At 42.1% G+C, this 72,089-nt stretch overlaps 1 long non-coding RNA gene across 1 annotated transcript; it reads right to left on the reverse strand.

Annotated features, from left to right (window-relative positions):
• Positions 1-9,401: 9,401 nt before the first annotated feature.
• LOC129711439 (uncharacterized) lies at positions 9,402-31,712 on the reverse strand. Its single transcript, XR_008725845.1, has 3 exons — positions 31,320-31,712; positions 23,469-23,644; positions 9,402-12,177 (listed from the first exon to the last, which is right to left on the reverse strand). It is a non-coding gene; the product is annotated as an uncharacterized LOC129711439 (long non-coding RNA).
• Positions 31,713-72,089: the final 40,377 nt, after the last annotated feature.

The raw sequence follows: 72,089 nt of genomic DNA on the forward strand, positions 1-72,089 counted from the left end.
CTTCAAGACCGTACTATTTAGCTGCTAAAATATACAAATGGCAAATATCCACAAGACAGCTACTCAGTTGGAAGATGGAATCTGTTCTGTACAATTTCAAGTATACTGGATTCACTCATTAAGTTCTCTCATTAAGTCAGGATAATGCAATTCAGGGACAATGAAAATATTGCTTGCAGCAGCATCCCAGGCACATAGACTAAGATTACCATGCATAAACATAAATCATGCTTAAAATATACATAAATTACCCGTAACTTCTGTAGGGCAGTGAAATGGAAATACTGTGAGAAAGTGAGACACAATTAGCGAACAAGTCCACGGTAATGCAAAATGTGGTCCATAAAGCTCTGTAGTCAATGTAGGATTATGGTTTTGCAGGTCCGTTCAAGAACCTTGTGATTGTAGGAAAATAGCTATATCTGAACCTGCTGTGTGGGACTTCAGATTTTTGCACCTCCAACCTGATGGTAGCAGGGACAACAGGGCATGGCCGGATGGTGGAGACCCTTGATGATAGATGTCTCCTTCTTGAGGAAGCTCCTCATGTAGAAACGTTCAACTGTGAGGAGGGCTGTGTATATTGGATCAGGCTGAGCTCATGACTCAATACATTTTGATTAAATACCCATGATAAGTTGAGAGATGTATTTCTGTTTAACATCACCGGGAAAATGACTAAAGGACCTTCAAGCTCGAGGACACTCGCCTGAAAAACTTCGAGCTGGATCGACCGTCAGTGATGAAACCGCGAACCGGATCGACCGTCTGCACACACACACACACACACACACACACACACACACACACACACACACACACACACACACACACACACACACACACACACACACACACACACACACACACACACACACACACACACACACACACACACACACACACATCGCAAAGGCGGGGGGCCAGGGAAAGCGGGGGAGTGCTGTCTGAAATTCACATCTGCGATGAACAGGAAGGTAAAAGATGGCTGCCACAGTAACAGTAAGTCCTTTAGAGAGCATGGAGGTGGGGGGGGGGGGGGGGGGGGGGGGGGGGGGGGAGAGGGGAGAGGAAGGCGAGAGAAGGCGAGAGCAGGGAAAAGAATGGGATAGAAGGGGGGAGAGGGGGGGGGGGGAAGAAGTAGTGGAGACAATTTTACGAAGCCAGACAACTTTTAATAAAGTTTAGCGGGCATTTAGCATTACTGGTCAATTTACTTACCTTTTATTTCTCAACGAGCTTTACCTTGGGGAGGTCAAATCCAAGCGCTGTTCTGATAAAGCTGTCTTTTATAGGAATGCTTTTTTTTTAGGGGGGGGGGGGTTAATTCTAACTAAGTTCCTGGCTGATTTCTCACTGAGCTAGAGGTAATGCTGTCTCTTTCTAAAGATACTGCCTGATCTATTGAGTATATTTCCATTAATTGTGGGGGGGGTTTTGTGCAATTCAGATTATCCATGTCTCAGACAAATATGTTCCATGTTCTACATTGAAAATAGGTCATCAAAAATCAGTTTCTATATTTTAAGTCATTTTTATCATTGCATAACAAAAAATGTAAGAACTTCCTTACATTTGCCATTGCCATTGTTTTTCGTGATTGCAATGTTTTCGCAAGAGAATAAATGCATATGTGAGAGATGGAAGGGTGAATGTAACTACTCAGAGAACACTTAAATATTTGAAAATCAATATTTAAAATTAATATTTAGAAAACAGGATGATAACTTTAAACACTAAATAAACTCTCTTCCCTGTGGCCATGAAGCTGCTACAGAATCTTGATTGTGACAGGATAGAAATGCATTTTAAAGGGTTTGTACATATTTGAACACAAGAACAATGTTTAATAATATTAGACACAACCTCTCCCGATGCTAAAGTCATGTGTTTTGTACCCGTTTAACCACTCAGAAAACTCAGAATGCAACCGGTTTTATTTCCTACTCTCTTATCTTATGCCAATTAATGCACATAACATTTTTAATCATGTTCTTACAGTTACTGGAAATCCATCACCTCACATGCACTTTTTCTACACTGTGTTTTGGGTTTAATGTAAGTATGTCATTTTACTTTCAATTTTTGTTTATTTCACAAAGTCATTGGCAAGATGAATTCCCGTGAGCACTCATAGCCTGATGATCATAACAAACAATGCATTATTATAGTTCAGAAACTCTCTGAGAAGTGCAAGCATTATATTTTAATTTCACAGTACAATGGTGGACCTTTAATAAATTCTTGTGTAAACATCACCTCACTTAACCGATTCTGTCATAAGCGATTATGGATCACTGGGCAATTGTTTCATAAACATCTGATCATAGTTAGTGTGTTATAGGCATGGAATTTTCAGCACAATCAATCATTCTTATTTTTTATAAGATGATCAAACTGGGTTGATATTTGAAGGGACTTTCATACATTGTGCAGAGCAATGTGAATTTAGGCTGCTAATAAAGAGTTTTATTGGGTGAAAAAGAAAACTGGGATTTTGCTTAAACATTTTTTAGTGTAACATAATGGCTCAGTTATTGAAGTGTTATTGAAGTGTTAAAAAAAAAGATTAAAATAAAAAAAGCATCAGAACTTTTATGCCCCTGTCCCACTTAGGAAACCTGAATGGAAACCTCTGGAGACTTTGCGCCCCGCCTAAGGTTTCCGTGCGACTCCCGGAAGTTTTTGTCAGTCTCCCTACCTGCTTCCACTACCTGCAACCTCCAGCGACCACCTGCAACAGAAACCTTGGGTGGGGCGCAAAGTCTCCAGAGGTTTCCGTTCAGGTTTCCTAAGTGGGACAGGGGCATTAGAAATCTTAGCAAAAAAAAGCATCAGAACTCTTAGAAATCTTCGGGAGGTTAAATTTGGTAGGATTTCAACTTTAGTTTAGTATTCAGTGTAAAACGCGCATTAAAGAAAAGTTCTGAAATTAATTAGAGGAAGAATGTATTATGTTAATTAGCCTACTGGTCCAAAACTGTCCAAACTCACACTTAGATATTTAGTCAAGTTACAGAATGGTGACCAACACCTATATAACAAATGGCGGCAGAGTGGCACAACGGTAGAGTTGCTGCTTCAAAACGCTAGTGACCAGGGTTTGATCCTGACTCCAGGTGCCGTCTGTATGGAGTTTGTACGTTCTCCCTGTGACAGCATGGGTTTTCTCTGGCTGCTTCGGTTTCCTCCCACAATCCAAAGACATACAGGTTTGTAGGTAATTGGCTTTTGTAAATTCTAAATTGTCCCTAGTATGTAGGATAGAACAAGTGTATGGGGTACTCGCTGGTTGGTGCGGACTCAGTGGGTCGAAGCGTCTGTTTCCACGCATGTTTCTCTAAAGTCTAAAGTCTAGACAATGTTCAACTAAAAGTATACACTTTCAGGACGGATTCTTCTAAACTGAGTTAGGAAGCACATTAAATTCCACATTGGACAATCCAATACAACAGATTGAAAGAAAGTAAAAATTTATAAATTTTCTTCGCCTAAATGAACAATTATAGCGTGTCTATGCTTGGCAATGCAAAACTAGAAGCAATTAAAAGAGTTTGTATGGGTAAAAAGTACTGATAAATAGAATGATAAATGGAAATACAATTTTGATACAATTTTATGAAACTGAAAGGAAAGAATATTTACAGAGATATCTCCTGAGGGAGAGGATGGATATAAGGAGAGAGTTATAATTACAATGTATAGGTGGTTTACTGCCAAATTAGTTTAAACCTGCTTGAGTGGTCCTTGCCCATCACCCCAGAATGATATTGGTCCTTCTGCAGTTCAGGTGTACCCAGATCCTCTTGCCCGAGAAGAAACCCCCAAGGTCCGAATAACTGAAGTGCTGCTTCCTGCACCATATCTTCAGCTACACATTAAAGGGCCTGTCCCACGAGCATGCGACTGCATGCGGCAAGCGCGACGTAACGTGGTTGCTTGAGCCATATGGCCTCGCGGGGCCAGTCCCACTTCGATCACCAGAGCCGTATGGAGTTGTGCAGAGCTGGTCCCAACATCGCGCGGGGCTCCGAAAAACTGACACAGTCCAAAGATTCCGCGCAGCAAAGGCCTCCAGCCCGCAGCCGCATTGAGGCCGTATGCACCGCCTTGACGGGCGTGCGCAGCGTCTCGACGCCGTACGCAGCATCTTGACTCTGTATGCAGCGTCTTGACGGCGTACGCCTTCGCTCGAACTTCACGTCAACTCGTACGGGATCACTTGAACTCCGCGCGGCCCCCGCTTCCGGATTGGTCACGCTCGCCGCATGCAGTCGCATGCTGGTGGGACAGGTCCTGTACGGGGATCACTCGACCTCCGCGCGGCCCCCGCTTCAGGTTTGATCGTGCTTGCCGCATGCAGTTGCATGCTCGTGGGACAGGCCCTTTACTTGCTCTATCCTCCTATGCCTATGCTCACTTGGCACAGAGACTAACAACTTGTGTTATCTGCATTTTAACCTTAAACCTATACCCTATATTCACTTAGCATGACCTAATCTCTCTTCCTGTCTATATTCAATATGGACCACAACCGCTGGCTGTTCACCTTCCACTTGCAACATGGCGTTGGCACCACGGAAGTAACACTCCATTCTGGGGTCTTGTTTGCGGCCACAAAAATGACTGTTACTTGTTTTTTTTAAATTATGAATAATGTGGTACTATTATATAAGGTGAAAATTTGAAGCATTGGCATGGTTGACACCATTCTTGCCTCTCTCTGAAAGAGTAAATTAAATTCTAACCCTTCGACTTGAGCACCAAACAAACCAGACTGTAGGTCAAGGGTCGGCAACCTACGGCACCCGGGCCGAATGCAGCCCATAAGCTGGAATCATCCGGCCCGCAAGCGGATTTTTTTCCCCGTAATCATCCGGCCCGCCGAGCGCTCCGAGCAACGGCCAGGTGCCCCGAGCAGCAGCTGAGCTCCCCGTGCAGCAGCCGAGTTCCTCAAGTAGCAGCGCCCTGAGCAGTGGTCGGGCATCCCGAAGAGGGGTTGGGCATCCTGAGCAATAAACAATGTGAAGGGTTTGAGGACCTGATTTGCAAGTATAATTTTTCTTCAGGTACATAAAGATTGTGAGCCTTACATTCGAGCCTTATCATTGATGTCTATGAAATGGTTCCTGAGATTTGAAAAGTGATCAATAGTATTCAGAATGAGCCAAACATATGTGATAGGTAATTTACTGGAGAGAATTCTAAAGAATGAGATATACTGTATATGCCTTTGGATAGAGAGAGGCTGGTTAGTGATAATCAACATGGTTTTGTACATGGGAGATCATGTCACACGGATTTTATTGAGTGTTTTAAAGAGGTAGCCAAGAATAGTGGTGTGGCTCAGGGATCAGCGCTAGACAATTGCTGTTTGTGGTTTATAGCAACGATTTAGATGCACATGAGTGAGGCATTATTGGTAGGTTTGCAGATAACACTAAAGTTGAAGGTATTATAGACAGTGAAGATGGTTATAAAAAATTACAGCAGATTTTAATCAGCTGGGCAAGTGGGCTGTGGAATGGCTAATGTAGTTCAATGCAGATAAATGTGTGGTATTGCATTTTGGGAAGTCAAACTGGAGCAGGACTTTCACAGTGAATGTTAAGGCCTTGCAGAGTGTTGTAGAGCAGAGGATCAAGGACTACAGGTGTAAAATTTCCCCAAATTGGCGTAACAGTTATCTAGGCTGGTAAAGACAGCTTTATGTATATTGGCCTTCATCAGTCAGTGTATCAGAGCTGCCAACTGTCACGCATTGAGCGTGAGAATCACGCATTTCGCACAATTCTCACACTCTCACTGCCTCACGCTGATCACCAAATTTCTCATGCTCTGTCGTGAGAAATCCTATGATCAACGAGAATTTAAAAACTAATATCAACTGCATGGGCCGCGGGTGTTGCAGAGCCGGGGCAGAGGGAGTGATGGAAGCAGAAGCAGCAGTGGGGGCAGATGTGGACGGGGAGCCCGGGCTGGCGGGTGTTTGCCGCGCTGGCGAGTCGCTTCAATGTAAAAGTGGGGAGGATTGGAACAAAAATGTGCCCTCGGTACATATTAACTGTAATATAATAATGTATGCATGTTGGTAGGTGCAATCAAAACAAAGATCTTTTTATCATTGTTGTGTTATGTTATGTTGTGTTATGAATACCACAGAAAATATTATGTACTCTCAAGATCAAATTAAATACAATATTATTGCTTAAATATATAGTTATTGAATTTCGGAAAAGTCCCAGGTGAGAGGAAGACAGTAAAATACTGAAAATATTGGGGGTGAAAATGACCATAAAAATTACGGAAATAGTAACAGAATAGTAAGTAAGTAAGTAAGTAAGTAAGTAAGTAAGTAAGTAAGTAAGTAAGTAAGTAAGTAAGTAAGTAAGTAAGTAAGTAAGTAAGTAAGTAAAGTAACTAAGTGAGTAAGTAAGTAAGTAAGTAAGTTTTATTTATATAGCACATTTTAAGTCAACTCGCATTGACACCAAAGTGCTTTACATAAAATGAATAATAAGTTTCCATACAAACAATAGAAAATGTTTTTTTTTAAATACATACAGTTGAGCGAGTATAATTTTATGGATGAGAAATTGTGTTCAACCAATTGACAAAGTAACTAGCATGTTAGAAAACAAGGAAGCCAATGGATGTAGCAAATTTTGTTATATAAAATTTGGTCCATGAAATGCCTCATAAAAGATTACCGCATTAGATAAGCACCTGTGGACTTGAACATAATCGGTTAAGTCCAGGGGGACAATGGGAGTGTTCAGCACTGGGAACCTAAGCAGGTAAGCAGCTATGATCAGGGTAGAATAGGGGGGCAGGTGTAAGGCTGGATTCAGGTTCAGGAATGAGAGAAGGTATGCAACTGGAGTCAAGGTCAGGATTAGTACCAGGTGTGCAGTGAGACCCAGGTTGGTCAACATGGGCCAAGTGTTTGATTATAATCTGATTTCCAAACATGAATACATTAAGCATTCATGTGCTGCACCTGGTGATCAAAGTCTGGCTCTACTGTGGAATGTAATTAGGAATGTAATTTAGCCTAACCTTTAGCCTAATCCAATTTAAAGCATAAATATTGTATTCAAGCGTAAGTTAAAAGACTCGCTACAGTATGCACCAGATTGCACAATTTCAAGCTGAAAAATGCAAAAGCTCCATACCAATGGGAGGGGGATACCCTCCTCCCATATCCAATTTGGATTTGGAATATTGTATTTAGACTTTGTCATTCTGCTAGAGGTAGGATGTCATTAAACTGGAAAGAATGCGGAGAAGATTTACAAAGATGTTGCCAGAACTTGAGGGCCTGAGCTATAGTGAGAGAATGGACAAGCTACAACTCTATTCCTTGGAGCGAAGGAGTCTAAGGGGTGATTTTATAGAGATGTATAAAATCATGAGGTAAATAGATAGAGTAAATGCACAGTCTATTTATCCACCATAGGAGAGTCAAGAACCAGAGGATGTAGGTTTAGGTAATAGGGGAACCATTTAGCAGCATCCTGCGGGGCAACTCTTTCACACAGTGGGTGATGGTTATATGGAATGAGCTGCCAGAGGAAGTAGTTGTGGCAGGTACAGTAACACCATTTAAAAGATACTTGGACAGGTCCACGGTAAGAAAGATTTAGAGGGGTATGAACCAAATGCTGGAAAATTAGACTAACTTAGATTGGACATCTTGGTTAGCATGGAAGAGTTGGACCAAAGGGCATGTTTCCATGCTGTCATAATGCCATGCTTCTAATGAACATTTAATGCTGGCAGGTGGCATAGGAAGTTTGGTGGGGGAATATCGCCTTACAAGCATCGTGAATATGAGACCCATTTTCTTTTGTTTTAAGAAACAAGTCAATGTTGACTCTAAGCTCAGCTTTCAACATTGCACATACACAAAGCCATGTTTGTAATTCAGTGTGATGACTGAGGTTGAAGTAGCCTTCGCTCTGGAGTGAGGGCTAAGAAGGTTGAATAGTTTATCCTTCATCCTGTAGATTAGCTCCACTTCAATGAGAAGCAATATTGCACCAAGAAAGATGGGGACTGATAAGAGAGGGTGGGTTTCTTAAATGTGTATATTTTAATGCTAGGAGCATTGTAAGAAAGGTGGATGAACTTAGAGCCTGGATTGACACCTGGAAGTATGATGTTGTGGCGATCAGTGAAACTTGGTTGCAGGAGGGCTGTGATTGGTAACTAAATATTCCAGGATTTTGATGTATCAGGTGTGATAGAATTGGAGGGGCAAGAGGTGGAGGTGTTGCATTGCTTATCAGGGAAGATATTACAGCAGTGCTTTGGCAGGATAGATTAGAGGGCTCATCTAGGGAGGCTATTTGGATGGAACTGAGAAATGGGAAAGGGGTAACAACACTTATAGGGGTGTATTATAAACCGCCAAATGGGGAGCGAGAATTAGAAGAGCAAATATGTAAGGAGATTGCAGATATTAGTAGTAAGCACAAGGTAGTGATTGTGGGAGATTTCAATTTTCCACACATAGACTGGGAAACACATTCTGTAAATGGGCTGGATGGGTTGGAGTTTGTAAAATGTGTGCAGGATAGTTTTTGCAGCAATACATGGAAGTACCTACTAGAGAAGAGGCGGTGCTGGACATCCTGTTAGGAAATGAGACGGGTATGAGGTATGAGACGGCAGAGGTATGCGTTGGGGAACAGTTCGGGACCAGTGATCACAATAACATTTGTTTCAATATAATTATGGAGAGGGTCAGAACTGGACCTAGATTTGAGATTTTTGATTGGAGAAAGGCTAACTTTGAGGAGATGCGAAATGATTTAAAAGGAGTAAATTGGGACAGTTTGTTTTATGGGAAAGATGTGGAAGAGAAATGGAAGACATTTAAAGGTGAAATTTTAAGAGTACAGAATCTTTATGTCCCTGTTCGGTTGAAAGGAAATAGTAAAAATTGGAAAGAGCCATGGCTTTCAAGGGAAATTGGACACTTGGTTCGGAAAAAGAGAGAGATCTACAATAATTATAGGCAGCATGGAGTAAATGTGGTGCTTGAGGAGTATAAGGAATGTAAAAAGAATCTTAAGAAAGAAATTAGAAAAGCTAAAATAAGATATCAGGTTGCTTTGGCAGGTAAGGTGAAAGTAAATCCAAAGGGTTTCTACAGCTATATTAATAGCAAAAGGATAAAATTGATCCATTAGAGAGTCAGAGTGGACCGCTATCTGCAGAGCCAAAAGAGATGGGGGAGATATTGAACAATTTATTTTCTTCGGTATTCATCAAGGTGAAGGATATTGAATTATGTGAGGTAAGGGAAACTAGTAGAGTAGCTGTGGAAACTATGAGATTCAAAGGAGAGGAAATACTGACACTTTTGAAAAATATAAAAATGGATAAGAGTAAACCTAGCAATTATAGACCTGTTAGTTTGACATAAGTGGTGGGCAAATTAATGCAAAGGATACTTAGAGATAATATATATAAGCATCTGGATAAACAGGGTCTGATTAGGAACAGTCAACATGGATTTGTGCCTGGAAGGTCATGTTTGACTAAACTTCTTGAATTTTTTGAATAGGTTACTCAGGAAATTGATGAGGGTAAAGCAGTGGATGTTGTATAAATGGACTTCAGTAAGGCCTTTGACAAGGTTCCTCACAGAAGGTTGGTTAAGAAGGTTCAATTGTTGGGTATTAATGGTGGAGTAGCAAGATGGATTCAACAGTGGCTGAATGGGAGATGCCAGAGAGTAATGGTGGATGGTTGTTTGGCAGGTTGGGATCTGTGTTGGGTCCACTGTTGTTTGCCATGTACATCAATGATCTGGATGATGGTGTGGTAAATTGGATTAATAAGTATGCAGATGATACTAAGATAGGTGGGGTTGTGGATAATTAAGTAGATTTTCAAAGTCTACAGAGAGATTTATGCCAGTTGGAAGAGTGGGCTGAAAGATGGCAGATGGAGCTGATAAGTGTGAGGTGCTACATCTTGGCAGGACAAATCAAAATAGGAAGTACATGGTAAATGGTAGGGAATTGAAGAATGCAGGTGAACAGAGGGATCTTGGAATAACTGTGCACAGTTCCCTGAAAGTGGAATCTCATGTAGATAGGGTGGTAAAGAAAGCTTTTGGTGTGCTGGCCTTTATAAATCAGAGCATTGAGTATAGAAGTTGGGATGTAATGTTAAAATTGTACAAGGCATTGGTGAGGCCAATTCTGGAGTATGGTGTACAATTTTGGTCGCCTCATTATAGGAAGGATGTCAACAAAATAGAGAGCGTACAGAGGAGATTTACTAGAATGTTGCCTGGGTTTCAGCAACTAAGTTACAGAGAAAGGTTGAACAAGTTAAGGCTTTATTCTTTGGAGCGCAGAAGGTTAAGGGGGGACTTGATAGAGGTATTTAAAATGATGAGAGGGATAGACAGAGTTGATGTGGAAAAGCTTTTCCCACTGAGAGTAGGGAAGATTCAAACACGGGGACATGACTTGAGAATTAAGGGATAGAAGTTTAGCGGTAACGTGAGGGGGAACTTCTTTACTCAGAGAGTGGTGGCTGTGTGGAATGAGCTTCCAGTGAAGGTGGTGGAGGCAGGTTCGTTTTTATCATTTAAAAATAAATTGGATAGTTATATGGACGGGAAAGGAATGGAGGGTTATGGTCTGAGCGCAGGTATATGGGACTAGGGGAGAATATGTGTTCGGCACGGACTAGAAGGGTCGAGATGGCCTGTTTCCGTGTTGTAATTGTTATATGGTTATATGGTTATAACACAGTCTTCTCTTGGGCACCTTTCTATTGTGGACCATTTGGCTTAGAAATGTACCTTGCAAGTTATTTTGTAGAAATTGTTAAAATGAGAGATTTAGGTCAAATTGTGGAACATTTGACAACAATCACTCACCATTGACACATTCAAAGTATTTGTGAGTTCAAAGAAGACAAGTTTTTGGTGAAGGTGCTGTTCTCTGCATTTTACTTGATCAAGTTACTCAGAGAAGATCTTGTCCATTGTACTTTTTGATGGATGGAATCCACTCTGTAATTCAAAGAGCACCTCTTCAGATGCTCAGATTGAATGGTTGAGGATGACCCTTGTAATGGGTGGAGGAGAGGAGATGGTCCACATCATATTTGTCTCCAGTCTTGAAGATGGTCATGATCATGACATCATTGAGGCCCTTTGCTATGCTCCCATGTTAATAGAGTTTTCACTTATTTATTGGCTCAAAGAATGTGGATGATGTCGGTAACACTGACATCTATTGCCCATCATTAATTGCCCCCAGAATTGAACACACTGTTAAAAATGAACCACTTTGATGGATCTAGATTTAAGATAGTGCAGTCCAATATTTATCCTTGATCTGGTTCTTCTCATATTGGTTTTTCATGTGAGTTTGCTGCTTACAAAATTATTCCCATTTTCAATCTTGGCAATAGTGTTTACATTTTAAGGCACTGAACATTAAGAAGGCCACTACAAAATGTAGGTCTTCTATCTCTAAATGTGTTTATGACAGTTCTTGTGGTTAAAGCCATCTTGAAGAAAATGGCCACACAAGGCAGCACTTAATCCACATTAAATCCCCAATTTACACTTCACACGTTTAACGTTGAAGCAAAGCTGAAACTGGTTCACACCTCCAGGAAGCCTCACCGCTGTTAAGTATGTGTTCCAGTGCCAAATGTACACAGAGTGAAACAGCGGAGACATGAGGAGCTCAAACAAAGGTGCTTTATACAACAGACGTAAGAAACTGCAGAAGCTGAAAGCTTTGTGTGTTGCTTTATTCAACAGCTCATCACAGAGAGTCTCTCACAATCCTCGACAAAACATTGTTGCAACTCAGACAGCAGTTAGGCACCTGACACTACCCTTAAAGCGATGACAGTCTTAAAATAACAATCATTGTTCAAACCAGCATTGTAAATTCTGCAGCCACTCATATGTGCTGCTGGTTCTGGGCCTGATTCTGGATTCAGTCATACTTAAAGCAAAATTACTTTGAATAAAAAGTGTGCATATGTTAAAATTAAAAAGAAAAGAAAAATAACAAAATGGTAGGTGCAGTACAACTAAGCAAGGTGATGAAGGCACAAGAGACTGCGGATGCTGATAATTTTGTGCAAAAAAAAAAAATTGGTGCTTCAACTCATCAGGTCAGTCAGAATCTGTGGAGAGAAATAAACAAATTATGTCTTAGGTCAGGGCTGTTCTTCAAGACTGATGATACTCTACTTTGGGGGATAAATCACACTTGCTTGAGTTCACATTGGATATAACACATCTCTGGCTTGACGCAAAACCACATTTTTGAAGATCTCCTTCTTCCATCGTTGGTCTCTAAATTTTAAATGCAATTTGTTCATAACTGCTAGGAGCAGAATTAGACCATTCGGCCCATATTCTTCTCCGCTATTCAATCATGGCTGATCTATCTTTCCCTCTAAACCCCATTCTTCTGCCTTCTCCCCATAACCCCTGACACCCTTACCAATCAAGAATCTGTGATTATGCTCTGTACACATTGAAAATGACCAATCCAGGAAAACTTTCCACATGTCTTTCTTCTCATTACAGTGCTTCCTGCATAATGTTTACAAATTCACATAGGATAGTATGGTTCTTTACTTACATTCATTGTACTCCAAAAGTTCCAGCTCAAGACTAATATATACAATATAACCTGTATGGATAAATAGCAAACTGCACAACTCTGATCTATCTGACAATTGCTTCTGCAGTACAGTCACACTTGTATAGCTAAAGGTAAAAATGATTTTACTAAAATCATTGCAAAGAAAAAAAAAAATGTGACATTAGCTCCAAGTACATTTTAACAGTGTTTATACTTCAGAAGAAATCCATTGTCTGTACAATGCTCTGGGACAGCCTGAGGCTGTGAACAGCTCTATGTAAATTTATCCTTTCTTTCTTTGTAAGAACATTTGCCATTCAGATATATTTTGTCACATATTTTATAAAACAATTTTAGAAATCAGCCAAAATGAATGAGTGTTTATTGTACTCATGCAAATGTGACCTTTAACCTTTTGAGTGCCTCAGTTATATTTTTACATCACAATGAAGGTGGCTGGCAAGACTTTGCATTGTAAGTTAATTTGGATGCTTTAGTTAAGTATATTCTGTGAAGTGTATCTTTAAAAAAATATATCCCTTGTTTGGCATGGGCAGAAAGCCCTTTTTTTGCATATGCATTGTGGCAGAAAACTTGTTTATTTTGAAAACTGGATGAATGACATTTTCTCACAAATAAAAGAGCCAGTGATTGACAATATAATGAACGCAAGGGTTTTCTATATATTTTAATGAGCAGATGAGTTAAAATGTCAGCATGAAAAATAACGTGATTCTCAAGGAAGCAGATTGTATACTTGCATTTGCTGTTAAGTAAAGGAGTTTCCATATCCTACAATGGAATCTCCCTTGCCCTCTATCTACTTGCATATGTGTCTCTCTATACTTTTGCTAAGTTGCTGAAAAAGTAATGAGCCTTGACTTAATTTTCCTTCAGAATTTCAGTCCCTTTATCCTCACCGTTTCCCATAGGATAAAGTATGCTCTTAGGTCATTTAAAAGCTGTGCTGATAGATGGAAAGGGGAGGTGATCCATGCAGTTTGGCTTTTGAGTTTCCTCTTCTTAGAGAACTGTTGGATAGATTCCAAGATCTTTCAACACTGTCAATTTCCCTTGATCAGGTCCATAGGATAAGCCAACATGACGATGTGCAGGTCTCCAGCCACGGCTTCCTATCTGTTTATTTTGTCACTTCACAAATACTAAACGTTGACCTTCCCATGCCACCTTTTTTTGTATGGTCTTTACCTCAGGATGACATGTTCTGACTGCATATTTCAAGAAAGAGAGAAAAAAACATGGCCCAGGTAGACAGACAGCTCCATTAGTTCATTAGCCTAATATGAGCTGAAAGGTCTTTGTTGTGAGCTGGGGATAGGAAGGGACTTGGGGACTGAAAGAAGACATTTTGCTGGCAAGCTTGTTGAGATTTGATTGCCTTTGTTGTGATAATCTGAAATTAATTTGCACTTGAACCTATCTTTCTTCTGGGCTCAATTTGAACTGTGCTATAAATATTCACCTTGCATGAAGTCGAGCAGAGATGTTGATATGGCAGGACTGAATATTTCAATTCCCAGGATACGTTAAGCCTTTTTCTCACTTTTCTCATGGAGTAATGAAACAAAAAGCCCCAGCGCTTTGGCTTAAGGGAAGGGTATTTGCCTGAGGGGAAGCTGTAAGAAATGGTGTATCACTACTCATTTACTCATGTACAACCTCAGTAGGTCATCTCTTTAACTGATGTTTAACTTGTGCTGATAATAGCATTAAGTATTATGAAATTTATGAAAATAAGTTGTAATAAGCTTGCTATTTTTTCATAATGCCTGATGCTTAATAGCAGAATTATATTTCAATAAGGATTGAAAGATGATTTAAACTTCCAATGTTCAAAAATGCATTATATTTTTTCAGTGAATGAATTGTGATTTTTTAAAATTCTGTTCTTTAGGATTAAACCCAGATTAATGTACTGATTTAGAAAATCATGCATATGCTGACCAATGCTAGCCATGGCCATGAACAGGTTTTGTGTCAAACAATTGTGGATTAAAGTCACACTGGGGGCTGTTGGAGCACGTGATCTAGGATGACTTGAAGCCAGTGCCCAAGGTCCTTGTTCGAATGAAGCTCATTGTGCATACAATGTTCATGGTAATGATAAATACAATATATTCAACAAGTGCAAAACAACAGAATAGTCAAAGATTGTAGTGCAATCTGAAGTATTCCCAAAAAGGTAGGAAAATGCAATAATGCAATATCCTAACAAGGTGGAGCTAAGGGGAAGAGTTGGTGCAGCTCCTCCAGGAAGGGGGTCTGAAAAAAGTGATTGGTTCAAGAGTCTGATAGCAGTGGGGAAGAAGCTATTCTTAAGTCTGGAAGCCTGGGTTTTCATGCTCCTATATTTTCTCCCAGAAGGTAGAAGAGAGAAAATGGAATGGTTAGGGCGGCAGGCATCTTTGATGGTACTTCCAACATTCTTAATGCAACACATCGTGAAGGGGAAGATAGACACAAAATGCTGGGGTAACTCAGCGGGACAGGCAGCATCACTGGAGAGAAGGAATGGGTAACGTTTTGGATCGGGACCCTTCATCAGACTCTTCGGGTCTGAAGAAGGATCTCGACCAGAAATGTCACTCATTCCTTCTCCCCAGAGATGCTGCCTGTCCCGCTGAGTTACTCCAGCATTTTGTATCTATCTTTGGTTTAATCAGCATCTGCAGTACCTTCCTACACATTGTGAAGGTGAACTGATCTAGGATTGCAAGCCCATAATTCCCTGAGCATGGCAACAAAAGTAGACACAGTGGTATAGAAGGCATGTGGCATGTTAGCCTTCATCGGTAAGGGCATTGAGTATGTCAAATTACGTGCTACATTTAAAGTATTGGAGAGGGACATCACCATTACAAGAAAGATGTAGACGCTTTGGAGACGACGCAGAAGAGGTGTGCAGGGAACAGATGGTAGAGTGGGAAAATATAGAATTAAGGTGAATGGGTGATCAGTAGTCAGTGTGGACTTGGTGGGTCAGAGAGCTTGTTTCCACGGGGTTTCTCTAAAACTTAAACTCCAACCCACTGACCAAGGATTGCATGTTTTAGATATTGTTAAGGGCAATGAGTGCAGTGTAAAAACTGTCACTCACAGAGATATACATGATCTTTGCAGCAGTATAATAGGTAAAATTGTTGTAAATTGTAATCAAAATATGTTCATGTGATTTTTTTTTGGAGACTAACACTTTTGAAATTTGCAGACCTTAATTTATCTGTATTCTTTGCCCTTATAATAATAAAACTCTGATCTTGGATATGGACGTGTGTGTGTGCGTGTGCATCTATGTGTTTATTTGTTTGTGTGCAATCACATCTACTCGAAGAAACGACGCGCTAACGGTGAAACTGTTACATATTCTGGTAGAGATTTATCCCGTGAAATCAAAAATTGCCTTACCTGAAAATTGAATGCATTATTTCTTGTTATTTGTGAAAATTTTCACAAATCTCAAATAACTTAGGAAATAAACGGGATGGTCTCGCTGATGACGTCACAATGGATCTGACTGCCTGCCCCTGCTCATGCTGTGAGTGACGTCACCCCTGGTTTGTCTTCTGTACTTCGACTTTTTTTAATTTGTCACTTAGTGTTTTTAAACTGCTGCTCAGGTCGTGCTGTACACTCCGCTGGGCGCCTTGAAGTTCTAGAACATGGCGGCGGCCGTTATTGCCGTGCGGGCATGGGTGAGTGTGCAGGCAGCACGATGGGAAGGTGGCCGTGGTGGTCATTACTCCCTCTGGTAGAGGCCGTCTATGGAGACCTGCGATTCCTCCATCGATCGCTGGGACTCAGGGAATCGTGACGCCTTTTCCTCGCTGGTGATCCCAATCCCACCTGGCGATCTCTGGCCGTCACGGGTGATGACCTCCTCTCCGTCTCCCCCACCCGATCATCTGTCATACGGGTGGGTGGAGTTCCCCTCGCGGAAGCCACGATTGGACGGCCCTCCACTGCTTTTGACTGTCCACCTGCTCGCAGCAGCAGGGCCGCCTGCTCAAAAGACGGCGCAAATAGGAACCCCAGCTCATAAAGGTAGCAAGCTCCCCTGCCTCTCTGTCCCTCTCTGTCCCTCTCTGTCCCTCTCTGTGTCCCTCTCTGTGTCCCTCTCTGTCCCTCTTTGTGCCTCTGTGTCCCTCTGCATGACACTGTGTCCCTCTCTGTCCCTCTCTGTGCCTCTCTGTCCCTCTCTGTGTCCCTCTCTGTCCCTCTTTGTGCCTCTGTGTCCCTCTGCATGCCTCTGTGTCCCTCTGTGTCCCTCTGTGTGCCTCTGTGTGCCTCTCTGTGCCTCTGTGTCCTTCTCTGTGCCTCTATGTCCCTCTTTGTGCCTCTGTGTCCCTCTCTGTCCCTCTTTGTGCCTCTGTGTCCCTCTGCATGACACTGTGTCCCTCTGTGTCCCTCTCTATGCCTCAGTGTCCTTCTCTGTGCTTCTGTGTCCCTCTCTATCTATCCCCCTCCCTCTCTAGCTGCTCCTGCGAGTTGGGGGCTATGCATGTGGATATGGCGGGGATGGGGTAAAAGGAGTGAATTAATAATATTAATATAATATCAATGGGGGTGTTAGTGTGTGTGTGTGAGAGGTTGGTTAGTGTTTGTGTGACACGGCAGGCCGGCCCCCTCCCCTCGCAACCGCACATTGAGGGGACGGGACCCAACGGGTCCCACTTGGTCTAGTAAATTATAGAAGTATCATTTTGCAGAATTTCATCTTTTTTTTAACACGCAGAAGGGCGTTGATAACATGAGTTGTCTGTTTGTGCATTTTAACTTACATGGTAAATGTCATGACAAAGTCACAAATGCATTTCTCAGTTTCAAGCTGTCAACTCCAGCAATGTGTGTACACTTACAGATCTGGAGCAGAAGAATCCCTTTTTAGTGAAATCTTGATTGTCACCTGATTGCTGGGGTTTGACTTTGACTGGCTGAGTAAGCATTCCTAATGTGTTGCCCGAGGAGACAGGAAGAATGCAGCAAGGTATCGTAAACACCAGCCCAGCTCTCTCCCAACTTTTGTGCTCAAGAAGCAAATCTAAAGCAAATTATGAAACTGATTGATTGCAAATGGACGAATCATTTTGCAAAATGAGTAGTAAATGCCAAGGTATTTAAAATCAGGTAGGCTTTGATGAAGTGATCTTCCCAGGTTAGTTGAATTGTTGAAGACATCACGGGAGATTTTCTATTATGTTATAATTAGGTTCTCCTTTCTTTATTTCATCGCAGGATAGAGAAATGACTGACATTCCATGTTGCCTGGGGAGGGGAGCGGGATTCTTGAACTACTACTGCCTCTAGGTTGCAGAGACAATGCCCCATGGTGCTGCTAGATCCTGTCCCAGTGGAGATAACAGGACACAGATAAATGGAGATCAGGATAGTTGATTTTCAGAAATGATTCACTCCTATGCATCTACAGCCTATACATGTATAAATGTTGAAGGCATTAAGCTTGAGCGCCAAAGAAGACGCCATGATATTTTTTTAAATGGTATTTTCTGTAATTAGTCATTACAAAAGCCAGTGGTGGGGTATTATCAAACCAATCCTGTTGTTTTTGTATGGTGTTGAGCCTCTTGAGTGTTTTACTCTTTGAAGCTGATATTGTGTTTCTGGCTCAATGAAGTGCCCTGAGGTGAATGCAGACAGTTGATCCAGTTTGGATATTTTAATATGTAGGAAGGAACTGCAGATTTAAATGAAAATGAACTGCAAATTTAAACTGCTGGTTTAAACCAAAGATAGACTCAAAAAGCTGGAGAAACTCAACAGGACAGGCAGCATCTCTGGAGAGAAGGAATGGGTGATGTTTCTGAAGAAGTGTCTCAACCCAAAACATCACCCATTCCTTCTATCCAGAGATACTGCCTGTCCCGCTGAGTTACTCCAGCTTTTCGTGTCTATCTTTGGATATTTTAATACATTAGTGCACAAAAAAATAATCAATAAATCATAATTTTGTTGTCATCATTACTATGAATAATATTTTTGAACTCTGATCTCTGTTATTGCAGTGTTAGCTAATTTACACTGAATTGTGCATGGGGTGCAACTGTTGTTGTGGAGGATCTGGAAGGAAAATGGGACAAATTCTTCCCAAATTTATCTGCATTCAGAAATTTGTCTCCATTCCATGACAACACGCAAGCTATGATTCCAATTATGTCTGCTACAATCCCGAGCCAAAAATGTACCATCATTCCCAAATGGTGGGAATTACTAGCACATGATCGGGCAGCACGGTGGTGCAGCAGTAGAGTTGCTGCTTTACAGCGCTTACAGCACAAAGACTTGGATTCAATTCTGACTACGGGCGCTTGTCTGTACGTTCTCCCCATGACCGAGCGAGTTATCTCCGAGATCTTTGGTTTCCTCCTACACTCCAATGATGTACAGGTTTGTAGGTAAATTGGCTTGGTATAATCGTAAATTGTCCCTAGTGTGTGTAGGGTAGGGCTAGTGTGCAGTTGCTTATTCTACCGGTGGAGGAACTCAATGGGTAAGACTGCATCTGTACAGGGAACAGAGAAGCAACATTTCTGTCGAGACCTTTCATAAGATCATAAAAGATAGGAGTAGAATTAGGCCAGTCAGCCCAACAATTCAATCATGGCTGATCTATCTCTCCCTCTTCACCCCATTCTTCTGCCTTCTACCCATAACCTCTGACATCGGTACTAATCAAGAATCTATCTCTGTCTTAAATATACCCACTGACTTTGCCTCCACAGCCTTCTGTGGCAAAGAATTCCACAGATTCTCCACCCTCTGACTGAAGAAATTCTCCTCACCTCCTTCCTAAAAGAATGTATTTTAATTCTGAGGCTATGACCTCTAGTCCTAGACTCTCCCACTCGTGGAACCATCCTCTCCACATCCACTCTATCCGAGCCTTACACTATTCTTTACATTTCAATGAGGTCCCCCATCATTCTCCTAAACTCCAGCGAGTACAGGCCCAGTGCCGTCAAACGCTCATCATAGGTTAACCTACTCATTCCTGGGATCATTCTTGTAAACTTCATCTCCAGAGTCAGCACATCCTTCATCAAATATGGTGCCCAAAACTGCTCACGATATTCCAAAAGTGGCCTGACTAGGGCCTTACAGAGACTCAGCTCTACATCCCTTATTTTGTATAAAAGCCCTCTCAAAATGAATGCTGGCATTGTGTTTGCTTTATTTACTACTGATTCGACTTGCAGATTAACCTTTTGAGAATCCTGCACCAGCACTCCCAGGTCCCTTTGCACCTCTGATTTCTGGATTCTCTCCCCATTTAGAAAATAATCTACACCTTTATTCCTACTACCAAAATGCATGCCACCACTCACACAATATTCCATCACTCATCCATAGCCCACAACTGCGCAGGCGCGGCTGACTCACGGTTTTCTGGACTCACTCACTCATGGCTTTCTGGACACTCACTCACGGCGTTCTGGACACTCACTCACGGACTCACGGCTTTCTGGTCACAAGCTCACTGACACGGCTTTCTGGACTCACTCACAGCTTTTTGGATATTCACTCACTGACTCACGGCTTTCTGGACACTCACTCACCGAGATTGGTCTTCTCTCCTGTCAGTCGCCAGGACGGCAACACCCCTTCAGGCACCCAACACTCACTCACTGACTCACGCTGCTTTCTGGACACACGCTGCTTTCTGGACACTCACTCATAGAATCACGGCTTTCTGCACACTCACTCACTGACTCACAGTTTTCTGGACAATCACTCGACGACTTACAGCTTTCTGAAAACTCACTCAACGACTCATGGCTTTCGGGACACTCACTCATGGCTCTCTGGACACTCACGTCTGGACGCGCACTCATGGCTTTCTGGACTCTCACACACGGCTTTCTGGACTCAGCCCGGCCTCCGGGGCTTTATTCTCCTCACCCCGGTGATTAACATCGGGTGCCAGAAGGGGCGTTGCCATCCTGGTGACAGTCAGGAGAGAAGACCAATCTGCTAATTTTAAGATTTTGTAAACTTTCATAACTTTTGTAATATTCCAACGATCGGAACAAAATTTGATGTGCTTGGAGCACACGGTAGGAGGGTGGGGAGAGGGGGGTGGGATGATGGTTGTGGGGGGGAGGAGTGTGAGTGGGAGTGGGGACGTTTGCTTGTGGGAGGGGGAGGGGTGTGTTTGGGAGGAGGGGGAGGAATGTGTGGGGAGGGTGGTTTGTGGGGCAGGGGCTTTTGGGGGCGGCTTCTGGATGTGCTCATGGACTCAGCCCCGCCTCCGGGGATTTTTTTCTCCAGCGGGTGCCGGAAGGGGCGTTACCTTCATCGTGACTGACATGCGGGAAGACCAATCTGCTGATCTCATGATTTTTTAAACCTTCATATTTTTTGTAATCTTCCACTGATCGGAACAAAACCTTGTGGCCTGGAGCAGAGGAGAATGATGAGTAAGGTGGCAACAAATCCTAGCAATATACAGTACCGTTTTTGTGCAAATTTAAAAACAATGCAGACCGGAAGTTGTCAAGATGAGAGTTTTAGTAATAGTAATGATGAATGCAAATAACAGAATGGTGTAATGATTATAGTACAATCTCAAGTTGTGTAAAAAACACCAAGGTATGGTAACGGAATAACCAAATAAGGTAGAGTTAAGAGTATGGGGCAACATGTCTGGGAAGTGGCTGCATATTAGGTGATTAGTTCAGGAGTCTGATACCAGTGAGAAATAAGCTGGTTTTGTGTGGATGTCCAGCCTTTGAAGTTCCTGGATGATTTCCCAATAGATAGTAAAGAGATAAACGAATGACTGGCATTCCTGAAGATAGTTCCGGTTTTCCTGATCCAATGTGATGTGAAAATAGACTGTAAGCATCTGGATTCAATTTGGTCAAAGTGGCATTTATGTTTTAATAGTAAGTCGACAAAAAATGCTGGAAAAACTCAGCGGGTGAGGTAGCATCTATGGAGAAAAGGAGTAGGCGACGTTTCGGGTCGAGACTTCAGATTGATGTTTTAATAGTTTTATGTTTTATGTTTTAATAGTTCAACATTATAAATATGTATGTGACAACTTGTGTAGGCAATATAATATTTATATGTTAGAGTTTCAAACAAAGATTTTAAATCCTATTATTTAAAAAAATTACATCAATAAACTAAACTTTGACTTGAAATGCTGCTACACTTTAGCAGAGTATCTCTGCATTGCTTTCTCTGTGAATTAAAATTATTAAAATTGGTATGTTCTCATGACTAAACAAATGCATGCGCTTGACGGTAATTTATGTTTCCCCCTGACTATGCAGTGTACTTATTTCACTACTTTCCTCTACTAGTTTCTGTTCTTCCATTTGCTTCATCTTCTTTATCTTGACTCATTCAATCACATTGTGTGCATTATAGGCACTGACAAGAGGACCTGGCCCATGCATTCCCCAAGACAAGATTTTCCAAAGAAAATATCCAAAAGCTGTTTCTCTAATGATAACATCTTCTGATCTCATTATTGATTAGGTGCCTTGGGTGCTTCATGTTTCCTGAAAGTTTGATATGGGATGGCAGAGGTGACAACGGATAGGTATTTGGTCGAATAAGGTGAGCCTGAAGTGCTTGGCAGCACTGTTTGAAGCAAACATGCCTTAATCTCTTCCCTTATCTTGAAACTGGTTTGAACCCTCCCAGGCAATTCCTATTCACGGCATTGATTTTTATCACTTAGTGTGCCTCTCTGAAGGATTACATTTTTTTTAAGGATAAAGCAGTGCAGGTCTTTCTCAATTGCAGAAAATGAAGTGAAATCTGTAATGTTATGAAGTTGTAAGTATTGTTTGGTTTTAGAATCAAATTAGATGTAATTGGTTTCTTCTTTTAGGAAGAAACAAATTGGTGATTTATGCAATGGAGTAAAAATGAAAGGTGGATAATGTTTTTCATATGAGTTTTACAAGGCTAAGCTGTTAAAAAAAAAAAATTTCTTAACTTACCAAACTTAACACGGAGACAGAATTAGAAAATTATTATATGGTACAATAAAAATGCATCTTTTGCTTTCACATTAAACCAAACCAAATCCATATGAAGGCAGTGCAGACTCCCAGGTAACAAATAAACTTTAGATAGTATTTTGTGTCTGGCCAGTTACGAATAATTATTTCTGACTGTAGCAAGAACATATATGTATGCAGCCATTTGATTGGCACATACGCTTGCACTTATACAAACACTGAAAAATAGTGAAAAAAATCATTATTAAATGCTTTTTTAATCTGTAATGGGCTTGTCCCACGTAGACGACTTTTTAAGTGACTGCAGGAGACTATGCAGTCGCCACATGGTTGCCACATGTTTGCGGGTGGTTGCCGAGAAGTTGCCTTCATGGTCGTGAGGAATTCCCACATTATGAGAACTAGTTGCGGCCTCATTATGGGCGACGCAAATCTTTCAACATGTTGAAAAATTAGAGGCGACCACAATGAAGCCGCGTTGGAGAGTAGCGAGAATTCCCGTGCTGTAGGTGGGTCACCAGGAGGACCTAGTGGGTTGCCAGGAGGTCGAAGGTTCTCATAGGCTTTCGTAGGTTGTAACCAGTGCTGACTGGTGAATTTCATTGGCTCATTGTGGGAAAAAAAATGTAAACAGTAGTTTTCAGAACCAAGGATAACCGACCGGTAATGTTACTGTTCGCCGAACTTCACAGCCGTGTATCTATGGCTTCTTAAAAGTTGTCTCCACTCCTTCTCCCTCATTCTCCCCCCTTCTACCCCTCTCCCAAAGGACTTTCCCTACACTGCGCTTAGCCGGCTTAATTACACCAACCTTCCTGTTCATTGCGTTGTGTGTCTGTATCACCTTGGCTTTGCATCATGTGGATTTCATTCAGACAGTGCTTCCCCCACTTGCCCTGTCCCCCGCTTGCATAACGAGCTGGTGAAGGAAGCGATGTGTGTATGTGTTCCACTCTGACAGTCACCGGCAGTCGCTTGAATAATCGCCTAAGTATGACAGGCCCATTAGTAAATAGATTAATGCAACAAAACAATAAAATGTTATCCCTTTAGCTGAAAAGTGACAATTATGTCACCTGTTAAAACCTTTAATAAACATTCGGAAAGAAAAATATTACAGTTAGATATTGAACCTTCAAGATCAAAGAGGGTTCATCCTTTCAAAATGTAGAAATATAATTCTCAGCCATCCTGAATACAGAATTTATAAGTGGAGAGGGCAGAAGGTTGGTAGCTGAGAGTGTTGCACCCCCAGCAAGTTTAATTCAGTTCCATAATTGGGAGTTGAACATCGAGTTATTTTCCATCATATGGAGAACCTGTGCCTGCTTTTATAATTGAACATATTCTTGATCTTCTTTTCATCCTGAAACATTGTTCTTTTTTAGTGTCCGAACTAGGGAACAACCACATAATGGAGATGGCCTTCAAGTTAATGCTTGACTACTTAATTGCTTCTACTTCAATTGAAGCATTGGCTGTAATCCATGGTGTTTCATAGACACATACAATGTTATATGTTTAGTCATGTTATGATGCAAATTGGCTGGTTTACCAGATAACCTAGTGAAGTTTGTAGATGCTTAAAAACTGCTCCTGGAATTAAAGATGAATTCCAATATCGGGGGACCTCATTGTAACGTACAGAATAGTGAAAGGCTTGGATAGAGTGGATGTAGAGAGGATGTTTCCACTAGTGGGAGAGTCTAGGACTAGAGGTCATAGCCTCATAATTAAAAGATGTTCTTTTAGGAAGATGAGGTGGAATTTCTTTAGTTGGAGGGTGGTGAATCTGTGGAATTCTTTACCACAGAAAGCTGTGGAGGCAAAGTCAGTGGATATATTGAAGTCAGAGGTAGATAGATTCTTGATTAGTATGGGTATCAGAGGTTATGGGGAGAAGGCAGGAGAATGGGGTTAGAAGGGAGAGATAGATCAGCCATGATTGAATGGTGGAGTAGACCTGATGGGCCGAATGGCCTAATTCTGCTCCTATCACTTATGATCTTATGATTATATATACAATAAGAAGTTACAGTAGTAAAACAAATGTTTTGTTCTTGTTACCTTTCAAAATAATACTGCATGTAATCATTTCAACTTTCAACTTTCAACTTTCCTCACATAGACTGGGAAACACATTTGGTAAATGGGCTGGATGGTTTGGAGTTTGTAAAATGTGTGCAGGATAGTTTTTGCAACAATACATAGAGGTACCTACTAGAGGAGGGGCAGTGTTGGACCTCCTGTTAGGAAATGAGACAGGACAGGTGGCGGAGGTATGCGTTGGGGAGCACTTCGGGTCCAGTGATCACAATACCATTAGTTTCAATATAATTATGGAGAGGGTCAGAACTGGACCTAGGGTTGAGATTTTTGATTGGAGAAAGGCTAACTTTGAAGAGATGTGAAATGATTTAAAAGGAGTGAACTGGGACATTTTGTTTTATGGGAAGGATGTAGAAGAGAAATGGAGGACATTTAAAGGGGACATTTTAAGAGTACAGAATCTTTATGTTCCAGTTCAGTTGAAAGGAAACATTAAAAATTAGAAAGTGCCCTGGTTTTCAAGGGAAATTGGACATCTTGTTCGGAAAAAGAGGGAGATCTACAATAATTATAGGCAGCATGAAGTAAATGAGGTGCTTGTGGAGTATAAGGAATGTAAAAAGAACCTTAAGAAAGAAATTAGAAAAGCTAAAAGAAGATATGAGGTTGCTTTGGCAAGTAAGGTGAAAGTAAATCCAAAGGGTTTCTACAGCTATATTAATAGCAAAAGGATAACGTGGGATAAAATTGGTCCATTGGAGAGACATAGTGGACAGCTATCTGCAGAGCCAAAAGAGATGGGGGAGATATTTAACAATTTCTTTTCTTCGGTATTCACCAAGGAGAAGGATATTGAATTATGTGAGGTAAGGGAAACTAGTAGAGTAGCTATGGATACTATGGGTTTCAAAGTAAAAGAAGTACTGACACTTTTGAGAAATATAAAAGTGGATAAGTCTCCAGGTCCTGACAAGATATTCCCTAGGACATTGAGGGAAGTTAGTGTAGAAATAGCCGGGGCTATGACAGAAATATTTCAAATGTCATTAGAAACGGGAATAGTCCCCGAGGATTGGCGTACTGCGCATGTTGTTCCATTGTTTAAAAAGGGTTCTAAGAGTAAACCTAGCAATTATAGGCCTGTTAGTTTGACTTCAGTGGTGGGCAAATTAATGGAAAAGATACTTAGAGATAATATATATAAGCATCTGGATAAACAGGGTCTGATTAGGAACAGTCAGCATGGATTTGTGCCTGGAAGGTCATGTTTGACTAATCTTCTTGATTTTTTTGAAGAGGTTACTAGGGAAATTGACGAGGGTAAAGCAGTGGATGTTGTCTATATGGATTTAGTAAGGCCTTTGACAAGGTTCCTCATGGAAGGTTTGTTAAGAAGGTTCAACTGTTGGGTATAAATGCAGGAGTAGCAAGATGGATTCAACAGTGGTTGAATGGGAGAAGCCAGAGGGTAATGGTGGATGGTTGTTTGTCGGGTTGGAGGCAGGTGACTAGTGGGGTGCCTCAGGGATTGGTGTTGGGTCCTTTGTTGTTGGTCATGTACATCAATGATCTGGATGAAGGTGTGGTAAATTGGATTAGTAAGTATGCAGATGATACCAAGATAGTGGGTGTTGTGGATAATGAAGAGTGATTTAGGCCATTTGGAAGAATGGGCTGAAAGATGGCAGATGGAGTTTAATGCTGATAAATGTGAGGCGCTGCACCTTGGTAGGACAAATCAAAATAGGATGTACATGGTAAATGGTAGGGAATTGAAGAATACAGTTGAACAGAGGGATCTGGGAATAACCGTGCATAGTTCCTTGAAGGTGGAATCTCATATAGAGATAGGGTGGTAAAGAAAGCTTTTGGTATGCTAGCCTTTATAAATCAGAGCATTGAGTATAGAAGCTGGGATGTAATGTTAAAATTGTACAAGGCATTGGTGAGACCAAATCTGGAGTATGGTGTACAATTTTGGTCGCCCAATTATAGGAAGGATGTCAACAAAATAGAGAGAGTACAGAGGAGATTTACTAGAATGTTGCCAGTTTCAACAACTAAGTTACAGAGAAAGGTTGAATGTTAGGTCTTTATTCTCTGGAGCACAGAAGGTTAAGGGGGGACTTGATAGAGGTCTTTAAAATGATGAGAGGGATAGACAGAGTTGATGTGGATCAGCTTTTTCCTTTGAGAATAGGGAAGATTCGAACAAGAGGACATGACTTCAGAATTAAGGGACAGAAGTTTAGGGGTAACATGAGGGGAACTTCTTTACTCAGAGAGTGGTAGCGGTGTGGAATGAGCTTCCAGTGGAAGTGGTGGAGGCAGGTTCATTGGTATCAATTAAAAATAAATTGGATAGGCATATGGATGAGAAGGGAGTGGAGGGTTATGGTATGCGTGCAGGCAGGTGGGACTAAGGGAAAAAAGTTGTTCGGCATGGACTTGTAGGGCCGAGATGGCCTGTTTCCGTGCTGTAATTGTTATATGTTATATGGTTATGTAATGGCCTTTTTAGATCAAACCCTGTAACTTCAAATGTTCTTTAGTAAATTCTGCTGACTATTTATTATCATTGGTTAATGCCAACCCCAACACCGAGGATCAATTGTCTACAGATAGCGATCATGGGTTTGTTGCAGCCAGATGGAATAAATAATAACTGATCAAACACATTGGACTCTATAAAATTAATTTGTTACCTGAACATCAGCACTGCTATTATGAAGATTGTGGTTGGTTCTATAGAAAACCACATGCTGATTATATAAGGTTACACAGAAAAGCTGGAGAAACTCAGCGGGTGCAGCAGCATCTATGGAGCGAAGGAAATAGGCAACGTTTCGGGCCGAAACCCTTCTTCAGACTGATCAGGGTGGGTGGGGACAAGAAAGGGAAAAGGAGGAGTAGCCGGAAGGCTGGAGGACTGATTATATAATATACTTTATAACAATTTTATGGTTTTACCTTGAAAGAAAGCTTTGTGAATGACTGCAGAATAAATTCTACACCCTGCAGTATCAGTGCAGCAATGATGGAGAAAGAGAATGTTTGGGTGGGAGATGAGGTGCCACTTAAGGGTGCTGTATTGGTAGTTGAACAATGAACTTTCCTTTATGTTCATGGAGCTGCACCTATGCTGGCAACAATGAGTATTCCATCATAATCTTGATGTTACAAGTAATAGTAGTAGGTTTCCAGGATACTGATGCTGAAAGACTTGAGAATGATAACCAAAACACAAAGTGCTGAAGCATCTCAGCAGCCAGGCAGCATCTGTGGAGGGAATGGACAGGCGACGTTTTGGGTTGGGGCCCTGCTTTAGTCCAAAGTATTGACTGTCCATTTCCTCCACAGATGCTGTCTGAACTGCTGAGTTCCTCCAGCAATGTATACTTTGCTCAAGATTTTAGCATCTACAGTTTCTCCTATCTCCATTTAATAATTTATACAATTATCTGAACAATACTGCAGGTGACTTCTTTGTAGACCTTTGTCAATCCTGTCTTTTCACTTTAGAACATAGAACAGTACAGCACGGGAACAGGCCCTTCTGCCTGTTTGTGCTAAACATCTTGGCAAGAAAGACTAATTTCATCCACCTGCAAATGATCCATGTCCCATATCCATATGATATTGAAAACGCTTTTAAATGCCACCATCATATTTGCTTCCACCAACATCCCTGGCAGATCATTCTAGGCACCCACCACTCTCTGTGTAAAATACCTACCCCACACTTTGGCTGAATAATTTGTTGGGATTTCTCCATCAATTTTATTTTTCTTACTTGCAGGTGGCACCAGCATAACTCCTTATTGTCATTTCATTCTAAACGTTATATTAATCATCAGATTTGTTTTTTTTTTTCTAATAGATATTTAATCAACATTCAGATAATTTTTTATTCACTAATGAGTGGATGTCTTTACCCATAGATATTATAGCATGCTACATTATGCACAAAAGGGAGAAGATATTGATTATTTTTGGCGGTCAATTTTATGTTCTATCATTTTGTTTGAGTGCTTAATTATAATGAAATAAAAGTACACAACTTGACACGCACTGTTGAGATCTTACTAAACAGTCTCCACAGGTTCCTGGGTATGTATTGGCTGCTGTTTATCAATGGAGCCCCCCACCAGCCATGGACAATTCATTAGTATTTAAATATATGTTAATTAGACTAAGAAGAGATTAGAGATTGTTGAATCTAATATACTTATTGCATTAACTCACAACAGGTCAGTTTGATAAGGGAAAAAAATAATTTTTCCACTTCAGGAACTTGACTGATCAAAGCATGAAAGGTTTAAGTTGCTCGTTCAGAATGACTGGATTATGGTTCCACATTGTTCAGCAGCAAATAAAATGACCGAGTTAATTGAGTGTGCAATCAATGATGAGTAGCTTGCAGGAAATTCACATGAAGTTTCAAGTGTACTCCCATGGAGTCATTTGCCCACAAATTGCATGGCAGCTCAATTGTGTCAATTTTGAAGAAAAAATACACCAAAGGAAACTCAGAGAATGATTATGTTCAAGGTCCATCTTTTCCCTTCAGTGCAGTGATTCACTGAGAAAGAGAGGAGTTCAGATGTGCACAGTCAACTGGGTATCATGGCCACCATATGGCACTTCTGGGATTTCATTCACACACATCGCCAGACACTAGTGAGACCAGCTTTCATATCACTTAAATGTGCCCTGTCAGCACAGAAATCTCTTCCTCAGTTCCTTTCTTGTTTAACTAATGTAATATCCAGTTCTCTGTAAGATTCCCACCTCCCCACAATATAATGATTTCCATCCTACTAACCTCTGCTCCCCCACCCAAAACTCAGCTTGTGACCTTCTCATGATAACAACCATGTCAGTTTGACATCCACTAATCACTCCTCCATCCCCACCCAGTTTACTGTCATGTGGTGTGATCCACAATCCAGGACATTCAACTTTATCCCTGCCCCCTTCCCCATCAAATTCTCCAGCAACTTGCCACATTGTGCTTTTTTTGCAGTCTATTACCCACCTGCTCTATCTTTCAGTAAACTAATAATCACTAAACTAATAAACAAATCAATAAACTAAACTCAACTCGGTTCTACCCTCACCATCACATTGACCTTCACCGTTTTCTATTCTTCAAATGGTTTAATTCTCAGACTCTTATCTGCAACCCATCCCGTTTCAAATTAATCTGATTTCTTGGAATTCTATGGAATTTTCCAGCAATCGAACTTTTGACAAAATATTCACTGAACACAATGATTAAACAGATGTTCATTTCTAATGCAATGTTTCTTTAAATTCTAAGAGGAAATGTAATAACTTACTTTTCATAAATATGATGTTCTAGAGTGATTTCATGTAAGAATGCATTAGCAATTTTGTGAAGGAAATAGCCCTAAAATGGATTAAATTATTTTGGTCAATGTGTAAATTTTCCTTCCGGGTGATGTGATGCAATATTTTAGTTTTACATATTGCAGGGGTGTCATGTGCAGTGCACACACAACTGCTGTATGCTCATCTAAGCCCTCAGAAATAGGTCTGCTATAAATTATGTTTTGAAATAGGGCTCTCCTTTTCAGCTGATATTTATTCTATAAGCGATTTTCCTTTTAGAACTCTATGTTTTTCTCTAGAAGACGTAAGACTGCTATTCAAGACATTTTGCTAACATATTGGAACTCCCAGTAATTTATTTAATCACCATTGACAACAGTTGGGTTCAGGGACAGACTGTCTCCACTGAAAGACTACTATGTCATTCTCAAGGGAAAAGGTGAGGGGGTGCTGAAAGAAGAGTAACATGGAACACTGGAAATATCCCAATTTTCCCCGTGTTCCTAAATTATTCTTATAATTAAAGAAAAAACTTGGAATTTATATTACTGATCAAGCAGACTGAATAAATCATATCATGCAGAAGGCAAATATCAATGAAAGCCTAACAGAAACTGTAGATGCTGGAAATCTAAAGGAAAAACAGACAGTTCCAGAAATATTCTACAAATTAGACCGCTTATGTGGGAAAAGAGAGTTAGTGTTTCAGGTCAAGGACCCTTTTTCAGTCCATTAATATTAATATTATCAAAATATTAATATCTGGCTTAAAATGAAGGTGAACTAAGGAATAATTTATGTGCTACCTTGTGATTTGTCTGTTAATATTTGTCAGGATGAGAAAATCTTTCATGACTCCAAAACAATCCCATAACAAGCACATGTGCACACAATTTTAACGTTGTTAGATTTAATGAATGCATTCTTATTTAACATAATATTTATTATTCAAACTTAATCAGAAACAATTATTTACATATCTAATTATTTCCAGATGAAATCTATTTGCCTTGTAATGAAGAATAGCCGCAACACCGTTATTACTGTGTGTTAGAGCAAATGATTAAGGCATTTCTTTCAGTGATAGTGATGATATGTTTTCATGTTGTAACAAGGCTACGGAGCAAGGAGATGCCACAACTGTAGATTTTCTTGGTTAGTATGGATTTGCTGTCACTAAGTAGGCCTCTTTGACATGACAGAAATTGTTCTGTGCTCAGCAGGAACAGAAGGCTTGCGGGGGTTAAGTGTTGCTTACCTCCTAGCTTGCCACAGTTTTCTTCGTACTCATACAGAGACAAGGCACTGGTACAGCCATCAGAGTACTGATGACATGATGGATTAATCCAGTCACTGTCAGTACAGTCAGAATTGGACTGCTGCTGATACGTGGGCCTGTTGCTTTGCCCTGAATGAAATCAGACTTCTTGTTATCTTAAAGAGACAGACACCATACTTTTTGTAGTCTGCTTTGATCGTGCTTTGAAAAAATGCTACAGGATTATCAGGTTTCCATGGCTTGTTTCAGATAGCACGACTTCCTAATAAATACACAATTATTTTGTGCAAATGGGCAATCGTGAGCTTTGAATGCTTTGTTTGAAGCAGCATTTGTTTCACAATTTCAGAAATTTCTGGTAAAGTGCAGGAATAAATAGGAAGCCTTTTCCCAATTGAAATAAAAATAGTATTTTTGGGCATAAGATCAAGAAAACACCATTTAATTATATCAACATGAAAAAGAATGTTAGCATATATGAGCTAATATATAATATATAAATATTTTACTCACCTAAATGTTTTCTCTATATTACAAGCATATTTGTGACACTCATGTCTGAAATCCACACAGAATTCCAATTTCAGTGGTAGGTGAATGAAAATCACCCTTTTCCCAAGCCATTATTACAGTATTTCTGGGTTGTATTGTGCTGTTCTGAATCTAGGATTGAGCATTTCTCAAGTAGAATTTTGCTTCTGGAGGGGATTTTTTTCTAAGTTCGGCTCATGTACAGTGGATTAGTTTCTATCGTAATCCTCATCAGGATTTAGTGAGAAATTATGTTATATTGACTTAAAGCACATCTGCACTGGTCACTAACAAAACTGAGTCATAGATTCATGTAGAACTAATACAGGCCTCACAGTTCCAGCAACCCTATACACCTCCTAGCATACCCATTGCAGCTCAGCTCAGTAGGCACACTCTAGGTTATGCTCTTACTTGCTCTGCTATGGGCACCCACCGCCCACCATGACATGGGCTCTCATCTATCTCACAACCAACATCTGAATGTCTCCCACATCCCCACCCAGCAATCCTCCAAACCAACTCATTCCCAGCACTGATCACTTGATATGAGCTCTCCTAACCACTGATCTACTGGCTCGTAAACTCCTGTACCCATTGTCCTCCCTTGACAAGTAGTTAAAGACACCACTGTAACTGATCACAGGGAGAGATGCCCATCATTCTTCCCTTTTTCAACACATCTGCAATCCTGATCTGTCTTCTCCAGAACATTCAATCTCTAATTCCGGTCAATGAAAAAACTGAATTCCTTTTCATGTTCTGCAGTGACATTGCTGGGAAGAAACACTTTCTAAGATCATTTGAATGGCACCTTAGTCCTTAAGCCCTGAATGCCACTAAAATTATCATCAAAATATTTGTAAACAAAATGATCTTTGGGATACCTAGCAGTGTCACATTAGCTGAAGTCTGCAGATTCTGAGGAAATTCCAAGCAATTTTGAATTTAAAATTTAGAAGTCTGAATTAATTTGGTTTCAATCGAGATTGAGAGCAAGTTCTACAGACCAGTTACAAAAAGCATCCCCTCACTCGTTAAAGTTTACACTAGGTAGAATATAACGGTAATTCTATCTGAAGCCTTAATTAAGCAGGTCCCATGCGGTGCACTCGACTGCCTGGGAAAATGTTACACTTAATTCAGGAACTTTATTTATGTAAGGAGAGAGACAATATTCATGTCAGCTCTTACCAAGTATTAGAACTTAACTGCCTTTCAGGAAACCAGCCAGTAAAGCAAGCATGTTCTGTCGTCACTGGGCAGGGACTGATGGAAGATCAAACAAGGTAAATTGGTTCTTGCTTGCCCTCCAATGCATCTATGGTTACACATCTGGAACTCAAACTTGTACCAAAACAGATCCCATATGTGAAAGTTGGTTTAAATGAAAAGCAGCAGTCAAAGTGTTTCCACTTCCACGGCAATACCACTGAGACTGCCTGTTCCTGCAGAGACATTATTGAACCTACAAAATAAAAATGTGGCCTGCGACATCTATGTCTGTTCTGATGTATTTTACTAATAACTTCTGCAGAAGTACGTTGAAGTTACACTAATTTTGAAGCAAATTGCTGCTTTATGTTAAAGACTGGCCTTGGTTTAAGAACAAAGTTTCAGGGATGGATGTGGAATATTTGATACACATGGAGTCATGTTTCCAGTCATTCTTATCAATCTATATTTATTTACAGTGCCTGTTCTGCTGGATGTCAGGACTGAGGCCTGTACCTCAAAGTTATGGGCATGCAGTTATATCCCATTTGATTTCATAAGCTCCTGAAGTTGAGAAAAAATTCAACACTCCTTGTAAAATGTTTCACTCGAATATCAATGGTGTCAGATGAACCCATAATCACCTGCTAATAAATTGATTATTAAATAAACTTTACCTGACAAGGCGGACGTATCAACATCAATATGTGCCAGAGAATAACTTTATCAACACGGAGCAAGTCCCTCTGCTGATTCTCAGGTCTAACATTCTTACCTGGATGAGGGTGACACAGGTGATGCCCACACTACAATCAGTCTGAAGTAGGGTCTGGATCTAAAACGTCATCTATCCATGTTCTCCAAAGATGCTGGCTGACCTGCCAAGTTACTCCAGCACTATTGTGTCTTTTTTTTATGGATAAGCTGAGTGTTTCCTTTAAGGAGCTGGCCCACTTGCGGGAGAGAAGGGGAGAGAGGGGGAGAGAAGGAGAGAGAAGGGGGGAGAGAAGGGTGGGGGAGAAGGGGGGGAGAAGGGGGGAAGAAGGGGGGGGAAGAAGGGGGGAAGAAGGGGGGAAGAAGGGGGGAAGAAGGGGGGAGAAGGGGGGGAGAAGGATTGGAGACACTTTTAAGCAGCTTAATAAAGTTTAGCAGGCATTTTCCCTACTGGTAGGTTTTCCTTGGTCCTGAAAACGCCAATGAGCCAATCAAAATGCCCGGTCAGTGAAGGAGATTGCCTACGGCTGCTCTCGACTGCCTGTAACTAAATAGCGACCCCACTCCACTGCACTACGAGTTCAAAAGAACCATGCCAACCATGACATTTTTCCGCGACCTAGCTGAGGGAATGATTATTCAGGAACTTCCCTCGAGCATGAAGGAGAGTTCCAGCAACCTCATAGGACCTCCTGGGACCACGTGTCGACCATGCTGTGAGTTTGAAAGTTGAAGACACTCTTCTATACTTGCAGATTAGGTTGCCCAAGTGGGACAGCCCCTTTACAGCAGATTTACAGGTTTCGCCAAGCAGGTGGTTAAAATTTGGCCAAGGGTGTGAAGGAGACAGATGCTCTCACTGCACTGAAGAAGTATTTCAATGAGCACCTGAAATACAATAACATATATATCAGTGGGCCAAGAGTTTGAAAACGTGATGAATATGAATTGGCACTTGATGGATATGGTAGTCCAAAGGACATAGAAACATAGAAACATAGAAACATAGAAATTAGGTGCAGGAGTAGGCCCTTCGGCCCTTCGAGCCTGCACCGCCATTCAATATGATCATGGCTGATCATCCAACTCAGTATCCCGTACCTGCCTTCTCTCCATACCCCCTGATCCCCTTAGCCACAAGGGCCACATCTAACTCCCTCTTAAATATAGCCAATGAACTGGCCTCAACTACCCTCTGTGGCAGAGAGTTTCCAGAGATTCACCACTCCTCTGTGTGAAAAAAGTTCTTCTCATCTCAGTTTTAAAGGATTTCCCCCTTATCCTTAAGCTGTGACCCCTTGTCCTGGACTTCCCTAACATCGGGAACAATCTTCCTGTATCTAGCCTGTCCAACCCCTTAAGAATTTTGTGAGTTTCTATAAGATCCCCTCTCAATCTTCTAAATTCTAGAGAGTATAAACCAAGTCTATCCAGTCTTTCTTCATAAGACAGTCCTGACATCCCAGGAATCAGTCTGGTGAACTATCTCTGCACTCCCTCTATGGCAATAATGTCCTTCCTCAGATTTGGAGACCAAAACTGTACGCAATACTCCAGGTGTGGTCTCACCAAGACCCTGTACAACTGTAGTAGAACCTCCCTGCTCCTATACTCAAATCATTTTGCAATGAAAGCTAACATACCATTCGCTTTCTTTACTGCCTGCTGCACCTGCATGCCTACCCTCAATGACTGGTGTACCATGACACCCAGGTCTCGCTGCATCTCCCCCTTTCCCAATCGGCCACCATTTAGATAATAGTCTGCTTTCCCGTTTTTGCCACCAAAATGGATAACCTCACATTTATCCACATTATACTGCATCTGCCAAACATTTGCCCACTCACTCAGCCTATCCAAGTCACCTTGCAGTCTCCTAGCATCCTCCTCACAGCTAACACTGCCCCCCCAGTTTAGTGTCATCCGCAAACGTGGAGATATTGCCTTCAATTCCCTCATGCAGATCATTAATATATATTGTAAATAGCTGGGGTCCCAGCACTGAGCCTTGCGGTACCCCACTAGTCACTGCCTGCCATTGTGAAAAGGACCCGTTTACTTCTACTCTTTGCTTCTTGTTTGCCAGCCAGTTCTCTATCCACATCAATACTGAACCCCCAATGCCTTGTGCTTTAAGTTTGTATACTAATCTCTTATGTGGGACCTTGTCGAAAGCCTTCTGGAAGTCCAGATACACCACACCCACTGGTTCTCCCCTATCCACGCTACTAGTTACATCCTCGAAAAATTCTATAAGATTCGTCAGACATGATTTACCTTTCGTAAATCCATGCTGACTTTGTCCAATGATTTCACCACTTTCCAAATGTGCTGCTATCCCATCTTTAATAACTGACTCTAGCAGTTTCCCCACTACCGATGTTAGACTAACTGGTCTGTAATTCCCCCATTTTCTCTCTCTCCCTCCCTTCTTAAAAAGTGGGGTTACGTTTGCTACCCGCCAATCTTCAGGAACTACTGCAGAATCTAAAGAGTTTTGAAAGATTATTACTAATGCATCCACTATTTCTGGAGCTACTTCCTTAAGTACTCTGGGATGCAGCCTATCTGGCCCTGGGGATTTATCGGCCTTTAATCCATCCAATTTACCCAACACCACTTCCCGGCTAACCTGGATTTCACTCAATTGCTCCAACTCCTTTGACCCGCGGTCCCCTGCTATTTCCGGCAAATTATTTACGTCTTCCTTAATGAAGACGGAACCAAAGTAGTTATTCAATTGGTCCGCCATATCCTTGTTCCCCATGATCAACTCACCTGTTTCTGACTGCAAGGGACCTACATTTGTTTTAACTAATCTCTTTCTTTTCACATATCTATAAAAACTTTTGCAGTCAGTTTTTATGTTCCCTGCCAGTTTTCTTTCATAATCTATTTTTCCTTTCCTAATTAAGCCCTTTGTCCTCCTCTGCTGGTCTTTGAATTTCTCCCAGTCCTCTGGTATGCTGCTTTTTCTGGCTAATTTGTACGCATCATCCTTCGCTTTGATACTATCCCTGATTTCCCTTGTTATCCATCGATGTACTATCTTCCCTGATTTATTCTTTTGCCAAACTGGGATGAACAATTTTTGTAGTTCATCCATGCAGTCTTTAAATGTCTTCCATTGCATGTCCACCGTCAACCCTTTTAGAATTAATTGCCAGTCAATCTTGGCCAATTCACGTCCCATACCCTCAAAGTTACCTTTCTTTAAGTTCAGAACCATTGTTTCTGAATTAACAATGTCACTCTCCATCCTAATGAAGAACTCAACCATATTAATGTCACTCTTGCCCAAGGGAGCACGTACAACAAGATTGCTAACTAACCCTTCCTCATTACTCAATACCCAGTCTAGATTAGCCTGCTCTCTCGTTGGTTCCTCTACATGTTGATTTAGATAACTATCCCGCATACATTCCAAGAAATCCTCTTCCTCAGCACCCCTGCCAATTTGATTCACCCAATCTATATGTAGATTGAAGTCACCCATTATAACTGTTAATGCATTCCTAATTTCCTGTTTGATACCATCTCCAACTTCACTACTACTCTTAGGTGGCCTGTACACAACACCCACCAGCGTTTTCTGCCCCTTAGTGTTTTGCAGCTCTACCCATACCGATTCCACATCCTCCAAACTAATGTCCTTCCTTTCCATTGCATTAATCCCCTCTCTAATCAGTAACGCTACCCCACCTCCTTTTCCTTTCTGTCTATCCCTCCTGAATATTGAATATCCCTGGATGTTCAGCTCCCAACCTTGGTCACCCTGGAGCCATGTCTCCGTGATCCCAACTATATCATACTCATTAATAGCTATCTGCACATTCAACTCATCCACCTTATTACGAATGCTCCTTGCATTTAGACACAAAGCCTTCAGGCTTGTTTTTACAACACTCTTACCCCTTATACAATTATTTTGAAAAGTGGCCCTTTTTGATTTTTGCCCTGGTTTTGTCTGCCTGCCACTTTTACTTTTCACCTTGCTACCCATTTCTTCTACCCTCATTTTACACCCCTCGGTCTCTACGCTCACACATTTAAGAAACCCTTTCCCTTTAACTCCATCCTCCACTATCCCATTCGACACCCCACCCCCCTTATTCAGTTTAAAGCCACCCGTGTAGCAGTGGCAAACCTGCCTGCCAGAATGCTGGTCCCACACCTGTTAAGATGCAATCCATCCCTTTTGTACAGTTCCCCCTTACCCCAAAACAGATCCCAGTGATCTAAGAATCTAAATCCCTGCCCCGTGCACCAGTTCCTCAGCCACACGTTCAGGTCCCGTATCTCCCTGTTCCTGCTCTCGCCAGCACGGGGAACTGGAAGCAAACCGGAGATAACAACCCTGGAGGTCCTGCTTTTCAACATTTTTCCGAGCTCTCTATAGTCACGCTGCAGAATATTCATCCCCTTTTTTCCGACATCGTTTGTGCCAACATGCACTACCACTTCCGGATGTTCACCTTCGCCCTTGAGGATTTTCTGCACTCTGTCCGTGACATCCTGGATCCTGGCACCAGGAAGGCAGCACACCATCCTCGCATCCCGTCTATTGCCGCAGAAACCCCTGTCCGTACCTCTCACGATGGAGTCTCCCACTACAATGGCCTTGCCTGCCTTAGGCCTTTTTGGTTTTAGCTCAACAGCCCTATTCGCATTGCAAGCCAGTCCGCCGCTCACGTCTTCTGTCCCAACAGCTTCTAAGCGGATGAACCTGTTTACAAGAGGTAAATCACCCGGGGACATTGGCATTCCATGCTTCCCTCCCTTTCTCACTGTCTCCCACCTTCTCTCTTCCAGTACCTTAGGTGTAACAATCGTACTGTAGGACTTGTCAAGGAACGACTCCGTTTCTCGTACGAACTGGAGGTCATCCAGTTGCTTCTCCAGTTCCCCAACACGGCCCTTCAGGAGCTCTAACTGGATGCATTTTTCGCATTTGTAGCAGCCAGAGGCACCAGCAGTGTCCTTGACCTCCCACATACTGCAAGCATCACACTGAATCAGCTTGCCTGACATCTCCTTCTTTGGTCTCTCCCTCTGAAGCATATTGCGTGGTGTCCTCTCCTCAGCCTCCTCGCCGAAGACTCTCGAGCCAAAGACTCACACTTTTCTCACAGGGCACTTCACTCACTGCCGCTCGCTAAGAGCTGTCCTGCTTAAATTGACTGATAAATTGCCTGATTTACCAATTTACAAAGCAAATTCCTCAGTTTTCAACTGTTTTCACCCCTCTCCTCCCACTTGGGCTAGAGACATGTTTGTTGTTGTTGGAAGGAACTGCAGATGCTGGTTTACATTGAAGATAGACACAAATTGCTGGAGTAACTCAGCGGGCCACGCAACATCCCCGTAGACTAGCACTATCCTACACACTCTAGGGACAATTTACAATTATATCAAGCCAATTAGCCAACAAACCACTACTTCTTTGGAGTTTATTGTGCTTTACCATTCAAGACCTTCATCCTTATCCAAAGTCGTGCTGAATCATTACACTCACAAGATAATTCCATTGTATAAAATTTGGTTTACAAATTATAATGTGCTCACGTGCATATCAGTGTATGTGTGCTTGTGTGCACCAGATGTGCACCAGGTGAGCACGTAGATTGTGTGAGTGTGTTCATGTACATATGTGTGTGCCGAGTTTGGCACCAGAGAATAGTCCGTAATCTTCTTGAAATTCATTTAGACTGAGACATCAGGCTACGAAGTCCATGTGTAGCTATTGAGCAATGGCTACCCCATCTTAAAAGGATAGATGCACAAGAGTGGACACACATTATCCTTAATCCCACAGGACTGCTTAAGAGGAAAAAGAATATGGACATGCAGAAAAAAATAATAAGCCAAACTTGTTTGCTTACATTCTCTCTCTTTTTTTTCCATTTCTTCCATTTTTATTTTCTTCTTTCTTTTCAGCCAGATTCAACAGAAGCCTCATTTGCAAAATCAAGAAACAGATACTTTTCTACCATATTCATTGTTTCTTATCCAAGTTTCTCTAGTCCAGTTTCCTCTCTTTGCACCTGTCCAATTCTTGTTTAGGATTTGTAGGAGCATGTCCAGAATTGAACACATATATCTGGTGAAGTATATCTGGTACATTGCACCACAATTTTCAAAGATTTCTCCTGGCTTTATTTCAAAGAGTTTTATTAGGTCTTGTACCTGCTTCTGCATGTTACTCAACTATTGAAAAGGTTGATTCCACTGTCACTCCAGGTTACAGTGTTGCAACTCACATTTTCAACACCATCTCATTCACTGTTCCGATGGTATATATTTTTGCCCCATATGGGATGATATAAAGTATAAGATTTGCATAACAAACATAAATTTATGCAGGGGCTGATTACGCCCATTTCAGCTATGTGCTGGAAATTATTTACTTTGGGTAATAAATTCATGAATTTCATTTTTGCGGCTATTCCTATTCAGTTTGTTGGCATTTGATGTTGGTCTCTTTACATAACCAGTTTAAATTCTCCTGCAAATCTTTTGCAACATTTTCTACTTTTACCCTGCTGCATATTTTAGTTCAATACAGATTCAAGCTTGCAGTCGGGTCTGATATTTAAGACCTTAAAGTAGGAAAGGAACAACAGAAATCGAAGACATTCTTGCGGAAAGTTGCTCAACGTCTTGTATAGTTTTGTCCTCATCAGATATCATCAGCTGCAGTTCAGTTGGAAGCTTTCTCATAACTGATTCAGACGGTTGTGGATTTTTATCTCAATCTAGACGCAGGTAATAAGACTCACAGCCAGCATGATCGGGTAGAACGGAATGTAAATCAAGACGTGATGAGGCATTAGCCTGAAGGGCCTGTCCCACTCACACGACCTTTACATGTTGAAAATTCAGTGGCGACCAGAACGACGCTACGACTCTTTGGAGACCTCTCATGACCATAGGAAACCTCTCACGACCATACAGGCGACCCCTGGCGACATGTCACGGGTGACCTCTCACGACCATACAGCCTGGTCGCCGCTGAATTTTCAACATGTTAAAAATTTCGGGAAACCTATGACAGGTGCCGGCAGTCGCCGGTAAAGGTCGCGTAAGTGTGACAGGCCCTTGAATCTTCCAGGTGGAAGTAAAATATTCCATCACACTTTAAAGACAGCATGTTATCCCCAGTAATTTAGTCCACACTTAAAAATAGTTTATCAGGCAAATTAGGATTTATCAGTACTTGCTTTGGGGAGGCTATGTTTTGTTTTTTATTACAACACTGATCTTGAAGTTTAAAAACTAGACAAAGAATAATTACAGTAAATGGCCTAGCTCAATGAACTGCAAAACATCGTGACAATTTATCCAGTTTAAAAACTTTCTCTAAATAAAAATCTATGCATAATTCATTAATAATAAATATTCATTAACTGTAAGATGTTTTGAGGACAATCAGAGTTAGGAAAGACATGCAAAAATAAAATCAAATCTGCCCTTTCTATTGTTATTTTTCTAATTTTTTATATTTTGCATATGGGCAGAAAAAAAAAAAGAAAAAATGCTAGAGATCGTGAATGGAATAAACATTTTGAGCTTCACATCAATTTATCCATGAAACAGCTTAGCTATACTGGACAAGAGAGGAAAGCCCTCTGACCATCCCCAATGGAAAATGGCAAGACTATATTTTAAAATATCCTGCTCCTAATTGACACACAATAATAAAGTAAAAATTGAATTAGTTCATCTTAAAGTATTGATGCTAATAATTGTCAAAGTGGTTCAACATTTTTCATATTGAAATTAAAGTGTGAGATATATTTAGTTTTATTTTCTAAAATAAATAATGTTAGTCAATATTGTGAGAAGATGTCCAGTGATGAGAATATTAATTGAAATTCTGTACATGCTTTCAAATTATCTGAGATGTAAATCTTAGTATTTCATCATGTAGTTTAAAATAACAGGTAAGCCTGCAGGACATTTCAATGGGACACAGAGCCACCTGTTTATGCACTTGTGGAAATAAATCTTGCAGACATTATGTAAAAGTGTTAAATTATAGCTAAAGGCAGTTCTGCTCCAAATTATTTTTTAAATCGTTCAAATTACCATGGCTATATAATTCTGTCCACCTGAAGAGAAATTAAACAGGAGACTCACATAAACCCTTGTGTTTGGAAATTGAGTATGCCTGTGTTATATGTTTGGACATGTCTGTGCAGCTGCATAAGAACAGGCTGGTTGGTAGTGGATGTGTTTAGTTTTGTATTTGTCTATGTCAGCATTTGGTTTTGCTCTTTTTTTATTGTAAAGCCAGCAAGGTTGATTCCAGGCAACTTAGAAGATACTAATATGGTGGCACTGGCTTTGCATTTAAATGTTTAGTGCTGCAGATTGCAGAAAAAAGGTGAAAGAAGTAAAAAAACATCGGCGATGGAACAAAATGGGTTGAACAATAGACTTTTAAAAATGTTTTATCAACTCACTATGAATGCAAGTAGGGGCAATATGATGTAAAATAGCAAATCTGTAAATCTCGAACAGTGGAGAAATATTAAATAACAATACTAATAAGGTTAGAGGGAAATAAAACGTTCCAAAGGATGTGAGGGAGTTTATTGAATGGTACTCATTTCCTTGTAGCACTAAGCAATGTTCTACAGACTCTGGATCAGTTCCTGTAGACTGGAGGGTAGCTAACGTAACCACACTTTTTAAGAAAGTAGGGAGAGAGAAAACAGGTCATTATAGCTCAGTTAGCCTTACATCAGTTGTGGGGAAGATGCTTGAGTTGATTATCAAAGGTGTAATGGCAGCACATTTGGAAGGCACTGACAGGATCAGTCAAAGTCAACATGGATTTATGAAAGGGAAATCATGCTTGTCTAAACTTCTTGAATTTTTTGTGGATGTGATGAGGCTGCTATGAGGCTGCAAGGTGAGTTGGACATGTTGGGTGAGTGGGCAGATGCAATATATAATGTGGATACAGGTGAGGTTATCCACTGGTGGCAAGAACAAGAAGGCAGATTATTATCTGAATGGTGACAGATTAGTAAAGGAGGAGGTGAAATGAGACCTGGGTGTACTTGTACATCTATCTATACTATTACTAAAACTCTCATCTTGACCACTTCTGGTTTGCTTTTTGGGGGGATTGAGTCCACAAGTGCTGATTGAGGCCTCAAGAGTGGACTCGGGAAAGTCACAGTGTGGAGTCGGGAAAGCCGCTGTGTGGAGTCGGAAAAGTCGCTGTGTGAACCCGGGAAAGTCGCTGTGTGGTGCCGTGGCCGGTGGCCGCTGAGTGCAGTCCCTCTGCCCCACACCCCCCACACCCCCCTCCCCCTCCTCCACCCCACATCCCCCCATGTTGCCCCACGCCTCCCCTACACTAAAAGGGGATCTCATTGACACATATAAGATTGTTAAGGGCTTGGACACGCTAGAGGCAGGAAACATGTTCCCGATGTTGGGGGAGTCCAGAACCAGGGGCCACAGTTTAAGAATAAAGAGTAAGTCATTTAGAACGGAGACGAGGAAACACTTTTTCTCACAGAGAGTGGTGAGTTTGCGGAATTCTCTGCCTCAGAGGGCGGTGGAGGCAGGTTCTCTGGATGCTTTCAAGAGAGAGCTAGATAGGGCTCTTAAAAATAGTGGAGTCAGGGGATATGGGGAGAAGGCACGAACGGGGTACTGATTGGGGATGATCAGCCATGATCACATTGAATGGCGGTGCTGGGTCGAAGGGCCAAATGGCCTACTGCACCTATTGTCTATTGTCTTCCGGCATGCTGGCGCAGCAGGCAGTGAAGAAAGCAAATGGCATGTTGGCCTTCATAGTAAGAGGATTTGAGTATAGGAGTAAGGAGGTCCTACTGCAGTTGTAATGAGCCTTGCTGTGACCGCACCTGGAGTATTGTGTGCAGGTTTGGTTTCCTAGTTTGAGGAAAGACATTCGTGCTATTGTGGGAGTTCAGCGTAGACTGACATATGATGAAAGAATGGATCAACTGAGCTTGCATTCACTGGAATACAGTTAATCAGGAGGTCTGATGTCAAATCTCACCATCTCATAATCTGAATATAGATAAAAAATCATCATCAATGAAGAACCCAACGTGCTGAACTCGTAGGAAGAATACCATTGGATTCTTCCTTTCAAGGAACAAAATCTGCCTACTTGGTCTGGCCTGGACTGAGTGTGACTCCAAGCCACTCAATTAGGGACAGGCATCAAGTGGACACCTTTGTCATCAGGCATCAAGTGGACACTCAGATACAGAAAAAAATTAATATTTAAATTAAACGATAATGATGACAAATTGTGCAATGACAAACTATGTCTGTCCAATGCAGATATTAAAATTATATTTTCATGCTGTAAATGTTCACAAGATGTCTAACATATACTTGGATATACCAAAGTACCATACATTGGGAGTTCCTAATTTTATAAAGGTATTGCACGAGATGACAAACATTTCTCAGTAAAGTTTGGATTAACTCAGTTGAATATGCCACAGATTCCCCAGACCTTTCAATTCTCACAGGAAGTAATGATCACAGGAAATTGCAATAATTTATCTCAAAGGTTGACTGCAGATAAGTCTTATCTATGTATCAGTTTACTTTAGTTGATTATTGCCACGTGTACTGAGATGCAGTGTTCTGTGTGCTATCCAATCAAATCATATTATACACAAGGACAATGATACACAAGTAAAATAGTGAAACAATTGCAAGTACTGTAGATCCTCATCTGGAATAGCACATAAAGATCGTTATGTTCGGTACTGTCTTGCAAGTTTTCAAGACACACCTTGGCCTAAGGAGGTATTTGTCTAAGGAGATAAGCAATTTTCTTATTTCCACACTTTTAGGCCTGGTGTTCAGGCAGCACTGGATCGATGAGGCCGGGGTTGGCTTGGCCCAAAGTGTATGCAATGGCTTCATTAAGCAGAAACAGGCTGCTCCTAATCTGCTTGCTCATCTCCTGCTTAGTGCCTCCAGCAGCCACCTCCACCAACACCATGACCCGCTGCCACAACAGAAGCACACTTTTTTTGCTGCAAGTTTTCACTTTTACTTGAATGTGGTTGTGGGAAAGATAGGTCAGCAGTGATTGAATAGCGGCATAGACTCGATGGGCCGAATGGCCTAATTCTGTTCCTATGACCTATGAACTTATGAACATGAAATAGATTTAAATCGACACCACTGCAATCTTACGCGCTATTTTATGCTTCCCACACCCACCCCTCCACTTTTGTGGGTCAAGGTCGCCATCTCCCACTTCCCCAACTAAGCACAGAATTTTATGGTACTCTCTGAGGATGTGGGAGGCAAGCTCACAGACTGTTCATAGTCACCAACTTTCCCTTGCACTTTCTGCCACCGCCATCTGCCTGGAGTTAGGAGAGCTGAGAAAGTGAGGAACAGGGACTGTGAGATGAAGAACGTTTCAGTAAGTGTTGATCACAGAATGTTCTGACTGACAGACCAAGCAGCAACAAAACAAGTACAAACCTTTCAGCACTGTTATTGTTTCACTGTTAATTCCCATGGGAGTGAAGCCAAATATATTCTATTTCCTTGGATGTTATGCAATGAATAGCGTCAAAGATGTTGCACAATAATTGCTTCAAAATTAACATATTTCCATGCTTAAATATGAAATAACAACTAATAGGTCAGACCAAATCCAGTTCCAAAGTGTTTTGTTTTCAACTACTCATTTAGGTAAGGACTCATTTGTGCAATCATTGTTTCCCAATCTCTCTAGATTGGCAGGAAGCAGAGATACAGATTCAAGGTCTGCATTCTTTCTACATAAGTTAAACCACTTCCGTGTCTGTGTCATGTCAGCATTGAAGTGGATCATATCTAGATCGGGGGTGGGAGGGGGTCTATGGGAGGCAGTGGAATTTTCTGATAATTCTGACATTTGTGTTAACACAACATTTGTGGTGTAGGTGCTAGGTAATTTACACAAATAATGAGTGAGGACAGAATGACTGAGCTGTGCAAGTTATTGCCAATGGAATTCTGGTCTTCAGCATATCCTTTGATGCTCTGTAAGTGTAGACTGACGTGTTTAATTGGATTACATCTCACACACTCATAATCACTCATTTATCAAAATGTCCTTTTGATTACACAGACTGGGTACATTTTCCTGTATTATTTTATTTTCCTGATGTGGTTGATATTGCTATTTTTACCATTAATATCAAATCTATTTTGTGTTCATAAGTTCATAGGTCATAGGAGCAGAATTAGGCCATTCGGCCCCTCAAGTCTATTCCGCTATTCAATCACGGCTGGAGTGTGGCAGCGCCTAACGGCAGCGGCTCGACTGCAGTCCATCTGTCTTTTTTTTTTTTTAATTGTCCCGTTAGCTGTATGTTTTTGGTTTTAAATTTTATTATTTTTAAGCTGCGTATATGTGAGGGAGTGGGGGAAAACCATATAGCCGACTTTTTCCCCGCCGGGTCTCCAGTGACATCGTGGAGCCTACAGACTCGCCATCGCGGAGCTGGCCGACTTTGGAGTGGGGAGAGCTGTGGTGGCACGCTGCTGCGACCAAACTTCGCAGCTTCGGAGGCTCCGGCCGCAGGCCCGATGGACAGGAACATCGGGAGCTCGCAGGTCCCTGGTGGGAGACCGCTTTTTGGAGCTCCCACAACGGCAACTTCTCCCGCCAGAATCGCGGGCTTTAAATGACTCAGAGCAGGGCCTAACATCGCCCGGCGTGGCTTAAGCAGCCGCGGGACTTAACATTGCCCGCCGGGGGCTTTAACTTCGTGAGCCCCAGTCGCCTCGACGCTGCAGTTGGACTGCTGGACCGCGGGAGAAGAATAAAGGGAAGAGATAAGACTTTTGCCTTCCATCACAATGAGGAGGTTCGAGATTCACTGTGATGGATGTTTGTGTAAACTGTGTTACGTGTGTGTCTTGGTTTTTTGTAATGTCATGTTTGCAGGAATGAAATTTCGTTCAAACCTTGTCTGTTTGAATGACAATAAAAGGCATTCTTCTATTCTATTCTATTCTATTCTATCTATCTTTTTCTCTCAACCCCATTTAAGTAAAAGAGCGCTTCTGTTGTTGCACTGATTAATGTGACAAGTGTTAATATAATGGAAGTGCAACAAATCCCAACTCAATCATCCAAAGTCGACATCAATGATCTTGTAGCATTGACTATACAATGAATTGACTATACTATGATCTTGCAGCATTGACTGCACTCAGTCGTGTTCTAAGAAGACACCAGGTTGGTGTCAAATTGGAGCAGACATAATGTGATCTTGCATCTATTTAAACCTAGATGGTGGCTTTCCTTTTAAAGGTAGAAGATGACCTTCATTCATTTGTGACACCTGGAATCAGAACTTTGTCTTAACCTGATGCTATCTGCTCTTACAAATGTTTGCTCCATGTAGGCAAGGCGTGCCATACGGCTTATTGGGTACACACTAAACAAATAATTTATAGAATTTACATTGTGATAGTTGAAATAAACTTCATATATGAATGGAGTTCTGCATCATAAGGTTCTAGCTGTATAAAAAGGGCATTGTGCTAAGTTGTGACCAAAGAGAACAAATATGAAATATTGAATGGAAATATTATCGTGAGGGAGGAAGTTTAAAGAGGTTTAACATCTTTCAAAATTATAAATTCACAGGTTCATACGAAATATATCCCACACTGATGAAAGAAAAAGGAAAGGAAATTGTGGAGGTTTAGACTTTGTAACTTTTTTCATCACTCCTTGGTTGCAGGGCTGGTGCAAGAGGATTGGACGATTCCTCATGAGCCACCGTTATTCAAATAGTGAGGAAGGATAGAGTAATTACGAGATAGTTGTTGGAAAAATTATTAGACAGGAAGATCAGACTGAATTTATAAAAGAAAGATTGTGTCTGCAAAAATTGGTTGATATTTTTTGAGGTGGTAACAAGAGGTGTCCAATAAAAGAGTATACCTAGATTTTTACAAAGTTTTTGTCTCAAGTACAGTAAGTGAGCAGATGTAAGAAAATAAGAAGTATTGGTTGCAAATTATATCCAAAACTAGATCAGTGACAGGAAGCAAATGTTAACGGTTGACATGTACTTTTGTGAATGGAAAGTGATGTTCCACAAAGCTCTTGCGTTTTCAAGGTTGCAAGATCAAGGGCAGTTTATTGTCACATGTACCAGTTAAGGTACAGTGAAATTTGAGTGAACATAAACATTCATCACAGTAGATTCCACATTCCTCACTGTGATGGAAAGCAGTAAAGTTCATCCTTCTTCGTCTTTATTCTCCCGCGGTCGGGGCAGTCAAGCCATCCGCAATCGGGGCGATCAAAGCCCCCACAGCCGACGATCGAAGCCCCCGTCAGGGTGATCGAAACTCCCACGTCGGGGCGGGTGAAACTATCTCCACGGCATGGAGCTCCCGAGTCAGCCTCTTCTTAAAGTCTACATGCCCCGTGGTTGGAACTTCGATCCCTGGCAAAGGGATCTCAAGCTCCATGATGTTCAAGTGTCGCAGACTCCTGCAGCTTGGACCACCGGGTCGGTCTCCAGGAAAGGCCGTCAACTCCATGATGTTAAGCCGCAGTGGGGACGTCGATATGATATGGAAAAAAATCGCATATCCGTCGAGGTACGAGATTGAAAAATAGTAACACTAAAACATATTTTTAAAACATACTTAAAATAACAAAAACAGAAGAAAGGAAAGACAGACTGTTGGCAAGGCAGCCACAATGCTTTGTTGTGTATATTCATAATTTAGATAAAGTCATATTAAAGATACTCACAAATGATACACACTTTATCCTTATGGTTGATAGTACAATCCTTCAGCTTGTACTCGCTAGAATTTAGAAGATTGAGGGGGGATCTTATAGAAACGTACAAGATTCTTAAGGGGTTGGACAGGCTAGATACAGGACGATTATTTCCGATGTTGGGGAAGTCCAGAACACGGGGTCACAGTTTAAGGATAAGGGGGAAGTCTTTTAGGACCGAGATGAGAAAAACATTTTTCACACAGAGAGTAGTGAATCTGTGAAATTCTCTGCCACAGAAGGTAGTTGAGGCCGGTTCATTGGATATATTTCAGAGGGAGTTAGATGTGGCCTTTGTGGCTAAAGGGATTAGGGGGTATGGAAGAAGGCAGGTACAGGATACTGAGTTGGATGATCAGCCATGATCATATTGAATGGCAGTGCAGGCTCGAAGGGCCGAATGGCCTACTCCTGCACCTACTTTCTATGTTTCTCTGTTTCTATAGTGAGGAGAAAATCTTCAGATTATTGAAAGACATCAAAAGACATTACATTTCCTGCACAGTTGGTCAGAACAGTGGCAAGTCATATTTAAACTGCAACGAGGTGAGGGAATTCACATTACATGAGATTACACCAAGGAGTGTTGAAGATCACCTTTGGCTGAATGTCCAAAAATCCTTAAAGGCAACAAAAGTGTTATGCAAAGTAGTTAAAAGGTCACACAGTTTTCCTTTATTATTGATGGCTTCAATCAGCAAAGTCATGCCACAATTTTAGAGAATGCAGGTTAAGTGGAACCTTGAGTACTGTGTTCATTTATGGTCACCACATTACAGGAAATATAAGAATCATAAGGTCATAAGATAATAAGGAATAAGAATAGTTGGCTGTTTGGCCCATTAAGTCTACTCCACCTTTCAATCATGGCTGATCCATCTCTCAATCCTATCCCCATTCTCCTGCCTTCTCCCCAGAACTTGATTAGTACAGTCACGTACTAATCAAGAATCCATCTATCTCCGCCTTAAAAATATCCACTGACTTGGCCTCTACTGCCTTCTGTAGCCAAGAATTCCACAGATTCACCACCCTCTGACTAAAATAATTTCTCCTCATCTCCTTCCGAAAAGAACACCCTTTAATTCTGAGGCAATCTCTAGTTCTAGACCAATGGAAACACCCTCTCCACATCCACTCTATCCAAGCTTTGCATTATTCTGTATGTTTCAATGAGGTACCCCATCATTCTTCTAACTTCCAGCGAGTTCAGGCCCAGTGCTGACAAAAGCTCATCATAGGTTAACCTACTCATTCTTAGGATCATCTTGTAAACCTCCTCTGGACCCTCTCCAGAGCCTGCACAGCCTTCCTCAGATGTGGTGCCCAAAATTGTTCACAATATTCCAAATGCAGCCTTACCAACATCTTATAGAGCCTCAACATTACATCCCTGCTTTTTTATACAAGCCCTCTTGAAATAAATGCTAGCATTGTGTTTGCCTTATTTACTACCGATTCGACCTGCAGATTAAGTGTTTGGGAATCCTGCACCAGCACTCCCAAATCCCTTTGCACCTCTGATTTCTGGATTCTCACCCCATTTTGAAAATAGTCTCTGCCTTTATTCCTACTCCCAAAATGCATGACTCCACACTTTGCTACACTATATTCCATCTGCCACTTCTTTGCCTACTCTCCCAACCTGTCAAAGTTCTTCTGAAGAGTCCCTGCTTTCTCTACACTACCTGTCCATCCACGTATTTTCATATCATCCACAAATTCCAATATATTGGAGTGGTTGCAAAGGAGAATTATAAGTGCTGCAAGAAGTTCAATGATCTAATATGAATAATCAAGGTCAGTGCATGGATCTTACCATTTGCTATATCCAATCAAATAAACCACCCATCTAATGCACAGTCCAACATTCTTGTATCAAATCTCCAGTTCCCAATCATTGCAAATCTCAATCATGTAGAGCAACAACCAGTACTCCTGGGTTTCAGTGAATTCTCTCTGGATGATGACTGTTGGTAACACAGGCAAAATGTGGCTGGAGTTTGTCACAGAAGTGAGCAGTAACATGGAATCAGTGTTAAATTAATTTAGTTATTTCAACGCAGAATGGGATCCAAGCCTAGCACTATTCTATATGTTTCAATGAGGTAATTGCTGCAATTTGTTTTTCCAAAAAAAATGTATAGACAAAATAAGACGAGTACAAACACTCTTCCAACATTCTCAACGTCTATATATTGATATATATAGATTATTGTCATATTCCGTAGTGTTAGCAACTATCCTTAAAGAAAGCACACTTGCCATTAATACAACAAGATACAACAAGAGATACAACAAGATACATTTAATTGTCATTTGGACCCCTTGAGGTCCAAACGAAATGCCGTTTCTGCAGCCATACATTACAAACAAATAGACCCAAGACACAACACAATTTACATAAACATCCATCACATTGCTGTGATGGAAGGCCAAATAAACTTATCTCTCCACTGCACTCTCCCCCCCCCCGATGTCAGAGTCAAAGTCAAAGCCCCCAGTGGCGATGGCGATTGTCCCGCGGCCATTAAAGCCATGCCGGGTGGTGCGAGGTCGCACACCGGGTCTTGGTGTTAGAGCCCCCGGCGTGCGCTCGCAGAGTCCCGCGGCCATTCCAAGCCGCGCGGGGCGGTGATGTCAGGCCCCGCTCCAGGAGCTCCTCGACCCCGCAACTCGGGCGGGGGAAGTCGCCGTTGCGAGAGCCCTGAAAAAGCGGTCTCCCTCCAGGGACCCGCGGGCTCTGGAGGCCGCTGTCCACCAGACCTGCAGTGAAGCCTCCGACTCTCCGGTCGGGCCGCAGCAGCAGCAGCAGCAGCAGCGCTCCTCCACCGCTCCGGACTCGGCCAGCTCCGCGACGGTGAGGTAAGTCGTCGCACCAGAGTCCCCGGTCTCTTCCTGTTGGAGGCCGCTCCTCATTGCAGCCCCAACGATAACGGAGACCCGACGAGAAAAGGTCGGGTCTCCCGTGCAGGGAGAGATTTAAAAAGTTTCCCCCTCCCTCCCACCCCACCCCCACCCCCCCACACACACCCCCCAACAAAAAATAACAAAAACTACATAAAAACATAGACAGAAAATAATAAAACGCGGACGGGCTGCAGAGGCCGCTGCTGACGAGAGTCGCGCCGCCCACCGGTTGTGGCCTCCTGTGGTGATATCCATTCCCTTGTTTGAGAGGTGTCTCCACCGGACTCTGCCCCTCTATGTCCCGCAGAAGGAGGACCCTAAACAGTGGTATTACTGACAATGTTGGGATTTAATTTTCATTAATTATACATTAATTGAGGACGCAGTGGCAAGCAAATTTGTGACCTGCATTGTAAAGGCTCTAAAGAGGCTGTAGGCCGAAGAAGTTGTCTGTTCCATTGGGCTCCGAAATGCTGGCAGGCGTGCCTTGCACAGCAATATCGCCTTTGGGCTCCAGAAATGAGCAGTTTGGCAAATGTGGGACTGACGATGTGGTCAGACAGGGTCTGCAATGGAACTTCGCTGAAGCTCAAACAAGCAGGTCGACCTGGTCTCAGGGACGCTGGCAGGTAAGGTCTCTTTATTAGAGCCCCAGGTTTGTCGCCCCAGGTTTGGATTCACTGGCAGCATGGTCTGTCTAGTACCTTTCACTGTCTCTGGTGAAGATCAGGTTGATGCAGAGACATTGGAAGGGTGCCTTGCATGGCAACCTCTGTAAGCTCCAAGTAGGAACAGCTTCGCTACCCTGGTTCAGGGTAGACCATCTTGGAATGGGCTCGTCATATGGAACATATTGACCAGGGAAGCTCTGCCTCAACGTCTGTGATTGAGGTTATCAGGCTGCTCAGTAGAGCGAAGTAGTTGAAGTCTCCCTCAACACATGTTTAATTTTCTGCTCAGTTAGTAGAGTTGCCAGTTCGTTGGAAACATCATTGCCATCCTCTCTGCGATAGGTAGCTACCAGCAGGAAGCCGGTCTGGTATGTAGTATGTTTTAGTCTAACCTGCAGGTTCATGTTGTGAATCAAAAATGTATATATAATAATATGTAGGCTCTCAATCCCAGTATTCCTGATTGAAGTCGCTGGTCGAAGAGATTGTGTTGTACACACTGGCGACTCAGACAGGTGGTTCAATTCCTGGTTCAGGCTTGCATTATGCTATTTTCCACTCTGAGGAGGAAAGCGGAGGTTTTGTGGTGACACTGACAGTCAGAAGTTGACGGGGAACTCATATTCCCACATCAAGTGGATGCTGTGTTTCTGCTCTAGTCATAACGTTCTGATTATATGTTATCAGCAAAATCAATTAATAAATAGATAATGCATCTTTCGCGGCAAGAGAAGCCAAAAATTTCCGTCCGTACGGTCAATAGAGGTAACGATGGTTCCAAGTGGAATCAGAGACATCTCACAAAGCATGAGTAGTCTGCCCAAGAACAAGAGGGATATATTTCTGATATTCTCATGTTTGCAGAAACGTGGAGCATGCCAAATCAGGTTAGGATTTGGCTAATCTGATCATGTGTTTGGTTACTCAGGTTTGGTTACCCAGGATTGATGAATGGCTTTCAGCAATTTAGCTGATTCAGAGAATTAGGGCCTCTATTGATATTAAAGATGCATACTTTGCCATATCTATGCACAAGAGTCAAAGATATATCTGGTGTTTTGATAACAAAGCCAGTGGTGGAAGGTTTAAGCTCTACCCAGGGGTTGTCTTCAGGCCTAGGCTATTTACAAAGATTCTAAAGCTAATGCTGCCCTACTCAGATCTAAAGGGCATTATGTCATCGAGTTTATAGACGACATGCAAAATTTGTAGCTGATAAGACTTAGAGGTTTAACAGTAGATGCCTCTTACGATATTAAAGATGAGGCAACATGAAATTTAATAGTGCCAATTTTGCCTACTCATTCAGGGTGTCCATGTTAAAGGCGGCAGAAAAAAGCTCATATTTACTCGGTCACGAGTAATGGCAGGTGCAGCCTTTTTCTCAGGCAGCCTAGCTCTGCACGATTGTATGGGAAGTTTGTGAACAAGATATGTGAGCTACTTTTAAAACGGAAGTAACAGAGGTTTGTGTTGCTTTCAGTTTGGGCTTACAGAAACGATTATGTGATAGCACAATTGACACTACTTGTGCTGCTTTGTCATTCTCTATAGTCCCATAAGTTGGGCCAATAAATGATTGGTTATTCACCCGCTGTTCACTAACGTTATGCAAGGTGTCATTTATATGACCGCTCTAAAAGACTAGATTCATAGTAGTGTGCAATGTATATCAGTAAATTATTATGCAGATATTCATCTACTGTATTCCTTATGGGAGCAATGTCTTTTAAGTTGATTATGCTTTTAGCAACTGATTTCAGCACAAGGAACACAGCGTTTACTCAATCTCTGGCTCGGTCATAACTGACATGAGGGTAGCTTGTTATGGGAATGATCTCATAAAGCAAATTGGGCATGGTTGCGTACATTTGGAGTTGACAGTATACCCACCAGATCGGAGATTGGGGGTGTTATTATGTATACAGGTACACTGAGCTTGCTAGTACCTATGAGATGAAGGATAGTTTCTTCATTGTTATTTAATAGTTGCTTATGAGATTGCTGATGGCTCATTAGCAGCCAATATAATTTTGCCCTTGCTTCCCATTCTCTTCCTCTTCATTCAAAGAGGTCTCTGTGAATTCAGTTTATTGTCACATGCTGATACAGAAGGAGTTAAGTTGAGTTTAATTTATTGTCATGTGTACCAAGGGTACAATGAAAAGCTTTTGTTGTGTGCAAACCAGTTAGCGGAAATACAATACATGTTTACAATCGAGTCATCCACAGTGTACAGATACATGATAAAGGGAATAACGTAAATAAAATTTAGTGCAAGATAAAGTTCAGTAAAGCCCAATCAAAGTTATTCAGCAGGTCTCCAGTGAGGTAAGCAGTAGCTCAGTACTGCTCTCTAGTTGTTGGTAGTCTCACATGATAGCCAACTGCCATTTAGTCATTTATAGAATGCCACAGATCACAGTTGTTCTGGAGGCACCAACGGGTCATTTTGAGCGGTACTTACCTGTCAAAGTATTTGAGGTTTAAGAAGGAACTGCAGATGCTGGAAAATCGAAAGTACACAAAAATGCTGGAGAAACTCAGCAGGTGCAGCATCATCTATGGAGCGAAGAAAATAGGCAACGTTCTGGGCACTTTCCGTTGCAACCGCAAGAGATGCAACACCCGTCCCCAGGCACTTTCCGTTGCAACCGCAAGAGATGCAACACCTGTCCCTTTACCTCCCCCCTCGACTCCATTCAAGGACCCAAGCAGTCATTCCAGGTGCGACAGAGGTTCACCTGCATCTCCTCCAACCTCATCTATTGCATCCGCTGCTCTAGATGTCAGCAGATCTATATCGGTGAGACTAAGCGGAGGCTGGGCGATCGTTTTGCCGAACACCTCCGATCGGTCCGCAATAACCAACCTGACCTCCCGGTGGCTCAGCACTTCAACTCCCCCTCCCATTCCCCATACAACCTCTCTGCCCTGGGTCTTCTCCATGGCCAGAGCGAGCAACACTGGAAATTGGAGGAACAGCACCTCATATTCCGCTTGGGGAGTCTGCATCCTGCGGGCATGAACATTGAATTCTCCCAATTTTGTTAGCCCTTGCTGTCTCCTCCCCTTCCTCAGTCCTCGGGCTGTCTCCTTCCATCCCCCAGCCCTCGGGCTCCTCCTCCTCCTTTTTCCTTTCTTCTCCCCGCCACCCCCCCATCAGTCTGAAGAAGGGTTTTGGCCCGAAACGTTGCCTATTTCCTTCGCTCCATAGATGCTGCTGCACCCGCTGAGTTTCTCCAGCATTTTTGTGTACCAAAATATTTGAGGTATTTGAGGCACTATTAAAACAGGAAATGTTGGAAATTATCAACAAGTCACACAACATATGTGGGGAGAGAAACAGAGTTTGTTCATCAGGTGAAAACAAAGAACCACAGATGCTGGTTAATACACAAAAGGACACAAATTGTTGGAGTTATTCTGCAGGTCAGGCAGCATCTCTGGAGAACATGATAGGTGACGTTTCTGGTCGAGACCTTTCCTCAGACAGATTCTTCAGCCCATTAATTAGATTTAGTTTCAGCAACATCGGCTTGCTAGTGTTATGATTAATGATGTTTCTGGTTGTCATGTTCCTTCAGATGTCCTGTTCCTGGGCCTCAAAGATTGGATTGTTCAGAGATACATGAACAGGCAGCCTGCAAGCCTGTTTGGAGGTGTGAAGAGATTAGGGAGGTGGATTGCTACAGGGAAAACACAGCAAGGCAGCTGTTCGGGAGCTTGCACAGACCTGCCAACATATCTTCTTATGTTTGAGAATTAGTTGCACATTGACAGCTTTGCCACTGTGCATTTGCCTTTGTTCCACTACCAAGATTCCCAGAAGCCCAAGACTTCTGCACTTTCTATTAAAGTCCCAATTGTTTACAGACATCAATCTTAATAAGTGATTTTCATAATGAGGAACTCAGTCAGCCTCTCCATAGGGGATTTCCTCCCAGATGTCAAAAGGACTTGGCTCAGGAGAAGATTTACAAGGATGTTGCCAGAATCTGAGGAGTTGAGCTATAGGGAGAGGTTAGACAGGCTGGGAGTTTATTTCATGGAGTCCAAGAGGATGAGGGGTAATCTTATAGAGGCATATAAGATCATGAGGGGAATTGATTGAATAGATGCACAGAGTTTTTACCAAGAGTAGGGGAACCAAGAACCAGAGGACATAGATAAGGTGATAGGACAAAGATTTAATAGGAAACTGAGTGAAAATAATTTTTCACACAGCGGTTGTTGGGTGTGTGTATCAAGCTGCCAGAGGAGATACTGTAGTTGAGACAATTTGTGAAGTACATGGATTGGAAAAGTTTAGAGGTCTCAGAGCGCAACGCAGGCAAGTGGGACTAGTGTGGATAGGGCATCTTGGTTAGCATGGGTAAGTTGGGCTAAAGGGCCCAAAGACTACAGATATGGTGTGGAAATAGACCCTTTGGCCCACCAAGTCTGTGCCGACCAGCGACCCCCTCCACACACTAGCATTATCCTACACACAAAAAACGATATACAATTTTACCGAGGCCAATTAACCTATAAACCTGTACATCTTTAGAGTGTGGGAGCATCCAGAGAAAACCCACGCAGTCTCAGGGGGAAAGTACAAACTTCATACAGACAGCACCCGTAGTCAGGATTGAACCTGGTCTCTGGTACTGAATGGTAGCAACTCTACTACTGCACCATTGTGCCACCCTTCTCCGGCCTGTTTCCATTCTGAATGATTATGACTGTAAGTGAGATAATTGACAATTTGGCATTGGGTTTCTGATGCAAAAAGTGTATCCTGCTCATGTGTGTTACATCTGTCTGCAATATGTCTGAGAATATCTTAACAGATGAAAGAACCATCCCGATAATAATCCAACATACCCATACAGAAAGTAGTCAGTATGATGTTCTATGAGGACATAGAGGAGGTTTAACTCTGCTTCCCTTCACAGTCAAATTGGTGGTAACTCATTGTTTAGGCTCATGCACAAAAAATCCTATCTCGATCTGCGTCTCACCTTCTCAAGCAATGCAGAATAAAGATTGTTCAGTGCAATAATGAAAGCGTGTTTTCGAATTAATGTTGGTGCAATTTGTTCAGTATATAGGAAAGTGCTGTAAGCAAAACCTGGCTTTTCATTTTCCCATACTTGTATGTGCTAAAGGGCAGATTATTTTGTGCAGATACTGACAAATTTACTGCAGTCTGGATATTTTCAATGTTTACATCACTCCTGTCCAATTAACACCCACTCATTATGAAATAGTGAAATGTCTAATTTTCTCTACTCATCAACCTTTCATGTTCTATCATGTTATTTTTATATCTAGTTCTTACATTATTTGCCATTCCAATATATAATCTTACAACATTTGTCCATTTCATAAATATATATATATTTTAAAGGAAAACATAATTTCAGATCTGAAATGTATTCGATTTACTGATTTATTTTCCCTTTCAATCATTTGTACACAAATTTTGATGGGATTTGCAAAGATATGCCCTAAGTAATTTTTCAAATAATCTTAATGCACTGTATTCACACAATCTGTCTGGGAAAATAACATGAGCTATAGGAATTTGTTTGCATGGACCAAATCACCCAGACCTACTATGAAATGAATAGATCAAATCATGCTGGCTATTGCTAAAGAGGACTGTGGGTGCCTCATTGAGGCCAAAACAAGTTCCAGGCTTCCCTTGTCAAACACTAACTGACAAATTCAGGCTTGCCTTTCTGATTCTGTATTACGTTTGCGGTCCTCATTGATTTTGATTGAAGTTCGTGGTCAAGGATTTAGAGACAAAAGGTAAGGTATAGTTTAGTTTAAAAATACAGGCCCTTCAGCACACTGAGTCCACATTGGCCCACTCACCCACTCAGCCATCGATCACCCACTCACACTGCAAACTCCATACAGACAGCACTCAAGATGAGGATCAAACACAGGTCTTTGGCCTTTTGAGGAAGCAGCCCTATCAGCTATGCTACTGTGCTGCCCACTTCTTAAAAAAAATTATATATATATATATATATATAAAATATATTTTTAATTTTTCCATTTCTTTAATTATTTAATTAACATTAACATTCAATTGTTGTAAAATGACACAATGTTAAAAAAGAGTTACTTTTATATTCAAGATTCAAGATTAAATCAAGATTAAATTTAATTGTCATTTGGACCCCTTGAGGTCCAAACGAAATGCCCGTTTCTGCATACATTACAAACAATATAGACCAAGACACAACATAATACATAAACATCCATCACATCGCTTAATTCTTTTAAAATGACACAATGTTAAAAAAGAGTTACTTTTTCCCGCGGCCATTCCCGCGGCCATTCTTACTTTTGTAGTTGATAAAGCTCTACATTCCCAGGTTTACTGGCCGTGAAAAATGATTAGATGCTTTTTGAGGGAGCTTTCTTCTTACTGTGCCACCTGCTGCCCTCTAGACTATCCAGTTGGACTGTAGAATGTTGAAGGTTACTGAGTCTGACTTTCCACATCTTGACACTTTGGGCTGTGGTAGGGATCTCAGATGGGAGGATCGGACCAGCATAATCCATTCCTAGAAGGAATGGTGGAGTTGCTGCCTGACAATATCAGCGACTCTGGTGTTGTCTGTATGGAGTTTGCACGTTCTACCTGTGACTGCGTGGGCTTTCACCAGGTGCTCCAGTTTCCTCTCACACTCCAAAGACGTACAGGTTTGTAGGTTAATTGTCATCTGGTAAAAATAGTCCCTCGTGTACAGGATAGTGGTAGTGTACGGGGTGATTGCTGGTCGGTGTGAATTTGGTGGACCGAAGGGCTGGTTATTGCACTGTATCTCTAAAGTTTAAAGTCGACAAGAGCACACCAGATTATAGTTAGGAATTTGGTCTAATTTTCCAAAACACATTTTCATCAGCAAAATTGGCAGCGAAGAGGTTCATCCATGGAATGATCAGCACGCATGCTGTGTTCTTTCATAATTTGTGTGCAATAATTAAGACATAATTAATTTTCTAGTTGCGTGTAATGGATGTGGAAGTTGTTGGCAAGACCAACATTTATTAGCAATCCCTATTTGTCCTTGAGAAGATGGGGGTAAACTGTTTTCCTGAATGCAGGCCTCATGCAAACTCCACACAGACAGCACTCGAGATGAGAAACAAACACAGGTCTTTGGCCTTTTGAGACCTCATGTTGAAAATATATATCCATGGTGTTGCTGGATCAGGAATTTAAAGATTTAGAGTCATAAAAAAATATTGCTGAGATAAGATCAATGACCAGTGATGCATTTCCAAGTCAGTATCCAAATGACTTGAAGAAAAACCTGAATGTAATGGTGTTCCTATGTGCATGTTGCCTTTATCCATCTTGCTGGCAGAGGTTATAGGTTTGGGAGGTGCTGTCATAAAATACATAATGAGAAGCAACATTGCATTTTGTAGGCAGCACACAATGGAATGTGTGCCACGTTCAGAGCTGCATAGGGAGGAACTGCAGATACCGTTTAGAAACTCTTTCCTTCCTTTACTGATGATCAGATGTTTCTTCCTATATTCTTTCCAATTGTTGAAATGATGTAGTTGTGATAATTTATTTATTTCAGTGTTTTATGGGGAAAGGTTGTCCTTAAGGGGCTGTCTCACTTGGGTGACCTAATTGGCGAGTTTAGAAGAGTTTGGAAAAAATGACATGTTGAAGACCTCCTTCGACTATGTAGAAGACCTTCTTCGATCTCCTTCGACTATGTTGACGACCAGCTTCGACTAGCTACGACTAGCTATGAATAACTTCGGGAGAATTGGACACCGAATAGTGGAGAGTGAATACGACCTCATTTGATTTCCTTCGACCTCCCTTCGACATCCCTTCGACTATGATGAAGGCTATCTACGACTACCTTCGACAACCTTCGACTACCCTGTCAACCTACTATGACCTACTACGATCTACTACGACTAAATCTACGAGTAAAAAAAGTATTGATTTTTTCCATGGCGATCTTTTTTTATTTGCGAGCTTTTTTTTAACATATTGAAAAAACGCCGCGACCTAGCTGAGGCCTCGAGTACACGGAGACCACTCGAACATGAAGGAGAGTTACGAAGACCTCCTACGACCTCGTGTCGACCATGCTGCGAGTATAAGTCGAGGGCAAACTCGCAGGAATTCACGAATTAGGTTGCCCAAGTGGGACAGGCCCTATAGTCATCAGAAGAGAACTCTGTCATGTGTTTGCAATCTTACCATTGCTTCCATGAGAACACAGGATGATTTTTTTTTAAAGTAACTACAGAATTGTGATGATTGAAATGAAAAATAAATTGCTGACCGCATGTTCACTTTTCATTGTGCAGGTTACCCAAGAAAGGTTGCTGTAATCCCGTCAAATGAGCAACCAGCAGCTTAAGTTGCTAAATCATAAAGAGATGGAGCATGCAAACATCTCTTTATCCCTAAATCCAAACTATCGTACACACACTTACACTAATCCCACATGAATCCCTTCTATCTATTCCCTCCACATTCTCATCAACGTTTCACAGATTCTACTACTCAGCTGCACATGAGGTGAACTTTACAGCAGCCCTTTAGCCCATCAAACTGTATGTCTTTGCGATGTGGGATGAAACCGGAGCACCTGGAGAAAACCTATGCAATACAGCAAGAATGTACAAGTAGATAGCAAACAAAACAGGATTGAACCCAAATCTTTGGCATTGGGCGGCGGTGGCTCTACCATCTACACCAGGGGCCTCCAAACTTTTCAGCATGAGGACCACATTATATATCTGGCACATTTTTGCGGGCCGTACACACACACACACACACACTTACACACACTCACTCACTCACACTCACACACACACACACACACACACACACACACACACACACACACACACACACACACACACACACACACACACACACACACACACACACACACACACACACACACACACACACACACACACACACACACACACACACACACACCACACACACTCACTCCCACCCACACACACCCACTCATCCACCCACACACACTGAAGCCCCACACACACTCACACAAACCCACATGCACACACACACACACACACACACCCACCCACCCACACACACCACCCACCCACTCATCCACCGACACACTCACTCACTCACTCACTCACACACATTCACACAAGCACACACTCACCCTCTCATTCACTGGGGCAACTGCCGTCGTTGTCGCTGATCTTCACTCTCTCCCCGTGGCCATCGACAGTAACCTGTCAGCAGCTGCACACAAACCCTCAACTTGATAGCCTACGGCAAACTGACGTGTACGTACCACACTACCACAAACCCTGCTAAATAGCCCGCCACACGAAACGTGTTAAGAGCTTACTGCGGGCTCGATAAAATTTTGTGGCGGGCCTGATGTGCCTGCTGGTCATAGTTTGGAGATCCCTGATCTACACCATTGTGTCAGCCTAATTGTAAGCACGTAAACAGTATCACCCCCATTAGAAGAAGCAATTCAAGGGTGGGCTTGGAGATTAACCAGACATTAATGAAAAGAAGCAGGCAGGGTAACAAATGAGTTGGAGCACTGGTGTCCAAAGTCTCAATAAGACCATAAGACTTAAGAATTAGGCAATTTGGCCCAGGGTGGCTTCTCTGCCATTTGATCATGGTTGATCTATTTTTCCTTCTCAACCAATTTCCAATGGGTTTCTCACAGTATAAACTGAATAAACAGCAAATGGAAATAGTAATTTATTTTAAATCTTAATTATCCCTTGCATTGAACTTCTGACAGCATATAATGGTATTATTATGAGATACTAGAACATTCTGAGAAACTCTAGATCATTACAAAGTGAGAAATTTCTGAATGGCCAACAAGCAGGCTCTCGAAAGAGAGAGGATATTTTGATTCAGACATGAAACTGCAGATCATAGAACATTGAGCAAAAAACAAATTGCTGGGGGAAATCCAGGAGTTGTGTAGCATGTGTGGAAGAAAGTGGATAATAGTCTGTCCATTTCCCTTCACAGATTCTGCCTGACCTGCTGATTTTCTCCAGCAGTTTGATTAAGGCAAAATATTTTGATTAACTTTTGATTGCCACAGCAGTATCTGCTATTCCTTAAGTCTAAGATTTGCTTCCTCTGAAGATATCAATTTTGATCATAGCTTTAGCGAAACCTGATCAGAGTTTACAAAAGGGAAGTTGTTGTTAACCCCTCTGCCCTCTACAATGGTCTGATCTGCAGATTATATCAAACATGGGCATTGCTGTGTTGATTCTGCTAAATGCCATCATCATGTTAATCCATGATGCTCTGGGCAACCATTGGAGACATTTGTCATATCAACCAGATGTTCAGACTTGCTGTCCAAGGGCAAAACAAATATGACTTTCTGCATGGAAAGGAGGGTAATAACTATCTCTGTAAAGTTTGGCTCAATACACTTCTTGGGGCTTCATCAAAAAGCATTTGGTCACATTTTGCTAATGAGGGAGAGAATGACTTAGCCGAGAACTTGGATGAGAAAATGATGAACCCTGTTAACACAATAGGTGAGATGAATCATTAATGCTGCAGATTTTCAGAAATAAAATTACTATCCCATTAATAGTGTTCACAGCTAGTCAAAGCAAATCGCCAAACTAAACTCTGAGAAAACAAAGCCAGAATTGTTTGAATATTGATATTTTACTCAACGATATTTTGTTATTTTCTGAACGTTAATGATTCTTATTGATTAAATACTGTGTAGCAAAAATATTGTGGATGGTTTGAAGTTATTTTTTGCTAAGTAAATCAAACTGGATTTTTGGAGAAAAAGTTTCCACAATTAAACAAATTAAAACTTTGTTCCTCCTGTGAATAAGATCTAAAAAATATTTTAGAAAACTATTACTGATGGATTGGCACCTTGCCGTGGTGGAGAAGCTTGTGGGGTCCTGAGAGCGATGCCGTCTGGAGCTATGCTCCTGGTAGGGCCACCCATGGTGGTAAGGTCGAGGGGGAGGACTCTGACAAAGAGCAATCCAACCAAGACCTCAATGGTGGAACAGGTGGCGGATGATGGTGGAGCGTCACAACGGCTGGGAAGGTGGATGAAGGATGCAGCAGAAAAGGGTTTCCAGTCATCTTGGACCCCATGCCACTGGATACTGACCCAGACCTGTCAAGGACCGTGTGGTGGCAGTCTGTGCACCAGTATCCCCACGTTAAACAAAGACATGCACTGGCATCCTCCAACCCTGGAGACACCCATGGTCAGCCATGAAGCCACCTATGGAAGGGAATTGAATGAGGAGACATTAAGACTCCTTTCCATGTATTTTTCTTTCCTAACTTTGATGGCCAAATACTGTATCTTTAATACTGTCTGAAGAAGGGTTTCGGCCTGAAACGTTGCCTATTTCCTTTGCTCCATAGATGCTGCTGCACCCGCTGAGTTTCTCCAGCTTTTTTGTGTAACCACTGTATCTTTAAAGTCTTTTGTCTGCTGTCATATAGAATGGGATAGTACCAGTTAGTTTGGCATGACTATAGACGACAGATTAATTGTTATTGTGGTCAGCGGTCAACATCTCCTTGTCAAACTTGCCTACTTGACCAGTTTCACTATTATTAAAATGTTCTATTTAAAACATTTTGCTTTCATAAATTCGCTGGTGATGGAGTGGGTGATCATTCAGTTCAACCACAATGTCTTTATATTCCTCACTACATTCATCATAACCATTCTGGGGTGGGACCGTGCTTCTCATAAAATTATCAACGTTTACAATTGCACACATGTTTTGATATAAAACAGCACTTCAAAAAATGTGTGTTGCCTGAAATCGCTTTAGAATTGTCCTGAAGTTGTAAAATGTGTGCTGAGCAGCAGACCAACTTCAGAGACATGAGCTGTGGGAGTGAAATGCTTCTCTTTTACCCTGGATGAAAACCTGGAAGAGTGCTTCTCTTTTATCCTGGATGCCTGAGAGATTCAGCTTCAATTCTGGGGGGTTTTCCAAACAATCTCAGCGGGGAAGGTCACCGAAAAGAGCAAAGTGCTTCCATCAAGTCAATGGGTTTCCACATTCACGTTAATAACTTTACCAGTTGAATGCCTAACAAGTCTGTCATAAATAATTATTTGTAATCAACATTCAGGCAGTCAAACCCCATGCACATTTGAGATGTAGGTGACTGCAAAATGTCCTGAAATGACAATCTTGTGAAAAAAATCAACAGCCATAGCTGTTTGAAGGAACAAGCAAACAGAATTATCTTTGGATTTTCCGGTCGAGGAAGAAACGGAGGGCTTTGAGACCCTCCTGGTGGGGGATGGAGGTGTAGAGTGACTGGACGTCCATTGAATGACCATGCTCAAGCAACATTCATGAACTGCTCAATCAGACCAGAGTGACAAGATAATGAGCAATATAAGGAACCATGTTCTCCAGAGATGCTACCTAACCCATTGAGTTACTCCAGCACTTTCTGTCTTTTAATATAAAGAGCTGTATCCATCCAAGTGTATATGGGTGGAGTTTTTGATGAACTTTCAGATGCAGTAAGTCCACTGACTTGAACTCAATTGGGATGCTATTCCAGAGTCCAGCAGAAGAGCTAGATGGTCGGTTTGTAGGAGTTTGAGGAAAAGGAGAACAAAGGAGAGTTGATCAGCCCATAACAATACTTTCTCCTATTTGTTTCATTTAGGCTTCTTCATTGTATTGAACGTTCCCTTTGGCAAAAAAAAAACTGAAGACAAGACAATGTGGATAATCTCCTGGTTGCAAAAATGCATTGATGATAGTTATTAGGGTTAGGTTTTGAGAAAATTCTGTTGAAATTTAAGATGCAACAAAACCTATTCAATGAAAACAGTGGCACAGGCACATTGTCATTACCAAAATGCCTTATCTACATAAACAGCTTAATCTGGAGTAATATTATAGTGGGCTAGAACCCTCAGTGAATAGCCCCTGAGCTATGTCAATAATCCCTGATCTTCTTGAATATGCTTGACCATCTTGAATTTCCAACTAGATGCCTCAGGCTATCCTTGATTTATACATACTATTCAAAGTTTGTTTTATGTATTGATGTTGCTTATTACTGATGGCACCTTAGCACTAAAAATGTCTGTCCTTCGCAAGTAATGATCATAAATTTACTAATTCATTGTCATACTTATTTTTAAATTAGGATTGAATGCACCCCTAAAATCCTCTTTAATCCAATCAGCTCCAGCGCACAGCAGCTTATTTTGAAACTTGTAATAGTGCCCCAGCTTGTGTCTCCGTATGTTCTTTTTACAAGCAGGTGAGTGCCTCAGGCTCTGATTGTTATTCAAGCTGTTGGTCCCCATAGTCCTGATCAGATTGTAATTTGTAATTAACTGTCATTTATGTCTGCGTAGACTTGCTGTTCAAAAGACAACATCACTGGGCTGGTCACTAGCTCCTGTTCTTTGTTGTCAGCTGCAAGGTTTTGGCAGACCTCACTGATCTTGCCAGTAGTTTGCTATTGTGGTAAATGGTTGCATTTGTATCCTATCATGGAAGCAAGATGCAGGCCTTTACACCTTGTTGCGTTGCAGCATTGGAGCATGGTTTCTATAAATGCTTCCCTCTATGCAATGTTGAATGTCACTGATAGTCCAAGGCTGCTCCCAATTAAGAGTATTAGAATGCATTTCATGCCTGATTTACTCAAAACTGCAGAGCTGAAATTTACACCTGATTTGATGTTTTTTTTCTTTCTGCTGTTAATTGGTAAATATATCCTTGGACCCTTTTGATTTTCACCAAAAATGCTCAAATCTGTTAAACGGTTCAGTTGGAGAGACTAAGCATTTGCTCACAAATGGAAAATCATGTTTAGTTGTGATTTATGGCTGTCTTGCTTTCTTTATATTTAAATTACACAGAAAATAAAGGTGACGATTGTTGAAGAAATATGTTTTATTTGCACGCCAGCTCATTGATGACATCTCAACCAGTTAACATGGAGACTTAACTTATTCAGAACATAATCAGCTTTCAGAGCTTTACTTTTTAACTAAACCCTTATGGAATCTGAGTCAGAAAACTTAGTAGCCAGGCAATTAAGACAGTCAAGTCCATTCCCTCCTCACAGAAGCTGCCTGACCCACTGAGATCTTTCAGCACTTTGTGTTTTGCTCAAGATTCCAACATCTGCAGTAGCTTATATCTCCATGAAAACATATTAGACTACCTGTTTTGGGGTTGCTGTGGTATTATTTCCGACTTTTGATTTAAATACCCAATTTGTGGTCTGTTATCATGTCAATGAAAATTCTGAAAGAACTTTTCGCGTTGATCTGGAAATTGGGACAGTTTAGAGATACAGCGTGGAACCAGGTCCTTCTGCCTACTGTGTCCACATTGGTCAGCAATCACATGTACACTCGTTTTAACCTAGACACGAGGGACACTTGTTTACAGAAGCCAATCAACCTTAAAATCTGCAGTTTTGTAATGTAGGAGGAAACCAGAGCATAAGGAGAAAGCCCATGTGGTCTTAGGGAGAACGTACAAACTCCATACATTCAAGATTGAATCTGAGTCTGGTGCTGTAAGATAGCAATTCCACCACTGTGCCACTGTGGTGCAGTTCTTAGGAGTCTTCAAGTAAGATTCAACAAATAAATACTAGATAAAGTTTGAAATATGTGTTCGAGGGAATGGACAGAGTTCCATTGAGCGCAATAAACTGATAAAGTGATTACATTTTAATTTTTCTCTTAAAAATAGACCGGGATGTAATGAAGATTACCACGACAATAGGCCTTAACACATCAGTGTTTTATTCTGCCCCTGATAAAAATAAAAGAATGACATCCATGGTCGACTATGACATTTTTCTAAACATTATTCTGTGTTTAACAGTTTTGCTCCACGAACAATCATGGAGTTTTTGAGGACAGCATTCATAGATATCAAGAAATTAGTAAAACTAAAAACACTGACAGGCACAAGTCTAATACTTTTCAAGACAATGGAAGATTCGTTTTTTTAAAGACCTTTGTTGTAAATACAAAAAAATAATACAGACTTCTGCTTTATCTTCCTATCTGAAATGACATTTTTTTCGCTTTTTATTTGCACCTGTCATAGGGTCTCACTGCAAAGTCTTTAAAACAGTCTTCACATTGACAACACAACATAAAGAAGTCTCAGAAAAAGAATAGAGGCTCTGTGAGGGATGGGTAGTACTGGGTTCTGGGGGGGGTGGGAGTCTACAGGGCAGCAAGCCCCAGCACCGCAGCAAATTCAGTCGTGAGAATTCAACGCTAAACGCCGGGAGTGGGCAGGCGGGTGGTGTGTGTGGGGGGGGGGCGAGAAAGGGTCAGATTTGTATGAAATCGGCGGCGTACCGGCCCACTCTTGGTCAGGGGGGATAGAGTTAAAAGACCTGAAGCAGAAACGAAAGACAACAGGCCGGATAAGTGCGAGAGGGAGACAATCTGTGGATAAACAGATCTGGGGGTTGTTTTAACTCGTTCGGTGCCGGTACAACAGCAGACCAGGTTGGAGGTTTGAGTTTGTGTTAACATTGGTGTCAGGGTACGGGTGGGATTTAACCCTGTGTGTGTGTGTGTGTGTGTGTCTGTCTGTCTGTCTGTGTGTGTGTGTCTGTCTGTGTGTGTGTGTGTATGTGTGTGTGTGTGTGTGTGTGTGTGTGTGTGTGTGTGTGTGTGTGTGTGTGTGTGTGTGTGTGTGTGTGTGTGTGTGTGTGTGTGTGTGTGTGTGTGTGTGTGAGTGTGTGTTTGTGTGTGTGTGTGTGGGGGGGGGGGTGCAGTGGAGGGACAGAGAGAGGGGGGATTTTCAGTTTGCAAACCACACGTTTTCAGTTAAGAGTTGGACACGATTACGTGCAGATCTGTAGATATAAACATGGCTGGGGTAGAGGAGTGGGGGGGGGAGAATTGGAGAGAGAAGAAGAGAGAGAGAGAGGGGGAGAGAGAGAGAGAGAGAGAGAGAGAGAGAGAGAGAGGAGGAGAGAGAGAGAGAGAGAGAGAGAGAGAGAGAGAGAGAGAGAGAGAGAGAGAGAGAGAGAGAGAGAGAGAGAGAGAGAGAGAGAGAGAGAGAGAGAGAGAGAGAGAGAGAGAGAGAGAGAGAGAGAGAGAGAGAGAGAGAGAGAGAGAGAGAGAGAGAGAGAGAGAGAGAGAGAGAGGAGAGAGAGAGAGAGAGAGCGAGAGAGAGAGAGAGAGAGAGAGAGAGAGAGAGAGAGAGAGAGGGGGAGAGAGAGAGGGGGAGAGAGAGAGAGAGAGAGAGAGAGAGAGAGGAGAGAGAGAGTGAGTGGGAGAGGAGAGAGGAGAAACCCTTGTCATAGATGAGAAGGGGAGAGGCCCTTTGAGAGGGAGAGAGAGAGAGAGAATGGAGAGAGAGAGAGGCCTTCCTTCTGCCACCACCACTGTTGGCTGCCCTTTGTGAGGTGATTAGATACCAAAACAACCAGTTACTCTTTAGATCTCCCTCCTTACCTCTCACTACCTTCCTCCCTCTCCCTCCCCTTCCCTCTCCCCTTTAAAGAGGGGGGAGGATGAGGGAATGAAGGGGGGAGAGGGCGGAGGGGAGAGAGGAGTGTGCCTTGCTTGGTGGAGAAGAGGGATGTGGGAACGCTGGACGCAGATGGTGCCTCACTCTCACACTGGGATTCCCCCCCCTGTCAATGCGCAGTCTATCTGACTCCCTGCCCCCCCCCCCCCCCCTATGGAGCGAAGGAAATATGCAACGTTTCGGAACAAAACCCTTCTTTCAGACCCGGCCCGAAACGTTGGCTATTTCCTTCCCTCCATAGATGCTGCCGCAAGCCCTGTCCCACTGTGCGAGTTCACCGAAGAGCTCTCCCGAGTTTAAAACCTCTGTGTAGCATCTCTGTCCCTATCTTCAAATTCCCACTTTGAAATAAAATACAACTATCGACTTAAAAATTCCGCAGCAGGATCGCGATTAGTCGATTCTCACGCATTTTCAATTGATCGTTCGATTCAGTGTAATTTTCACACCTGGTTGATATAGTTTTTTTTTTAAAGAAACAGTACATTACAATAAATAGTTTCACGTATACCCGGTACTAAACGCCCAAACATTAATGTGGTTACTGATGTTACAAACGGTTATAAATTAATATAATTTCAAAGTGAAATAGGACATTTCCGTGGAAAGAATATTTAACCAGAATATGTTGAGGCCGCTGCAAAATGCTCACTTAAAACAATACGCCGTCAACTCAGGATTGTTTCTTAGCCTTCTGACAGGTGTTTCAATCTCACCACGTAGCTCGCAGTTAATTGATTCATAGCTATTTTACTTCGGAGTCACGTGAGTGACTACGTGAAGAACCCCGCCAGGACCCATGCGTGTCATATCGCTACACGCATTGCAACGAGTCACAGCAGGGGGAACGATGTTCCCTTAGCGGCAAAATTTGAAAGCCGGGAACAGCAGGTAAGAAAACTCTGCGTTCCTTCCACTTACCTTTTAGGTGGAGACATGAACCGGATCCACGAAGGCTGCGGGAAAGCTGGCGGGGGAGAACCGCGGAGTTGCGAGCAGCCGGCAGCAGCAGCCAAAGGCACGCTAAACTCCCATAATGGGAACAGCTGTGCCCGACTTCGCTCCCGACTTCGCTCCCGCACCGGCCAAGCCGGACGGGAGAGGGAAGCAAAAAGTAACAGGGTCGTTGACTCCGAGGAGTCCGACTCTGCATAGCTGCGAGCGGCCAGTGCCCGTTCGTATTGGGGCCGGTTGGAGCGGCTTTAGGAGCAGCCGCAAGCGGCCACTGCCCGTGCGCACTGGAGCCGGTTGGAGCGGCTGGGAGCGGGGAACAAAGCAGCTGCGACGGCCAGTGCCCGTGAGCATTGGAGCCGGTTGGAGCGGCTGCAGGAGGACCAGCTTCAAGCAGCCACGACGGCCAGTGCCCGAGAGCATTAGAGCCGGTTGGAGCGGCTGCAGGATCAGCAGCAGCCGGGAGTGGCCTATGCCCGAGAGCATAAGAGCCAGTTGGATCGGCTGCTGGAGGAAATACCCCAAAGTGGCAGGCACCGGGAGAGGGAGGCTCGCCACAGTGGGCAGTTAGTAAGCCCCACAGCAGTACCTCTTGTAGGGCTGCACAGTGTTTCTCCCTCATCAGAGGGGAACACCGAGGGTCAATCCTGGGCTGGCTGCAGGAGCTGGAGCAGGAGAGGCTTCAGGAGCAGCCGCAACGGCCAGTGCCCGTGAGCATTGGAGCCGGGTGGAGTGGCTGCAGGAACTGGAGCAGGAGCGGCCTCAGGAGTAGCGGCTTCAGGAGCAGCCGCGATGGCCAGTGACCATGTGCATTGGAGCCGGTTTGGTGCCCGAGAGCATCGGGACCATCTGGAGCGGCTGTTGGAGCAGGTAAGTGGCAGGTTCCGGGAGATGGGGACTAGTCACAGGGGGCAGCTAGTAAGTCCTACAGCAGTACCTCTTGTAGGGCTGCACAGTGTTTCTCCCTCATCAGAGGGGAGTATAGGGGGTCAATTCTGGGCTGCACCTGAACAGGGGAGCAGAACATACCCCTAGTGCACATAGGGTGCAGAAGACCTATTGGAAGACACTTACCATCAGGGAATTGAAACGAAAGAAGGGAATTGAAACGAAAGAAAGTTCTAAAATCCTAACAGCGGGACGGGTTCGCCCGCACAATAAACAAAAAGACATGACACTAGATCACCAGGATGCACTGGCCTTATTTTGCAAACTACCAATACGAGTAACAGCATTAGGAAAAAGTACCATCCAACCGGCTTTAGACCCTAATTTGCAGGCCTATGCAAACCTGGAACCTCCATACCTCCAATATTAAAATTTGGAGGCATCTTAACTTAACAGGTAAAGAACTTGACATAGAGGGAAACGCTGGGGCACATTAAGCAACGTCTAAAAACTACTTCCTGGGGAATGCGCTAACCCTCAACACAGACCCAACTACAGATCCAGACACCGGCACCTCAACGACCACGGAGGATGCCGAAATAGTAACAATCCTACTAATAGTAACCATGGAGGAAGGTGGGTCTGGCTCCTTATGAGGTTGGTGGGAGATTACAGTTCTATCTGGATGCATAGAATATATTACCACCGACACTTATATTTCAGAAGTATAGGGGTATACCATAGAATTATTCAAAACATAATCCTCCAGTTCAGCATGTACCGAACTGAATGTTCATGCTTACAGGCAAAGAAATAATCAAAAGCGCATGCTTAACTACAGTGCCCAAATAAAATAGGAGTAATGGAGGACAACCAACACGAATCACAGAAATTCGTGTCCAAAAATCTTTATCATAATACAGATGGGGGTTGCCACAACATCATAGATTTGACTAATTTGAATACTTTCGTACTTTATATTCATTACTAGATGGGAACCTTTGTTACTGCAAAGGTATTGATCCTAGGGTACTACATGGCAAGCATCGTATTAAAATATGCTTGCTATACAGTACTCATTGGAGGTGACCACAGATGTATTTAACACAATGGATCATCTGCGGTTCACCCTTAACACAGTTCACATGTCAGTGACTTTGCCGTAAGAAAGGGTACAGCCTTAATGGAGGCTTGCAGTAAACTAAACCATCCATCAGACTGGTAGTAGAATAATTGGCATTTAGTGGCTGTGTTCCAGCCACATAAATCGGACCTTTACATTATCAAATTACTGAGCGCAATCATGCGTGCACTCAAAAATTATGGGGGTCATTCTGACAGACCTATGAAGCTACCAACAGAGGCCACTATGGTACTAAAATGGTGGAAACATAACATTAGGCATTGTTCCAATCCAAACATTAACAGCTACCCGTCTATGGAACTACATACTGATGGGCACTTGGA

This window comes from Leucoraja erinacea, chromosome 2 (genome assembly GCF_028641065.1).
Source record: "Leucoraja erinacea ecotype New England chromosome 2, Leri_hhj_1, whole genome shotgun sequence".
NCBI classification, from domain to species: Eukaryota; Metazoa; Chordata; class Chondrichthyes; order Rajiformes; family Rajidae; genus Leucoraja; species Leucoraja erinaceus.